At 45.3% G+C, this 70,476-nt stretch overlaps 3 protein-coding genes across 5 annotated transcripts; all 3 read right to left on the bottom strand.

Annotated features, from left to right (window-relative positions):
• Positions 1–14,221: 14,221 nt before the first annotated feature.
• On the bottom strand, positions 14,222–22,684 carry LOC110481185 (extracellular tyrosine-protein kinase PKDCC). Its single transcript, XM_031504861.3, has 7 exons — positions 22,163–22,684; positions 21,881–22,003; positions 19,462–19,733; positions 18,277–18,356; positions 18,040–18,144; positions 16,448–16,624; positions 14,222–15,091 (listed from the first exon to the last, which is right to left on the bottom strand). The coding sequence occupies exons 1-7, from the start codon at positions 22,682–22,684 to the stop codon at positions 14,979–14,981; spliced, it is 1,392 nt and encodes a 463-aa protein (XP_031360721.3). The 3' UTR covers positions 14,222–14,978.
• Positions 22,685–27,707: 5,023 nt separating this feature from the next.
• On the bottom strand, positions 27,708–41,583 carry CYP46A1 (cytochrome P450 family 46 subfamily A member 1). The gene is made up of 15 exons (XM_021549637.3): positions 41,275–41,583; positions 39,449–39,526; positions 38,882–38,963; positions 38,271–38,344; positions 37,510–37,596; positions 36,795–36,933; positions 36,124–36,234; positions 35,206–35,362; positions 34,821–34,883; positions 33,524–33,596; positions 33,013–33,097; positions 31,098–31,208; positions 30,759–30,847; positions 29,793–29,859; positions 27,708–28,971 (listed from the first exon to the last, which is right to left on the bottom strand). Exons 1-15 carry the CDS (start codon positions 41,577–41,579, stop codon positions 28,810–28,812), a joined length of 1,683 nt encoding a protein of 560 aa, XP_021405312.2. The 5' UTR covers positions 41,580–41,583; the 3' UTR covers positions 27,708–28,809.
• Positions 41,584–48,908: 7,325 nt separating this feature from the next.
• Positions 48,909–69,040, bottom strand: HHIPL1 (HHIP like 1). Of its 3 annotated transcripts, none has more exons than XM_021549669.3 (9): positions 68,759–69,040; positions 63,552–64,198; positions 61,117–61,260; positions 60,539–60,867; positions 58,624–58,750; positions 58,178–58,323; positions 55,270–55,351; positions 53,384–53,466; positions 48,909–50,695 (listed from the first exon to the last, which is right to left on the bottom strand). In XM_021549669.3, exons 1-9 carry the CDS (start codon positions 69,023–69,025, stop codon positions 50,178–50,180), a joined length of 2,343 nt encoding a protein of 780 aa, XP_021405344.1. In that variant the 5' UTR covers positions 69,026–69,040; the 3' UTR covers positions 48,909–50,177. The 3 variants fall into 3 exon arrangements, with proteins under 3 accessions (XP_021405344.1, XP_085436843.1, XP_085436844.1); XM_085580717.1 differs by having other exon boundaries at positions 68,639–68,772; XM_085580718.1 differs by having other exon boundaries at positions 50,615–51,280.
• Positions 69,041–70,476: the final 1,436 nt, after the last annotated feature.

Here is a 70,476-nt window from a genome sequence, read left to right as displayed (position 1 = left end):
GTCAAATCTGGCTTGAAAATGAGGACAGGAAGCATCACATTGTCCACTGAATCAGATGAAGCTTGGTGAGGTGGTTCCACCTCAAGTCTTATTCATGTGTCCAGGAAATGGACCAAGTTGGCATAGCCAGTAGCAACAGCAGGAAGGAGGTATTGAATTTTGGAGCCTGCTGTGCAACCCCCTTGGAGCATCCTCTCCTTCCTCTGGAGCTGCACCAGAGTGGCATACAGGACCTACCAAACCCACCACCAGCATTGTGTCAGTACCTTTGTGTCAGACATAATGAGCACTATGACACAATTAATTTTGGATGGATGGCAGGGAAACCTTCTCAATCCTGTGTGCTCTTCTGGCTTCCACACCAGTGGCATAGCCCACATAATCTATCCTTCCCTAAATCTCAGGGAAGCCCTAAATCTCAGGAAGTCCTGCAGCTTCTCCCATTCCCTGGCATGTCTGGTAGATGAATCAAACTTCCATATGGTGCTTTTGGCAAGAGGTGCCTGTCTGGAGAGCACAGCAGATGGTCTTTAAGGAACAAGACCACAATACCTCATCCCAGACAGTGCAGCAGAAAGCCTGTGAGTGTCTACTTTCAGTTCATATATGTACTTTTTACTGGAGTCTCCATGGTCTTAGGGTAGCTCCAGAGAGAGAATAGCCAAAATTCTCAGCACCTGAGACCAAGGTGAGAAGCATTTCCCAGAGTGTGATCATTGCCAGGGCCGGATCTACAACAATTCCCACCACATCCTTGTAGCCAGCAGCCTGCCACCCCCTGAGCTCAGGCAGCCCAGCCTCTGCCCAAAGCATCACCAGTGCTTCCCTGCTCCTTCCCCTCCTTCCTCCTTTCAACCTCACCTCTTTCCCCACAGTAGCTCTTCCTCCACAGCCTTTCTCCTATGCTGCCCCACCTGCACTCCTCAGGTCGAGGATAAATGCAATAAACCAGCACAGGCACCATCTTCTTCTCTCCTGTCACCTTTTCTAGGAAGATTTCTAATCTCACACTAAAATCCATAGACAATTGAAAATTTGGCAGTTTCAACAGGAATAATAAGAATGATTTCACTGTCGCAAATTTGCCTTTTTGCTGTCCTACCTCCTGCCAACACTAGGCAGCAGCTTACCTGCCTTTACATCAAACACTAAGCGCAGCCTCCAAATTTAAGCACTGCAAGCCAGCTCACCCTCCCTTCGACCTTCTATTTACTATCCATTTGCTACATTACACAGGATTTAAAGCAAGGATACATTTTTTTTTTCTTGTTTAGTGTTTACATTAGAGAGATTGGTATCAGTTTAATTGAATCATCTTAAAAAGATTTTGTAGCAGGCACTGCTTTCCTTGTGCACACAGCAGCGGAGCAGCAGCACAGCTCCATCCAGGGCTGAGCCAGCTGGGCAAGGAGGCGAGCCCACAGCATTGCAGCTCGGGGCCATTGCCTCCACCAGTGCTGCCAGAAGGAGAGCTTGGAAATTCCAGTGAGTCTTCTTGCAAGGGTGTCCTTTGTGAACATGCAGGAACACTAAAAGGTGGTGTGATGCCTTTGCTGCAAGGCGGGCTAAAATAATAGGGCACAAAAGGCATGTTTCTCCTAAATCCCAGGGGTTTTTTGCTGTTTATGCATCAAAACATCCATTAGTTTCATTTGTGCACAGTGCTGTTTTCAGTTTTCCAGCTTTTTTGAGGTGCTTTTCCCATACTGGCCAGGCTTTATCTGGTACACTAGTGTTAATCCACAGCTGCCTTGGAACCACCTGCTGATCTAGTCCTCTTATGTTTTTTCCCCTTTTTTCCCTTATGTTTTTCAGAAATTAGTAGAGAAGCCTGGAGTTCTGACTGTTTTAACTGCTGAACACTTCCTTCACAATTTTTAGCTGTGGGCTTGAGTCATGGCTGTGGATTCTCTTCTACTGACTCATATGAGGGGAAGAATTCATCTCCGTTAGAAGGCTGAGTGATCAAAATGATTTATACCCATCATGGTTTTATCCCCTTCAAATTCCCCGTGTGTCACACAGATCCAAATTGTAAATGTCTTGTGAGGAAATGAAACCCTTTAAGAGTGATTTTGAGCATGCCTCAAAAATCTGAGTTCTCAGGGAGCCTCAGCTGCCCTCAGTCCTGGGGGATCTGTTGGAAGATGAACCACAGTGACAAAGCTGCCCACTAGCTGCCACCAGCAAGGGTGAATAAGGGGTGAAACAGCCAAAAATAGACTTATGATCATGTATGATGGCTTTGGCTGGGGCAGGGTTAACTTTCTTCCCAGTGGCTGGTATGGGGCTTTATTTTGTATTTGTACTGAGAGCAGGGTTGGTAATTGAGATGTTTTTGTTATTGCTGAGTGGGGCTTACACAGAGCAAGGCCTTTTCTCCTTTCTGTACTGCCATGCAGGGAAGGTGGAGCTTTGTGGAAGGCTGGGAGGGACACGGCCAGGACAGGTGACCCCAGCTGACCAAAGGGATATTCCAGATCATGTGCAGTATATAAAGCAGAGAGAAGAAGGAGGAAGGGGGACATTTGGAGTGATCCCAAGTCACCATAGCATGTAATGGGGCTCTGCTCTCCTGGAGCTTGCTGAACACCTCCTATGGGAAGCAGTGAATTCATTCTTTGTTGTGCTTTGCTTGTTTCTGCAGCTTTTGCTTCCTCAATTGAACTGTCTTTATTTCAGCTCACAAGTTTCCTACCTTTTACCTTTCTGAGTCTCTCCCCAGTCCCACTGGTGGGGGAGTGAGCAGGTGTCTGCCTGGGGCTTGGCTGCTGGCTGGGGTGGGACCAGGACCCCGTGGAAGCCTGGCTCCCACAGTGAGCACAGGGGCTCGTGCAGGGCTCAGCCCTTTGTCAGAAGAAAGCTCCCAGCAGCACGGAGCAGTGCAACAGCCAGGGTGTGAGGCACTCACGGGCAGTGGCACCTCTCTGCTTCACCAAGGGCACTGCATGGCAGCCCTTCCCCAACAGCCATCAGTCAGCCTGGCAGAGCCCCCAGCCGGGGAGCTGAGGAAGGGGATGGCTGCCTTTGCTGCCACGGTGAGAGAGCAGATTCCTGCCTGCAGTAATCAGGCCAAGATCAATGTAAAGGAGATGCTTGCAACTCTTGTAACTGGAGTCATGCAAAATGCTCAGCACTACTGCCATCCTGGCATCCTTCCTCACTGTGCTTTCATAATCCCAGTTAATGGGGCTGCAGAATCTCTTTGTGCAGTATTGTATTTAGAGACTTGGGGTTTCTGAGGCCAAGGGCTTTACTACTACTTACATGAGCTGTGCAAGATGTAGTTGCACAATAGTTAAACATCACTTACCAAGTGTTTCATCTGATGTGCTGTCCCAGTCCCTCCTCTATACCTGGTTGTTGGCATGATGCTTATCTGACCATAGGGTAAGTCAGCTGAGGAAACTAAACCAGCAGAAAACCGACCTGGCAAAAAAAATTACTTTCTGCTAGGTAAGCTAATGCAGTGGCTGCAGTGTCTGGGAGATGGGAGTGCTTCCCAGGGTGTATCTCCATTTGGGAAGGTATTTCCATTAGGCAAGAGTGGGATCATGCCAGTGCTAACCAAAGTAATTTTAAAGCAATGTGACAGAGCGTACTCAGTTGCCCTATCACACAGTGGGAAACTAGACAGAGGAGTCCAGGCAGGGTGATGAAATGCAGTATTTCACAAGTTCAAATTTGAGGTCTTTCCTGAAATTCCTTGTAGAAGAGAGCTGATGAACCCTCATGTTGTTCACATTTTGCTTGCAAGTAGGCTGTCTGGGGAGGTTGTGGAATCTCTCTCTTCAGAGATAAATAAAAAAACACCTAGGTTCAATCCTGTGCAATTAGCTGTAGGTGGCCCTGCTTCAGCAGGGAGATTGGACAGGATGACCTCCAGAGTTCCCTTCCAAACTCAACTATTCTGTGATTATTCTGTGTCCTATAAAACCAGTTCAGAAGCAGCTGTAAGCACACGAGCCTCAGGGTGGAAGGCCCAGCCCCAGGGAGAAGAGCCAGGTGGCAGTTTCTTAGTTAAGGTGAGTCAGTCACCACTGATGATGGATGGAAAAGTGGGTTTTGCGCAGCTCCCTGGTCCTGGCACCCACGTTCTCCCTGCATCCCTGGCCTCCAGACCACACTCGTGCAACCACACGTTCACAGCAGGGAGTTCCCTGGCTTAGCTCTAATGCCTGCTCCAGGTTCAGCTCTGTCTCTGATGCCTGTTGGTCTGTCTGCCTGTGAAGCAGACTCACTGCAGGGGATGGTGCAAGGGAAGTGGTGGTAAAGCCTTTCCAGAAACACAGATTCATATTTGTTTTAGTGGAGCATGAAACCACAAGGGCATTGCTCCTGTACCATGGTGCTTCCAGCCACACCTGCCACAGCTCTGCCTTTTCTCCTGTCCTTTTAAGTCCCCCTGCCCAATCTCCAGCCTTTCTTTACCAATGTATTCTAACCCATCAGCAACCCCCCTCTTCCTCTGGCACTTAACCAGCCAGTTTTTTTTTCCTCATTAACCTTGCATGCTAATTTTAATTTCTTTGCTCAGAAAATTTTCTGTAATTTTAATGGGTGCAATTGGTTTTTGGGGAGCAGGAGCTCAAGGTACCTGGCAGAAGCACACAGACAAGGGCAGACAAGGAGTTTGTGAGACCCTTTTGGCAGTAATGGGGTGCTGCTTTGGCTTGACAGTCTGCAATCAGATGCTCCTGTTTGTTCTCACTCTCCAGTTTAATTATTGGGTTCTTTCTTCCCTGTACTGATGAAAATGGAGTTTTTTAAATGTGAATTGGGCTTGTAAATATAGTCACTTTTTTTTTTTTTCCCAGCCTCTGAACCAATCCATTTAACAGTTCCCCAACTCAAAATGTATGCTATTATATGACTGGAGTGTGGATAAACAGTAAGTTGATAGCAGGGTTGAGATGCAAATCTACAGATAACATTTTACTTCAAGGGCAGAGGATCTCAGAAGTCTCAGCTGTACTGTACCTCTGGGGCAGCCCTGAAGAAGCAGAGGAGCTGACAAGAAATCCCTTCCCACCCTGTCCTCATGTTTAAATGCAAACAAATACTGAGAACAGAAAAAAAAAAAAAATATATATATATATATATTCCTGACATTCTCTGCATGTTATTAATCCTCTTTTCCTCTACCAAAGAATATATTATGAGAGTAGGCTAATAATGCAGAGACATCTGGCTGGGACTAGAAAGAGTAGCATGTTTATGCATTATTAATGTGTCAGAAAAAGCAGACTTCTGTGGCCTGTATGTATTGGATCAGTATGGAATGACATTTACAGGAGAGTTAGCACTGATAATTGGTCAGTTTTGCTTATCTTTTGCAATGGAACAATCTCCAGGAAGAGGCATGTTTATTTTGCCAAACAGTGAAAGATATTGTTTTTAAATAGCCTTTACTGAGCAGTTAGAGCACAACACTACTTTGTTCCTAAAAGAGGGAATGTGATCTGGGAAGCAATGCAGGGTGAGCAGAATAGGAAAAATGCAAATTTCCACCTTAGCAAATCTGTAATCACAAAATGTCTTTGCGATCCTTGGTTGTTTGAGTACAGCAGTGCTCCAGTCCCACAAGTGAAACAGAACCCTTGAAGGGAACAGAGAATTACAGTGAGGCTTCCTAAGGCACAACTTTGGCACAGAGGAGATGCATTTTGTTGACTGGTTTATGTCTTGAGAAATATAACACAAGGAGGCTAAAACCCCAAATCTTGTGCCGCAAGGTGGGGGCCATTGGGGCTGCCCAGGTGTGAGACAAAATGACCAGTTTTATCTTCCAGCTCTGTCTCCCTTTGGTTTATTGGCTGGATGTGTGACAGTAAAATCAGCAAGAAACTGGAGGAGGCCCCGACCTTGGAAAGAGAGAGCTCCATGCATTCGTGTGCTGCTCCTCTCCAAAGGATGGAGTGACTTTGTTAGCATCTAGCTCGTAAATCAGGGTGCAAGGAGACAGCCTGGCTCCCCCCTCCCCAGCCTCTGACATATGAAGACCTTGGCTCAGCAGCAGGGTAGAGTCACATTTCCAGCAGCACAGGGAGTGCACCAGCCATGTCTCAGCTTATAGAGACAAGTATTGGCACCAGGCTCCTGGAGTAGGATTCATTTCACAAATCTGTGTCTGAACTAGTCACTCTAGACTGCTTCTAGAATCAATAGGTGCTCTGAGGATGTAATTCACCCTGTGCAGGAGTAGATATCCAACAGGGGTCAAATGCATTGCCCCAGAAAGGGCCCATTTCTCTCTGTTGACTACAAAGGAGTGCTGAGCCTGCTGCCTCTGCTACAGCTGCCCACAAAACACTGGTGAGATGTGCCTGCTGTGGCAGAGGAGTCTGGGCACAGCACCTACAGCTTGGTACAGCCACAGCATGATGCCAGGGCCACGTGGCTGTGGAGAACCTCAGCTTCCTCACAGAGACAGCAATGCCCTGGAGCCCAGCTCAGTGGCACCCAGGCAACTGCTCTTGGCCAAGCTGGCTCACAGGAAGGCCACAGTGGCTGCTCAGGAGCTGGGATACACATGGTGCCTTGGAGCAAGGTGTCCCTTCAGGGAATCTGCACAGGTAGTCAGTGTATATCCAAGGCATCTTGAAATCCCAGCTGAAACTGGGGCTCTGCTGAAGCAGGAATACAACATGCATGAAATAGGAAGTCTTGGTTAGGTTGAAGCAAGGTGCACCCTTCGAGCACAAATTGCTTACTTGGCTTAGGAAACAGCCTCGTCTGGAGATGCCAAATGCATGGGCACCAATCTGCTCTGCACTGATCCAGTAGATTGAGACAGGGCAGAGCTGCTGTGCCCATCCAAGGGATGTGCAGGGAGGCAATGGCTCCAGCCACTCTTGGAATGGGCCACGGCGGGTGTGCAGACACCAACACCCTCCCAGGACCATATGGATAGCTGTGCCACACTTGCAATGATGCTAAAAAACAGCCAAATCTTTGTATTTTGAAAAGACATGTCTTTATGGAAAGCCACAAAACAACACTAAAGCAAGTGACTCAGAAGCTTGCCACGTTTCAAGTCCCCAGGCATGGTGCAGCTTGAGAGCAGCTCCCAGGCAGAGCCAAGCAGATGCATCCACCTTGCTGAGCCCTGGGATTGGGGTGAGGCTTGGGGAGGACAGGACCCAGCCATAGCTGTGAGAAGCATAGAGGCCAAACCCCACAGCGTGAGATTCACACCCAGTGTGTGAGACTTGACAGGTCTGCCACTCTGCAGAGCCAGGCTCTGGCCTCTGGTGAATACAGTGACAAAAGGACAGATGCTGCCAGGCTGCTTGGCCTTGCTGTCGCTGCAATGGCAATGACACTCCACTCAGAAACTTGGCAGCTCTGGAAGAGAAGTCCTAGTTCCTTGTCCTGCCCACAGGGCTGTGGCTCTCCCCCAAAAGCATGAGACCATCTGGGTTTCTTGATGTTATTTCCAGTCCCAAGAGAAAGAAGAAGCTCCAGGAAATGCTGGTTTTGAAACTCATTTGAAACAAGTTGGCACCTCTCTGGTTGGGAGAATTTGAATATTTTGGCCACGCGTTTGTAGTGCCTGACCCCCCACATACACCTGGTCCTACCTGTATCTTTCCCCCCTTCAGAGCCCCTTTTTGCTCAGAGTGGGGAAGGGAAACAGTCTGCCTTGGCAAATAACTTGCTGTGAAAATGATGAATTCAAGAGCACATGGGACTTGTGGTTGAAAAAACCCGTCTGATCAGCAGAACATTTCTCCCTCAGCATCTAAGGGCAGATTTAGTCTCAAGGCCAAGCTGCCATGTGGTTATAAAATAGAAGCAGGCCTGAAGAGCTGATCTAACTTTCTTCAATTGTCTGTGTATCTTTAATCATGTTCACCACTTAAAATGCAGCAGAGCTGGCAGCTGATAATTAGACTGAGCCTGCAGCAGCATGGCCAATGGCCAGATCACATGGTTCCTTTCATCTGCATATTTATGCATTTAAAGGAGAGGAAAACTTTCATAACATTTTAATAACTAGGTTTTTCTGAAACCATAAATCCAGTCCTCTGGGCTTAGCCTACACTCTCCTTCTGATCTTACATAAGTGGAAGAGGGTGGGGTGTTTTGTTTGTTCTCCCTATTCCCTTCCTGTGCATGAACGTGCAAAGCTCAGCCTCTCCAGCGTGGGGTCCTCCGGAGAGTGGGAGGGTCAGGCAAGGTAAAACTGCACTTCTAAGGATGGAGGCATAACTTTGATTTGGTTCCTGGCGTGGGAACAATTCCCCTTTCCCAAGATAGCTCATCTACAGACTAGGAGGAATGAAGCTGCTTTGCTAAACAATGGCTCCAAACAAAGAATTCCTGATACCTGTATTTCAAACAGAAGCTACAGCACATGTTGGCTGATGCTTTTCTTAGCACATCACCATCAGATTCAGCCCTAGGACAGTGATCTTTCAGATCATGAGCTGACAAAATGTCAAAACATGAGGAGCTGGTCCCAGTCCCACCCAGCTCTGGCTCTGTGGGTGCAGAGCTCTGTTTCCATGCATGCTGCCAGAGACAGCCATGGGTGGGCTGTCTCCCTACATGAGGTGCCTCCACTCCTCCCGTGGACAGATCCCAGCAGTGCCTGACCACTGTCTGCAGCCCCTCCCTGGCAGGGAAGAGCCAGGGCAATGCTGGAGGTGCTGTGACAGGGGGGATGCTGTGTCCATCTCCTCTGCCTGAGGGTGGCAGCTCCCTTGACAGCCTTGGTGACATCCTGCAGGGTCCTGCAGTGAGGCTTTGCAGACCATCCTCCCTCCCCCTGGAGGCATCACTGGCATGTGCACAGGGGCTTTTCCATTAGCATGAAATGACAGCTACTATCAGCACAAAAACAGAAGGTGAGGATGAGAGACTAATCCTTATGTGTCTGTGTTGTCTTAGCAAGATGAAGGAAGCCCTGTTAAAATAACACTGATTCACAGTTTTCTTTCAAAGATGAAGCACTCTGTTAAAATAAAATTGAAAACTATTTAATGAGATGCAGTTCTTAAAAACAACTATGTTTTTAAGGAAAAGTTAATTATTCTGTGCTGAAAGCAGCTCCTACCAAAGGTTCTCTGAGTGACTCAAACAATATGTTGCTGATTTGTAAGGGTCTTGATATAGGTTTTAGTTGTTGTTTCCATATAGCAAGCAAACAAACAAATCAATTTTAATGATTAAGCAATTTCTAGAATATATCTTGAACTGCTGTTTAGCAATGCCAATGAAGCTTTGGGGTTTGACACAACCTTGGGGTACAAGTGAATTTAGGCTGGTGCCACTGTTTTGTTTCAGAGGTAATGTTAATTGATATAGTTATGTAACAATAGTTTTGCTAGACAAACTGAGAGTCAAGCCCAGAAAAATGCAAGCCATGGTATTAACTCCACTGGGAGGAACAATGATTTGTTTCTTGTGTATTTAAAGAATCAGAACAAACAAACAAGGGCAAGATTAATTAGGAGTGGGAGTAAATTACTCCCTCCACAAGCAAATGAGGAACAGCACTGGACAGGAGACAGCAGCAATGCCAAAATATTTCTTGACATTTTCCACTGGAGATCTAAGAGAATTTCCTTTGCACTCCAGTGTTTCCAAGACATTCATAAAGCACCTCGCTGGCTACCTGTTGTGATGATAAACTTGCGTCCTTAGATTTCAATATCAAGTTTTTCATCTAAACCTGAACCCTCTGATCTGTCATCTGAAGTAGTGAGGGAATTTGCAGCAGGGTTTTTCCCAGCAAAGAAAAACAATTCACTTGCTAACGACATTATGTGGGAGATATAACTCAGAGATACAAGAATTTGAAAATTTGGGTGTTTGTTTTGTAATTTGGGGAGTTGCTGGTTTTTAACTTAATTTTGAGCTATATCTTACATTTCCAGTACTGTAAGTAGGGCAACAGATTTTAGCCAAAAAGTCCACTTGAGACTCCTATTGACTTTGATGAGGTTTGAGGATAAATAGTGATGAACATAACACAGTGTTGGAATTTGCATTTTCCTAAGCCTTGTCTAGACTTGGATTTGGAAGGTGTGATGCACCATGTGACACAATGTAGGTAAGGCAATGTGATTTTAATGCACAGCTTTAAACTTGGTTTTTTTTCAGGAAGCTATTACTACATTGTATTTAGCACTTGCTAATATAGAAACCATGGATGGTAAATGAAGAGAGAGGTTACAAATCAAAGGCAGGCTGATCTTGTGGTTACTCTTTTCAGATGTGGCCTCTTGCTGCACACAGGGCTATTTCACCTCTGCTGGAATAGAAATAAGGGCTCCCCAGTCCTATGTGGTACTACTTCCCCAGAGAAGTGGCGGAATCACTGTCCCTGGAAGTCTTAAAACACAAGTGACACTTAGGGACAAGGTTTAGTGGTGGACCTGGCAGTGCTGGGTTAATAGTTGGACTCAATGACCTTAGAGGTCTTTCCCAGCCTTAGTGATTCTCTGATTCTGTGACTCTGTGTGTTGGCTGTAAGAATAAGAGGCACTGGGGACATTTGTGGATGTTGAGGGTGTGGGTCTACAAGGGGCTAACCAGTAGGTGTGCTGGGATGGCACAGGGGGAGTAGGGGTGTGAGTATATGACAGGAGACTTGAGTGTGTAGGCTTTAGGTATAGATTTGGGCTTGGGGGAGAATAGTGGTTGTGGTCCCTGGAAGCGGGTGAGGATAAGGCTGTTGTGGCAGTGGATGCACTGAAGGGACATAATTCTGTGCCCAGAAAGTCCAAGCATATGTATTTCGTAAAATACTATCAGCTATGCCAAGAAGTCTTCTCTACCAGTAAACTCAGAATTTTGCCATCTGGGTTGGCCAGCTGGGCAGGCTGAGGCTCTGAGGGCCCTAAAGCACCAGCCCTTGCCTGGAGCTCTCACACAGAGCCAGGAGCTGAATTTCAAGCAGAGGAGGCTGACAGCTGTTCCCTTCAGCTATCACCCATCCTTGGTACACCCAGACCTGTTTGATGTAATCTGATACATTTTTCCATTAGCCAAGAACTATAATTCGGGGAAAATCCACCATCCTGAGCTAAGTAGATGCTGCAGAGGAGGCAGAGGGGCTCACGGTTGCCTCTCATAAAACCCTCTCCTGTGAATTTTTCCATCTCCACATTGCTGGTGGTGACATGTTGGTACACTGGGACAATGGAACCAAGGGGAAAGATTGCTCCAAGTACTACAGTTAGCAAGAACAGTCCACGCTGAAGTCCTACCAATCCATCATGAGGGGCCATTCTGGATACTGGAGTTACACTTCACTGATTCCTCAAGCTAGAGCCCAAACCCAGCTCTTCAACCCAGTAGGATGAAGTGTACTGACTTCTAGCCACATTTATAGGTGCCCTTACAGAAATCAGTGTTAATCCAGATATGTGATTTGGGTCTCCAGCTCACTGTCACAGATTCCATTTTTCTTTCCCTGAATTAATCTGAAATTTCATCTGAGTGTTGTTTAGAGCATCAAAGTTTGCAGAATATGCCATGTGAAAACAGGGGTATGACACTCATTGGTGCTTGAGCCCTGCCTGATGCATCAGGAGTTGATTTTTCATTATTGGGCTCTGTCTCTCTCACTGCTTTTCAATCTGTCATGCAGTCACTGGTCATGTAAACGTCTGTGCAAACATACTGAACATGAGTAATGCAGCATCTGTTGCTATTTATTAAACTGTGGTTTGTATCTTTGGAGTACATGGTATATCCTTCAAGGATGTGGCTTTAACTCTGTTATTACAATACAGAATTAATTAAGAGTATTAAAGTTTGTGTCTAAAAAAATTATATTCCCAGCTTTTATCTATGGAGGCAACGCTTTCATATCCATTCTCTCCTAAAAGCACAGCATCCTTTGGGAAGATGTGATAGACACATTTAGGTAAATATCATCCCTCCAGCACACATGGTTTCCATTGCAATTGATCCCCTGCTGTTTCCTTCCAAGCACTTTCCTCTGCTACATATTCCACGATGGCAGCTGAAATACTGATCAGCGATAGCAGAGGCAAATTGACTCCAGCAGCCAGGAGTTTTACGGGCAGTAAATGTTCATATCTGAGTTTTTATGTACTGTAGTTACTGAAATACAGTTTTTAGGCATGCACTGAAATTTTCAGTGGCATTGAAAGTCTAAAGTTGCTTGAGCCAGTTATAATTTAGTAAAAGGATAGAATGAATAGAGACTAAGTGAGATGGGGCATAAGGACAGTGCACTACAGAACAGCCACATGGGCCCAAAAGCTGTATAGAAGATGCTTTCTCCTGTAGCCTCCCCTTAGGGCTGGGAACAGCTTGGGTGCTTCACACAGACCCGGCACAGAAGCTGCACCTGAGCCACGTGTGATCTGCCCGAAATGTGGGGGTCACAAGCTGCTCACTGCAGTCTAGCAGAGAAACAATCCCAACAGGCTTTTAAACTGGCACAGCCATTGGTAGAAGTTTCTCAGCAGACAATAACAGCGAGAAGCTGGGGAAAAAGCAGGGTGGGAATTGCTACTTCCAGTGACTGTGTTTCCTCAAATGCATGTCAAACCCATGTTTCCTCAAATGGACATCAAACTACAGCTCTAGATGTGGCAACTTCTTATTCTCTAGCATATGAATAGCATTGGTGTAGGCTTGTGCCCTGGCTCCTTCTCTGTGCCAGCCAGATGAATGAGGGTTCAGGCTCTAAGAATGTGCTTACACCTTTGCACAGGGTTGTCTAAATATCCTACAGAAGCCACTTGCTATGGCAACAGCAAACCAAGCATTGTAATTCTTCAAAGCCTAGCTTCCCTTTTTCTTTACGTTTTTATTATTATTATTGCTTGTTAATCACTGTGTGTTCAAAACTTCTTGTGCCAGGGTCTAACTGCGGGTCTGATGCTGGAAGCTGCACTTACACAGGTGACATTGGCATTCCCTGCACCTTCACCATCTGCCCAGGGGCTGCACATGATTGGCAGCAACGCTGCAATAAGTACTTGACAGAAAAACCTGCCGCATGAAAGAAGCATCACACGACTAAAATACACAATGTTCTTTTTACCAGGAGAAACTTTTAAGATGGGAAGGTCTTTCTAACACCAACAGGAACTACTTCAACTTTTGCATTGTTTTTTCCTCTCTGAAACGTCTCCAGGTTGGCCCTTGCACGGCCTTGCTTTGGGGGAAGTAATTCTGATGTGTATCTCAGGAGGCTGAGAGATAGGAAATAAACTCCCTTTACCTCTTGCTAATGTAGAGCACAGCAGGTGTCTGAAGCCCTGCTCACAGGGTCGATGTAAAACAATAGCAGACCCCTGGCAGGACCTTCCCTTCAACTTCCACAGGACCTGCTGCAATGGAAAGAGTGGTCTGTCCCTGTCCATTTAAAAAGCCTTGCTGTCACAAAGCCTGCAGCAGTGTCATCACAGGAGCCTTCTTGCTGTGCTACCCGGGAATTCTCCCTAATTGATATCACCACCATCAGAGTCCTCAAGCCCAGAGCAAGCAGCAGGGGCTCTAGTGCATGAGAAAGACACCGTGCAGAGGCATTGCTGTGGTTAATCAAGTACTAACGAGCTGAAAGGTGGGCTCCTGCGCTAGGAAACCAGGAGAGACCACCAACAACACAGCACAACTCCAGGCAAGAGCTCCAGCTTCTTCAGTGCAGGGGTGCCCCAGCTGCCACAAGGTCCCACACAGAAATGGCTACACGGTTGCTGCCTGTGTCCCAAAAGCTGTAATTTCTGGTGTGGGACAAGCAGAAAACAAGGTGGCATCACACAGAGGCTGTAGTGTGGCTCCCCTGCACAAAGCCAGGGACCTTCCCTAGGAGACATGAGGTCAGTGGTCATTTAGGCTTTTCCCGACAGGGCTACAGAAGAGTCACTGCTTCCAGGGAGTCCCAGCAGTGGCACATTACACTGTCATCTCTTACAGTATGAAGTTCTACTAACCCCAGCTATTTTTCAGAGGCCACATCTACAATTTTAGCAAAGGGCAGTTGCGGGAGGCTCTTGGGACCACACAGTCTTCTCTATGCTCAGAAGTCTGCAAGTACAGCCACAGTGTCCTTCATGACCTAAGTGTCTGAGGGGGCTCAGGAACATTCATACACTGCTTGGAGCACTCACAGGTTGGCCTCAGGAGTGGGTAATGATGCTAGGTGAGCTGAAGGTAGGAACCACTGGCATTTCTTCATTTGGTTACAGTAAAGACTTAGGCAATTAAAGAAAAAAAACTTCTCACAGCATGCTTAGAATAAACAGTCATTCTTTATCATAGAAAGTCACACCTTACATATAAATAATTTGAATGTTTCGCTCTTTCATGGAAAGTAACAGAGAAAAACCTTCAAGGTTGATACATGGGAGCTGGTATTAGAAATCACAGAGGATCAACCCCAAATCCTGCATCCAAACACACAGATATCTGGATCCAGTGTTGACCTGTACACCACTTCCCTCCCCTGCACTGGAAGGAACTGAATCAGGACCCTCCTTGGAGGACCACCCCCATCATCAACCTCCGGTTACGGATCCCAACCTTGCAACCTTGACCTCATCACTGAAATCCAGTCCTTTATATTTGCAGTAGTAAGAAAACCCAGTTTGCAGCTGCAAAAAGAGCTGTTGCCTTCTCCAAAGTGCATTATCTGTAGATTTTTGGAGGTGACCGAAATAACTAAGCCTACCCAAGCTGGATCCCCTGCAGCTATTTCTATTTCTTGGCTGACAAGCTGGCCAAAGCAGCAAAGCTAAGTATTGCACAGTCGAGCAACATTTGACTAAAACTGAGACCATTTATGTGGAACAACAGTGTGGGAACAGAAAAGAAGCTAGTGGAGCAGCAATGAGAAAATTGAGCTTTGATCAAGGAGACAGCAGCATTTGACTCTATCTGAGCTGGCAGGGAGATCCCATCCCAAAGCAAAATAAAATATGTCATTCTTTCCAGCAGATGAAATTCTCCCCAGTAGTTTGTTCCTCCCAGGATCATTTTATGTGATCTCATCGTCTTTCAAGTCTTTCCCCTGAGGAAGCTGAACGTTTAATATAGACTACAGCGTTAGTATCCGGTATTAAATCAGTCCAGCTACTCTGAAATGAGGCGAGTGGGCGTCCTGGAAAGGAAATAAAAATTGCAAGTTTAGTAGAGGAGAGAGGTTCATCTTGACCCATGCTATTTATTGCAAAAGGCACAGGAACACACTGCTTGCTGAATGGAGGGTCACTCTGCCCTGCCATGGGTGTATTTTACACTCCCAGTAAATTCCAGATGCTCAGAGTGTGCACAAGGAATGCATCATCCAACCCCAGAGGTTTTACATCTTGCTTTGCTTTACCAAGCAGCCCTAGGACAGAACAGCACGTTCCCACAGCTCTCATTAATTCAGCTGGCAAACTTAGGCACTTGGCATTTCAGCCACACAGTTCTGGTATCTTTGGCTGCAAAGATGAGCCATGAAACTGCAAGGAAGAAAAAAGTCAGGAAGGGAACTGCTGAAGACCTCAGGCATGGTGCAGGACGTCAGGGATCAGCACCCTAGCAAGGCACTGCAGAAAGGGTCCCTGTCCCATGTGCTTCTCCTGCATCCTCACCGTGGTTTCAAGCAGGATTTCTTCCAGGCAGGCACTACACACAGCACTAACAGCTGCCCTGTGAGGAAGCCAGATGTGCTGTGTTAGGCACAAGTCACACCATCCGCTGCTGGTGTGAAACTTGGTGGCTCAAAGAGATTTATGTTGCATCCGTGCAAGCACTCTTATGAAACTAGTTTGCCACATGCCAATTGCACACAAGTCCTCAGAAAAGCTGCATTTTTGATAGTTTAGAGCATTTTTTAAATGTCACGTGAACTGACAAAACATGATTCTTCAGCACCATTGTAAGTGAAAACACTCATCTACCTGATTTAGTGTTTTACTTCAAGAAACAATTTAGCCCACGCTTGAAGTGTCAGCTAAATGAGATAATTTTAAATAATTCTGAAGACATGCTAACTGTAAGAGGCTATAATCAGAGCTAATTACAGGGACATTCTGGAAATCCCTTGGCTTGGGGCTTTAGTTTTGATAAAGGTGATAACAACTTGTAAGCTATGATTCTTTTAATTATAACAATAGCAACCACCTTATTTTACATGGCTTCTTTCATCTCTAAAATCCCCACAGTTCTGCAAACTATACATACCACAGGGATTGTTTAGCCTAACACCAAAGTGAAGCCATCTCTGCAAGAAATGAGTGAGTGCTTAACAATACCTGGCAGTCCTGAGCAAAATTTGTAGAGGAAAAAAGGTGCAGAGGGAGAACATAATTACTCTTGTGTCTCCTTACAAACACTCAGGGGATTTCTGGATGCCCACAGTGGCAGCCATCTGAGCTTGAGAATAAGGAAGGCAGCTTTTACATGTGCCTGCAGGCTCAAGACACTATGGAGGAAGGCAGCAGCACCCTGTCACATTGCCCAAGCTCACCTGTCCACGTCCTGTGCTGGGTGACAATGAAGCTTTGACAGTGCAGCTGGGAGTTGCAAATGGCAGCGGCTTCCTCGGCGCTGTGAATGGACAGCAGGCAGCCCAGGTGGCTGTAGGAGGGCCAGCACTTGTGGCCTTCTCCTTCCACCGTCCGGAAACCCTTCAGGGAGATGTAGTCTGGGGACAGAAAGAGGGTGGCTAGGGAAACACTCCAGGTGCGCTTCCAGGGACTGGTGACACTGCACAATTAATCAGTGAAACTCTTACAAGAATTGCAATGCTGACAGACTCAACTGGCCTGCCAAGGTTGAGCTGCAAAGTTAGTAGAAAACTCAAATCTTGATCTTTGGTTCTGCAGCGGAGCACAGGACAGTAAATCCCCCACAGATGTAGGAGAGGAGTCAGAGGTCTCAAGGGTGAAGGGAAAGGGGTGCAGCACAGGGGTGGGTAAGAGGAGGAGGCTGCTGTGCAAAGCCAGAGGCACTCCATGTTTTCCCTGGAGAAACCAACCTCAAAATAGCCTCTCCTACACCCCAGCCTCAACAGCAGAAGCTCATCACAGACCCAGCACCAAGCCACATGGGGCACAGACTGGCCCACCCATCATGGTGCCACCCACAGAAACAGGAGATTGAGGAACCCCACTGGGGGAAAGGGAGGCCAGATCCTGCTCCTGACAAGGAGACCTGACAAAAGACCTGACAAGCCTGAGCAGGTGTTGTTCAGGCTATTGTTCACTGACTGCTAAGAGCCTCTCCCCACCTTCCCACACCTCTAGAATGGTGATCATTTTGGCACAGTGTGAAGCCAATAGACAGGTGTTGTTGGAAAATACCAGTAATTCCTGTTAAAGCTGCTGGTCCTTCCATGCAAATGACCAGATATCTTTGTTCATAACAGTGCAAATTACAGTTCTTTCACATGTAAAGAGATTTCCTTCTGCAAGCCACCATCACCCACCACCTCATGTGAATGCTCAGGAAAATGCAAGCCACAGAAACCACGGGACTTTTGAAACTTCCTTCTGGTCAGCCTCATCTCTACCACTGAACGGGTTATTTTCAGGAGAATTCACCTCATAAAGCCACACTTATCCATACTTAGAGGGCACCAAAGCTCCAGGTACCCTGCCACACTCCTCTTGGTGCTGCCACCTACCCACTCTATGTTTCCATAATAACCTGTGCTCAGCAGACAGAAGTCACACAGCCAAATGGGAAGTTTGAATATCAGCCCAGAAAATGAACCTGTTGGCCCAAAGAATAAGGATATTCCAAGACAGAAGCCACTTAGTTTGCTATCTCAAATACACTCTCTTGAAACACTGATGTTCATTATGAGAAGAGATTTTAGAAGCAGTGAAAACACATGCCCATGCAGATTGTCTGCACTGCTTTTACTTTGCAAAGCAGTACATCCATGCATAGCTCCCATGGAAAAAACAACAAAAGCCTGCTCAAGCAAAGACACTTTTGGTGCTTTTTCTAGTGACTATAAAATGCTTAAATATAGGAGAGATTAGAATTTGATCAGTTACCAAGTGCCTCACTCCCTCAGTAGTTACTTTACTTAGAGCATTCAAAATCAACTACCTTTTAAAAGAAGAGGTCTTTTCTGAAGATAGAGCCCAGACTTGTACAGATGTAAAACCTTTTCAAAAGCTCTCAGAGTTTCATTTATTCCATATCGTAAATCACCTACATGTAAGGAAAAAGATGACATGTAAGGAAAAAGATGACATTTAAGGAAAAAGATGACAAAGATAAGCAATTCCATGAAATACCATTTGGAGACTTCTAATAAAGAAGTTTATGAGTATTAGCTGATACCTGTTGCATTCAGAATATCACTCAAAAGGGGCCGCAAAGCTGGTGGTGCAGAGTGTGGCAAAAGATAGGTGAAAAAATACCTGCAAAAAATCCCACAGGCTGATTAGAATACAGTGCCTTCATTTCCCTGGTGATTAAGTTATGTACATTTTTCCGTGACTTGATCCATGTGCAACTAGTAAGTCTGCTTTGGTTACAAAGTTATGTTTGAGCACATCTTGGTGCCTCAGATGGTTCCTGTGAGTTGGGCTGAAAGCCTGGATCTTGCTGCATGAAATCTACCTTGCAAAGCTTCATGCAATAAAGCTTCCCCTTGTTCCCCTGGGCCATTTTTGTATACTAAGCAATGTATTTCCCACCAAGGAAAAAAAAAAAAAAAAACCTGTATAAAAGAAGACTCATACAAGATCTTTCTCTTGCCCTGAAAAGGTTTGACCTTCTTATTGCCCCTGAAAAGTCAGGATGATTCATTTCCTGACCATTCCACAGAATTCCTGTCCTAGGGAAGAAGTGCACAAGAGACAAGTACAACTGCAAGGCTGCAATAATCTATGCAGGGTTTTACCCTTTAGCACTGAATCCTGGAAATCCAAGCTCCCTTACTAAGTCCATCTATGTAAACATCCAGCTGCCAAGGCTTCCTTCCAGGATGTGACCTGCATCAGTGGTGCAGGAATAGTCCCTGCATTTTCAGCTGATGGCCCACGTGAAGTGCTGCAGCAGCCTCAGCCCCTTGCCTGTTACCTGTTCCATTGCTGTCCCATAGGAGCCCACAGGGAGATCTGGAGATGAAGGGAAGCACTGGCCAGCCTGCTCCCAACAACGGGACTCAGAGCTGGTGGGGTTTTGCAGGTAGCCTGCACTGCCACTGCTTTCAGAAAGCACAGCCCATGGATATCAAGCACCAGGGCTTGTTTGGCAAACAGCAAATTTACAGGTGCGAGCTCTGGGGCAAGTTTTTAGAGGGCATTGGGAAAAGCGAGCAGCAGAAGATGCCTTCATTCTCACCAGACAACACCTACAATATTTTCCTGCCTTATAAGGAAAAAAACTTGCTTCAAAGTGATCCTTAACTACCCTTTGACAGAGGGAATCACCACATGGAAGAAGAACAAGGTGCTAGAGGCAGGGCACCCAACCACCCAGCCACCCACCCCAAATCTTCCCCCATGTAGCTGGACATACCGATACGCATTGAACAGATTCTTCTTTTCATTTATTCCTTCACATTTCCCAACCACTGAGCATTTGAGAGGGAAACTTTTGGTAGGGAAGTCGAGTGTGCAGTCATTATCTTCCTTGCAGGACAGCTCCTCAGTGCTGGCATCATCCATGTCTGTCACTTTTAGGTTTCCATCCACCATAACAAACTGCCTTGGCTGGAAATCCAAGAGGGCTATTGAACCCAGAGGGGAATGTGCCAAGTAAAACAGCAGTTTCACAAGACTCAGGCAAATCTGAGAAAGAGCAGATGAATATGCATGGAAAAAAACAGATGAAAAACAGCTATTAAATTGGAAGTAGAACAAAGGGGAGGGCATTCAATTAAATTAAAAGAGAAAAAAGGCATACAGAACTTAAAAGGTAATTATATGTATGCTACAAAATTTATTATCAACATTGCCACAGGATTTGACTGGTAAGTAGTTTAGCAACATTTTTTAAAAATGTGTGTACACAAAAAGAGACATTTGCAGTTAGAAGAGCTAGAGAAGAAAGCTGTGAGGAAAACAATAGCAGCCTTCATGTTTCAGGAGCTATATTGATTTGCTAGCTGAAATCAGAAGGGTTTTTCCCAGTCTGGCATAAAATTAATAGATTCCCCTCCCTTCCCCCATGCTGCTCAATACAGACTGAGGCTCCATGGTCATTAATACCAGATTCATGCCTTGCTGCATCCCTCAATAGTATGAATTTGGGCATACAGTCATGCTTCTGAAGAATTAGTCAAGGCTTGCAATGTATTTATTGCCAGCTTTTTTGCTTTTATGACAACTTTTTGGCAGCAGGGAAAGGCTGGACAATACCTGACCCAGCAGAAAGCTTGGTAAATTATTTTTCAACAAACTAGAGCTCGAGGAGTGCATTTATACTGCACCAGCACTTTGCTCAAGCGGCTTTTGGCAGCAGTTTTCATTCAGTATCAGGAGCCCTGGCATCAAAGTGTATCCTCAGCTAGGTGTGCCAGGCAGCCCCACGTCACCCCTCGCCACTGCCGATAGCGATCTGTGCAGGAGAGAGTTTTTTCCCTTGGAACAACTCACACAACCCCTGGTATCTGATGTGGCTCATCACAAGGGAATCCCGTAAGTTTAGACACCCTAATTAGGAAACAGGACTAGACAGTGCCAGTTTAAATTCTGAGTTAGTGTCTTCTAACACTAGAAGTCAAGAGACTGTTAAAATCTCCAACGCCACCATACCAAACTTGACCACCAGCTAACCCAGCATCATGGGTTTCTTACAGAAGACTTTGGCACACTTAAGAAGATGAGGTGCTAGGAAACCTATGTAGAAGCTAGCATGGAATTGAAGAAAGTAAAACTCCCCAGGCCAAGAGAAATGACTGGAAGCTCTGATGCTATTTTGACCTGTTTAGTGAAGCAATCATAAGAATCCCAGCTTTGCATCTCACAGCTGAGCAAATGGTTGCCACACTCCCCCTCTGGCTCAGATGGCAAGGCTCCCCTTCAACATCTAGGACCACATGCAGACAGAAATTTTATTTTTGGAGTTTTGTTGTGCTTTTATTTTGCCCAAAGCATTTCTTGCTGACACTAAGATACCCTTGCTTTTTCACATGATGCTTTATTTTTTCCTCCTGGCACCCAAACAACTAGTATTGAACCCCAACTGAGTTCCTTGAGGCAAACTGTAAAACAAGCTATAACTGAAGTAAGTGCCATGTCACAAGTCATTTATACTCCTGGGGAGCATACGGGTCCCTGTTCAGGATGCCTAGGAGATGAGGCAGATCTCACTAGAAGGGCTGCAATTGTAGCACCTACAGTAGGAGGAAAGCAATTTAGTAGAGATTTTACTACAGTAATTCCTAAAGGGCCAAAATCAGAAACACCACACAAACACATGGTGAGGGTCAGTTTGCTCAGCTTGTTACCTAGAACAGATAACAGACAGCAAACTACAGACTCGGAGCATGCTGATGTGGCTTTCCCAAGTCAGAATCGGGTTGTCGAGGGGCATCCTGACCAAAGGGCTTCTGCACATATACACACACACACACGTGTGTGTCTATGTGTGTGTACAGGCAATACAGAGGCAAAACGAACGTTATCGTGTAATCGAAGGTATTAACCACAGCCCCAGCACCGAGTACGCTTTTTTGTCTATTTCCTCCCAGATGAAGTTCTTTTAACACCCGCTCTATGGAGAAAGAAACTAACCGTGAGACACCAAGCTAGGGCTGTGTTAATGTATTTTTAAAGGAATGAAAATGAAACGATTTACAGACAATTTGCGGGATCAAACAGAGTGTCAGCAGGAGAAACCCGTTTGTCCCAGCGGTCACCACCGGCTCTTCGCCGCTTTGCCCAGTTTGTGGTCTAAAAGCTACTGAAAAAACTCCTTTGCTTTGTTTTCTTACTTTAAATCTTTCCTCCCAGGGGGTCTGCAGGAGCTGAATCATCTCCAGCGGGGATCCCAGCTCCAGCATGGCTGTGACCCGTAGCTCGGCATCTCCGCTGTTGTCATAGCATTGGCCGTGCAGCTGCGGAAGAGCAGAAGCCACGGTCGGGTCGATGTCGCTTCCAACGCCAGCAGCTCTCGGCCACCTCGGGCGGACCGGCTCAGCCCCGGCAACAACTCCCGCGCCCCGCCGTGCCGCGGCAGCGCCCCCGCAGCCCCCGCCCCGGCGCGCCCGCCGTACCTTGACGATGCCGGGGTGCTGCAGGCGCCGCAGCAGCGTCACCTCCTTGAGCAGCTTGTAGGCGGCCAGGCGGCGGCAGCCGGCCGGCGCCCCGTACCGCTGCACGCACCGCCGCACCTCCCGGCCCGCCCCGTGCACCGACTTGAGCGCCACGCTGCCTCCGCCCGCCAGCGCCGCCCGCGCCACCACCTTGGTGAAGCCCCAGCCCAGCACGCTGATGGCCGTCGCCCGGCTCAGGTCGCCGCAGCCCAGCCCCGCCGCGCCCGCCGCCTCCCCGCCGCCCGCCGCCGCCTCCAGCCGCCGCAGGTCGCGCCGCCTCTGCCGCAGCTCCTCCCGCAAGCCCGGCGGCAGCAGCAGCGGCGGCGAGAAGCCCGGCGGCGGCGAGAAGCCCGGCTGCGCCTCACCGCCGCGGCCGGGCGGCAGCACCGGGAGCGCCGGCAGCGCCAGCAGCGCCAGGGCCGGCAGCGCCAGCAGCGCGGCCGCGCTCAGCCCGGCCCCGCGCCGCGCCCGCCCCGCCGCCATGGAGAGCGGGCTGCGCCGCCGCTCCGCCGCTCCGCCGCCCGCTCCGCCGCGCCGCGGAGCCCAGCGCCGCCGAGGGGGCGTGTCGGGCCCCCGGCGCCCCCACCCCGCCGGCCCGGCCCGGCCCGGCCCCGCGGGCGCACGGGGCAGCGGCGGCACGGACCGCCCAGGGAGGGGCGGCGGCGGGGAGCCTTGGTGGCTCTGGAGGAGGTCGTGGGCCGGGTGGGAACCGGAGCTGCCGGGTGCGAGCGGCGCATCCCCGCAGACACCGGCCACGCTCCAGGGACGGCCGTTTATAGCGGAACGCGCGGGTTCCACGGCGTGAATTTCGGCAGCGCTGCTATAGAGTACCGCAGATTACAGCCGAGGGATGTACGACGGGTTAGTGTCAGTGAGAACTGGGATATCACGTTTCCCTGCCGCTTAAAACTCCCAGGGTAGGTTTCTAAGAAGAGCAAACACTGACAGTTTCTCTTACTAGAAGGATAAACCCTACTAGTTGAATCAGCAATACACTGCCTAAGCTCAGAATTGGAATTCTTCTAGGCGAAAAAAAAAAATCAAACCAAAGCCGTCCTCCAGCAAAGCCAGCCAATGAAGGCAGAAAGTACATTTATCGCTTGTTTGTGAGGCGATGAGATCGATCGGTGTGGTGACACAGCTCAGGGTTGCCTTCTGTGACACACGTGTGCGGGACGGGGAAGAGTTTCCGACGCGGGTGCAAGAAGCAGAACAGGTCCCTGCCGCGACTCTGTCACTGGTTTTAGACACGCGTCTGCACCGGGCTCTGCTGTGCAGAAAGTCAGGTTAGCTCAGGGCAAAGGCAGATGCAGTTTGTTTGCTTCTAATTTAGGCAATACGCAGTTAACTCTCCTCACTGAGCAGCCTGAAACACTAGCCAAATGGGTGGATTCACTTTATTTATGTTTATGTTACCGGCTTAGCAATTAAAATAATGGTCTGCCTCTCCACCTGGTCTGCTTCGTATTCTGCCCTAATGTTTTCAGTGGCATAACTAGCCACAAGACCCTCCCCAGAAAGGGAGCAGGTGATGCATGGCACAGCTGGGGCTGGAGGATGCTGCTGCCCTGATCCTAATGACACGGCCCTGCTGAGAGCCTGCAGCTTCTGACACACAGTGGGTGAGATTGCACAGGGTGTGCCCTGGCTGTGATCATGCAGTGGGACCCCTCAGTCCTGCAGTGCTGCACTGCCCTTGGGCACATCTGCTCCATCTTTCCCCTCCATGCACAGCAGTGCCAGTACTCTCCTGACTCACTCATAGCACTCTGCGTGCACTGCTCAGGCCACGGCCGTAAGTCACCCCTGCAAAGGAACCTTTGTGAAACATCCCTAAGAAATTCAACTTTAATGTCATGGCCAGTGGGATGGAGATTTTCAGAGATTACAGCAAGTCAGGTATCATGGCTGGTCATCCCCAAGGCTATTTTAATAAAAATAATATATATAAATTATAATTTTTAAATACCTTCCTTCCCAAAAGCCTGGAGAAAGTTTCCCTTTCACTTCTTGTTGGTTTAATACCACTGGAGCAGCCAATGAGACAGAGTGAAGTGCCTCAGCAGAGCACAGCTGTTCAATAAGAGCACAGGAGAAATGAACTCTGAACTCAGGTCATTTCCAGATGGCAGAGTTTGGGGAGGAAAAGCAAAATAAATGTTTGCCTACATGTAAAATAATCAAGTGGAAAATCTCAGGCCTCCTGTGCTTACCCATGCACAGACAGGTTAAAAGCTGATCCCAGAACAGCTCTTTCAGTAGCTGAATTTCCTTTGTTGCTTTTTAACCTTAATAGCTCTTTAATTACTGTTCTTATTTTCAAATCAAGTATACATCTGTGTCATATTAATGAATATTCATTGTCACTGGAGAGGTATTAAATACATTTTTACCTGTGTTTCCAAGGGAATAGATGCCAGCTGTGTGTACTATTATCTAATTTCAGCCTGTCCTCAGCACTGTAATAGTATCAAGGCCTATTAGAGAAGGCTCGCAGATATGTAAAAAATAACAAAGAATGCTTATTTACTTGCTTTACAGTAGCACTTAGGGATTTCTGCCAAGACCTGGCTCTGCTGTGCAAGGCTTTCTGCAGACGATGGCACAAGAGGTGGCCTTGTTTGACACAGCTGACACCTGAAATGGGAAACACAGCGAGGTGCTGCAGCAGGGATGTAGCAGTGGAGTATGTGGTCATTTGAGTGTCTTTTAGTTCCTTGGAGGGTTCTGCCTGGCTTTATTGCCTTTGATAGCATGTGAGCACTGTGTGGAGCAGATGGGTATGTGCTACAGATATCTGCTTTGTGATTGTATGGGCTCAGCAGCAGAGGCTGCTTAAATCCAGGGAAGGCCTCCTGTTGCAACTCTCATCATTCAACCCCTCCAAGTGCAAATCCCCATATGGTTAACCTGTGTGCTCCCCTAGGCCCACCAGTATCTTACACTTCCTTATCTACATCCATTCCTTTATAGGCTATAGATGGAGCAGAAGGCTGTCCACTGTTCAGAAAGTATCAGACTGTGCTATAATTTCAGTAAGTGTGATTGAATACCATGCTTCTTAGCTTCTTCTGGCTTCCTAGAAGGGCTGGAATGAGATACCTCTCATGAAAAATTGTCCTGGCATTAATGCTAGCTGGGGTCCTTTCTCAAAATGTATGAGTCTGTACATGAAGTGTAGGTGAAAAATTTGGAGTCTCGTGTTCTCCAGACTAATTGGGGTGAGAAAGCATCCTGTTTTCCCATGCCAACACTGAAAGTGTTTGCCTTCTGAAAGACAGACACCTCTGGGTACAATTTCTCTATCTAGTTCCCTCCTATCCCAAGAGATCCAGGCAGCAGCATTTCCCTATTTCTTGTCTACGACACTGAAGGATAGGATCAAGCTCTTGGGTTAGCATAAAAAACCTGGGGAGAAATCCTGGGGGGAAAATTTTCACTCTGAGCACGTACATGAAAGTCCTGGGCATCAGTCCAGAAGAGGGAGGCCAGGAGTTTATAGGTCTGGGAGAGGGATCAAAGAAACCTGAGCAGCCACTCCACAACAAGGAGGAAGACTTAGACAGCTCTAATAAAGACTCTTGGGAATACATGTCATCATTGTTGCCCTTGCCGTTGAGGGCAGCAGTTACCTTGACTCCTGCCAGCTGAGCTTCTGGCTGTCTCCAGACAGTTCCTGTCCAGCTGCAAGTGTGCACATCTGCAGCAGGCTGAGAGCCAGAGGAGCTGCTGTAGGGCAGGCACTTACCTGCAGAGTGCAGGGGCAGGAGCCATCCTGAGCAGCCTGGCTTTGCACATCCACCTCAACTGAGAACCCTTCTTGCATCCAGCCTCCAGGCATACAACACTGGCCTGTGTGTGGCCATGCCCAGGTGGCACCCAGGAAAAAATCACCCCACCAGCCATTTCCAGATTTCCCTTTGTATTGCCTAAGAGCCAGGAAAAGGATAAGAAGAAAGTCAGATGCAGGTATGATACCTTGCTACAAGAAAGTGAACTAGGGAGACAGACTTTGCTCTGCTTTCTTGCCTTACCAGCCAGGAACCCTAGCCAAGGTCTTGGGGCAATAAGGATTGCCCTAGAACTGAAATAGTTTCTCTTCACCAGCAGGAAAAAAAACTGTCTGTTTCTGTGGTGTCCAAGACAGCTGCAGCTCCCAGGTGTTTTTACAGCCCATGGCAGGCACAGCTGTCTCCCTAGGCACTTCTGGTCTGAGGTTTCTCAACAGGGTTTAACAAAGCTGATGCCAGCACCCAGCTGGCATATAGGGCACTAGGAAGCAGCTTTCCTGAACCTGCTCAGTTTGGGAGTTTTTTGGTTTGGTTGGTTTTTTTTGTTTTGGTTTGTTTTGGTTTTGTTTTTTTTTTTTTTTTTAATTGTCAGATCAAGGATGACCTCCTTGCTAGAGGTGCAGGATGAAACCATGCAGGGCATTTGCATGGCCCCAGAGGCCACCAGCTCCTGCAGTGGTATGAGGGTAGCCTGACCTAAGAGAGGAGCTGTGAAGGCTGAGCGCTGCTGCTGTTGGGTGCATCAGCAATGACTGCTTGCCATCTGCTGGGAGGCAATCAGCCTGACAGGAGACACTCCTGGATGCAGGAAAAGGAGCAAGACCTGGGCCACTGGTCCTGTAAGAGCTGGATGGCATTTGGGCTTGCAGAGAGAGCAGGAAGAGTATCCTCTGAGGAGGGTAAGCACAAAGCAGTCAGGAAGCTCTGGTCTCGGGCACTTGAGGGCTGACAGAACTCACTGCAGAATTTTAACATGCTAACACCCCCCTTGAGTCCTCCTTGGAGGTGCCTGACCTCACTGCAGAGGTGGCAGAAGGCAGTTCAGTGTGTGTAGTTAATGAATCTCAACTCGTCCATTGGTAGCATTTAGCAGAGCCCTGGTGTGGTGGCATCTCACATTTCCACAGCACAATTTTCCAGTGTCTGTGGAGCTGTCTGTGTGCTGTTCACAGCATATGCCACTCCTGTCACAGCTTCCCCCCACTCCCTACAGCACAGAGATACTGCCCTGCCTTTGCCATATTCCCAGGATTCAGCCATTTGTTATGCCACCAGCACATCCAGCCTGCCTGGCACGGGGCATCCCACTCCCTATTGCATCAGCTCCTGGGAACACATGTCCAGCTGAAGAGTCCTCAGTCTTCCCAATGAGATTTCATTAATGTGTAGCAGGATAGAATCAGATTTCCAGCACAAGGTCTTGAAGAGCTGGTCTACTGATAGATGGACTAAAACTTCCCTTGCAATACAAGTATTGGTACCCCAGGTGAAAGTCATATTACTACACTGTGAGATGTTGATTGTATTATCAAAAGCAGCATCAACCTTCTGGGCTTGCTATCCCGCTGCTGCACTGAATGTGATGGTGCAAAACAGCAGCAAGGTCAGGGAAAGCTCTGGGATGTTGCTCTCCTGGTATGGAAACCACCACAGGAACCTGACAGTGTATAGACTGTGTTCTTGCCCTTTTAGTTCAGAAAGATAAGAAACAAAAGTGTCGTCATCAATTACCTTTAATTCTATGTATTTCATGATAGAGGAGGCCCAAACTCCTATTAGGTATCCACATTTCTGGAAGGCAGCATTTTCAAATTATAGTTTTTTCTCCCTAGCAGAGCCTGGCTGCAAGCCTACATGCAGTGAGCTTTTCAGGCACATCTGCAGAAGAAAGGGGTGCAGGACCTTCCTTCTCCTGTCTCTGGCTCAAATTGCAGACACATTTCTTCAGTGGCAACACCCTTTTAAGCAGCATTTAGTTCACTTATTTCCAGCCCTACTAGACCATCTGGTCAAAATGTTACTGTAGCTTTGTGGCAAACAAGATGGGGAAAATAAAGATCCAGGTTAAAATAAACACAGCAAGACTTTCCCCACAAAGAAGGGTGTCTCAGAAGAATGAGCACAGGCTGTGTGGAAGGGTAGGAGGAAGCAGGGTAGTCCCTTTCTGCAGTGTGGACTGGGAATCTGTTCTCTGCATAACACCAAAGAAAAGCAGAAGAGACCGAATAAAAATCAGGCAGTAGCAGCAGGAAGAAGTAGCAGCCTCAGACTCTGAATTTTTGAGGGTTTTTTTCAGATTCTTGTTATCAATTGTTATTCACATTTAGAGCAGGGATAGAAAAATTGCTTTGACTATCTCCAAACATCTCTTCTCAAATTCAGCCCGAATCTATGCTCTACTCTTTTCTGATTTCATTGTGTAAGTAAGAAACTCCTCAAACAAGGGCTTACTTAGACCATGTTGTGTTGTATATAAGCTTAGTGGAAACCATGAGCTGGGATTGCTGTGTAGCCTTGTGTGGCACTCCAGGGATACCCCAGTGAAAGGATGTCCTTTTCCAAGTCTAGTCAGAATCAAATAGCCCCCCAGGGAAAAAGAACAAACTTGGCAATTCCAGGTACACTTCCAGATTGAAGATGCTCAGAAGAATGGCTCTTGAATGGTTTTCTTCAATAAATTATAAGGAAGGTTAGAATTAATTTCAGTCTAGTAATTCTCTAAAAGGGTCTACAAAATTTAACCTTTGATTAGTGTCAAGATCTTCAAAATCAGAAGAAACACTACCAGTAACATGCCATGCTCCCCTCCCTGAGCAGTCATGCCTGGCAGCCTCTTGCAGAGCTCCTTGGCTTTAATTTACATATTACTCCATCTAGTGGCTTTATAGTTCCAGCCTCTATGAGTTTAAAACTCTGTCCTGGCACCAGCTGTATTTCAAACCTCTGCAGCAGCTTTGCCATCACCACTTTTACCTCCATCTGTTAAGAAAAAAACAGAAATCAGTGACAGAAAATACATCTTGGACTGCAGCTGCTTAAAGTCAGTCTGCTATCTTATACTGCTTTGTCAATACAGATTTAGAAGTTAAATATTACTCTGTTACTGCACCTTGTTGAGTTTGGGCAGGAAACCTGGGACTTCCTGGATTTGAAGACAACTGAGAGGCACTAAGATCAGTCTTTCTGTTTATGTGTTAAACCCATTTTGGAAGTCAGACTGTAAAACTAAAGCACTCTGAGCACTGGAGCTTAGATGAGCTCATAGCAGACACAGAACACTGGCTGCTGGCTGTCCTGAAATGCTCTCTGCCATGCTTACACACATTAAATTGTTCCTTCTGTCCACGTAGCCCTCTCCTCACCGTCTCTGGGCCAGTTCTGGCTTGTGTCCTCCTCCAGCTGATGTTTTCCCTGCCTTGATTGTGTCAGTGGCAGCCATGAGATGACCCCCAAGACCCCCTGCACATCCCCTGTGTGCTTGACCTTGGCTGGCAAAGAATGTTGACTGTGATTCCCATTAAGGGGCTTGGATTTGAGCAGGCTGGCCCAGGAGAGTTTGGAGGGAGTGCAGCCTGCTGCTCCTCCCTGCAGATACCTTGGCTGCATGGATGTCTGCTCTTTTGACAGCATTGGTGAGACATGCCTGTCATGGGCATGGGGGGAGATCTTCCCTCTGGGGAGAAGAGGAGCAGTGCACGGGGCATCAGTGTGGCCTCTGGTGCCCACCACCACCCATGGTCAGCACACCCTGAGCTGGCCCAGTGCTTGCTATCCAAGTGTTGCTCCAGGCCTCTACTCACCTGTGCAAACACCTGCCCGATGCAGGATCGGGGTCCCAGAGAGAATGGAAAATAGCAGTAATATGGCCTGCAAAGAAAAATGCTCAAAATTGTCACTCTGACAACTTGGTTGTAAAGAAACAAGCAAATATTTTATCACAACAACAAGGACATGGTCTAAATATCCCCTCACCTATTGGACTTGTAAAGCAGTCTCCAAATTAACTCTTTTTTTGCTTCAGAGCAGCAATACAGGAGCTGCACATTTCCTTGTCATTGCTCTTTGCTGTATGGCTCCGCTGCCAGAGCTGTTTTGATGCATGCCAGCCTTATTTCAAAGCTGAATGTCAAGCACACTCTAAATGCTCTTCAGCCTGTCATGAGGATGTCACAATCTGCCCAATTTTGCACCTTTGGGCCGCTCTGAACCATGTGAGTGAGAGGGTGTTTGGTTTAGGAGACCAGACTAACTCTAGGCTGAAGGAGAACTCCTGACTCACGAAGTAGCTGGTGCTGATTTCTGCATCTGTTTAGTCACTCACTGGTTCCTTCCATTGCACTCCTGACCACTGACTAGACTAGACTAACAACACGTGGCTGAACAGCATCTTCTCCCCCTCAGCCCCTTCTTCCCTGTCTAATATGAAGACATTTCAAGCCCCCTGGGACCAGGACTGTCATGGTCCTGTCATTCCAGCTTGCAATATACTAAGGAAAATATTCAACCTGGTTTGGGCCCAAAGCTTTGACCTCAATACAAGCATTTAATAACAATAACATTGGTCTTTTTTTATAAGGTAACATGTGGTCTAAAGAGTTCTTGAACAAAAGCTGTGCATTATTGCTCTCTATTTACATTTGGATAATTTAGTATTACTCATACTGAAATGGAAAAATAGTTTTATTCTACTTTTCTTTCCCTTAAAATCTCTTCCTGTAATGGTTTCTTAATACATATTTAATAACATAGAGTTAAAAGAAACTCACTTAGGTGCATCTTTGCTGAATCGCTCTGGATCAAAAGTAAGTGGATCCTTGAAAAACTTTTCCATCCTTCCCATTACATAAGTGTTGAGCTGGCAAGAAAGAGTTTATTTTTGTTAGTCAGGAGCAACACACTGAAAATGACTTTTTGCTGTCAGAGGTATAAAACCATCAATGCCTTCCACTCTCTGGTCTCAACTGAGAGTCTTAAATTATACCCCAGTTTTGGTCAAAATTTTAGAGAAGAAAGTACAAATATGCCCAGGGAAGATTTTGGCCCCCTCATCCACAGGTCTGTTACATTTGGATTAAGTGAGGCAGCTGATGGTGGATGGGACTCACAAAGATGGTGGTGTCTGCAGGAATTCTGATGCCGTTGATGACATGCTCCTTCTCCAGCCTGCGGAACGTCCCCGAGACGGGCGGGTACAGCCGCAGTGACTCCTTCAAAACCTGTGGCAGCAAAAAGCACAAGAGGTCAGTTAGTTCATACATTGCAGGAAGCAGAAATAAAATTAGTTACCTCCCTGTGGCCTTTCATTTTTGCTAAATGAGAGGTTTTGACTTTTGAAACGGATGTTGGTCTATCTGCCTTGGACTCCTGTGGGCAAAATATATCAGCTCCTTCAGGCCTGGTTCTTTCTTACTGATGGTCAAATAGAGAGAAAAAGACACAAAACCCACAAGAGATCCTGGAACAGATCCAACACCTCAAGTCAGATGAACAACTAAGTGAAAAATTATTAGGAAGAAAACTCAGGGAATATCTAAGAGTGAAGTCTCCTGCCCCTGATCAGCTGCTCTGGGCACTGGCTGCCATGAGGGTGGGTGATTGCTCCCACTTCCTTCCCACTCTCAGCTCCTGCCTTTGTCCTGTTTCTGATGCTTGAGGAGCTGAGCCAGGTCAGAGACCCAAAAAGACAAAAACCAACCCGGCAAAGGAAAATGAATAGGAAATTCTGAGAAAAAAAAATGGAACAAGACCACTTCTTTTGGTGTCAGTGAGCTGTAAGAATGGCTTATTTCATCAAAGTGAAACCTAATTAACAGTGCATATAAGCATCACACTGAAAATGCAATTAACAGTGTGCATGCACGAGTGGACTAATGAAAAAGAAACCTGGACAAAAGGATTCAGAATTGCCTGAACAACAGGAGAGAAGTCCCATGGTCTCTGATACTCCAGTGATGGACTGGCTCTGACCAAGGGTGACTGATTTTGATTGTACAGATCCAAAATTTTGCTGTTAAATAAATTGCTTTGAAGAGCTCTCATGTGATCTGTCTTAAAACTGAAAGGCTTAGATACCTCATCCTAATTGGAGTGGTATAATTGTGATGGTGTTTGGAGAAGCCTAAGGAAGCCTGCTGATTTCTGTAATCACATAGAATTGCCTTTTCCTTATGAGAAATAGACCTATGAAATCTATCTGCTATCACAGCACAGTAATTTGTGGGATGGGATATGCCAAATGGTAGATCACTGTTGCTCACCTCAGCAGGACAGTTTAAAACAAAAAGGATCATGGTGGACTACTAGAATCACAGGACAATTTATGCACAACAACTGCCAGGACTGTGATTCAGCCTCTCCTGAGGGCTACTGGTGTCCCCCATCTTGTGAAGAAAGGAAATGCAACACAAATACTGGCTAATAGCCAACCCTAGTTTGCAGTTTGTTACCAACCAGCACTTCTATACACAAGACCTCTTTTAGGACCAAACTCTTTCCCTCACCACCCCCGAGTGACTGAAGAGGGTTTCAAGGCTGAATAATGAAAAACTGACATTAGAAAAGCCAGCCATTATTTTTGGCTATCTTCAAATCCCACTTTATTGCATATGGTTAGATCGTAGCTGGAAATGCTTTAACAATAATCAAAAGCAGAGCAGCGAATTAGGAAAGTGTGTGGCATTCACACACAGGTTGGGCTCAAATCTGCACACCTTTCTTAAAATTACAGCTGTTGATTCAACTTAAACTGAAAAGGGGTTATGCAACTCTACTCTAGCTTCCAGACTGATAATAATTAAGGAAAGGAGTGAAAGAATCTGTAAATTTAAGGAGCATCTGCCCAATAAGTCTGGACTGCTGAAAATGTGTCAGACTACATGCTGTCTGAGTCTCTGGGGACAAACATTATCAGAACAAAATATTAGCATAGTTTTTAAAATTTTAAAAGTTTGGGCATCCTCCATGAGATGTCAGAAGCTACAAAACCACTCTGCCTGATATCTTACCTCACTCCTACAGTACCTGAGATAAATAGGTGAGCTTGCCAAGATCCTCATAGTCAACGTTTCTCTTGGCACCAAGAACCTCATCCACTTCAGCCTGAGCCCTGCAGGTCAATTAAAACTTGTTAGGTGCAGATGCCTGTTTCTTGCTAGGCAAGAAGTTGACAATTATTTTACATTCCAGACACTAAGTTGGACTTAAACACCCATCCTTAGGCAAAATGCCAACCAATTCCCATCCAGGCTTCCTGAACATGTACCTCATATCAGGATGAGGCAATGTGCATACAAGGCAGCTGAATCAGGTGGGATTTGGCACCTGTATGTATAAAGGCTTTGAAAAAAATCACCTAGGTGAAACTGAAATAATCCACCATAAGGTTTTTCTTTTTATACATTTTAGATATATTGGTACTAGGAGACTGTTTAGTTTGGAAGGGAGGCTAGAATTTATTGATCCTATCTTTTTAATAACCCTTACAAATTTTTAATTATCATCAAGCTGGGTCTGAAAATTGGAGCACACGTACCTTTCCATTATTTCAGGATGCTGACCCAGTGCCATTACTGTAAATGTCATCTGATTGGAACTGGTTTCATGACCTGATGATAACAAAAACCAGTTTAAAAGTTAGTAAGAAATAATAACATGATACAAAGATGGTCTACTAGGGTGATTGTGTGTAGGAAGCTTTAAACATCAAACCCCAAATGTTTTATTTTAAATATGCTAGAAAATGAAGGAAATAATAAAAGATATGTAAAGTCTATGTAAAGAGCTTTCAACAATGACAAGAAAAGAACATAACTGGCAAAGATATGACCCATCTTGTGCAAGTCAAAGCTGCAGTGGTTGCATGAAGCACTGACTACTAGGGTCATGAGCTCTCTAATAGGAGGGCCAGTGAGGTCTGGGATTTGCCTTGTCGTATTACGGGACACACAGTTCTGCCAGAAAGATAGGATTTACTTGATTTGAGGGAAAACAGAGCTTCTTATCATCTTTCTTTGAAAGGTCTGCTTTACATGTTAGGATGACCCTGCTCAAGCAAGGAGTTTGGACCAGAAGACCCTTTCAACCTTACCCACTCTGTGACTGTGATGTGGACACTTTCCCCTTTTTTTCATGGATAGACATATGTACTATTTTAAAGCATTACAGAAAACAGACTTCTGCAAAGATGTCTGCTGCAATAACATCTTTCTTGCTAAAGAACAGCATTTTGACCACACCTTCTTATGAACATAAATCATCTTGATCTGCAAAATCTGCAAAAAAAAAAAAAACAACTATCTCACATAATCACTCAGCCCATACATTTTCTGATTGGTTCAACAGTGCCTTCTCCTGCTTAGGCAAGAATGGCATTCAATCATGTGGGTGAGGTGATGCAAAGACACATTGAACATGTAAAAGACATTTTTGGTGGGATTTAGTGGGATCTGGGTGGAAGGGCCAGAACCCCATAAGGAATAGCCTTGCACCCCAGTGGGCAGTGGAAAGACAGAGGCTGGAAAACAGAGTGGGATGCCAGTGGTTGGAAAACACCAGCCTGGCATTATTTGCTGCACTGATATCACTGAAAGAGGACAATATATCACTTGCCTGTGAGAAAAAAAGGTCTTAATTTTTTCAGACCTCACCCAGCTGGTCCTATGCCAGTGTAATACCTGGTCTTCCAATCAAGAGACTGCTGGTTGCAGCAGCATCACATGGAGTCATGATGTTAATTATGATTAAAAAGGATGTTAATCATGACCCTGTAGACAGCTCAAGAATGAGTAGATTCCCACATGACATACCCAAGCATTAAAATAGCTACCAACCTGCAACAAAGAAAGTGATAAAGTTATCCAGAATGTTTTCATCATCTCTAGTCTTCTCCAGAGCTGTCAAGATAGCAAAACAAATGGAATTAGAAAATGCCCCTGTGCCCCAGCTGGACCAGCCAGAATGCTCTGCCCTGTTTGGCACAAATTGGCTGAGGTAGCATCGAGAGAAGATGCTGAGTGGGCATTTCAGTGGTGACTTGTGACCAGTATTTGATCCAGCACAAAGAAACAGGCAATTTTCAAAGCAACTCTCACTATCTTCAGTGTGAAAACAACTTTAAAGGAAGATCCAAGTTCAGATCCCCAAAACAATCCTCCCCGAATTTCACAGCAAAACATTCCACAGATAAATTCACTCAAACAGCAAGGTGTCTCTTACCATCTCCTTTCAGTATCTGTGTAAGAATATCCACTGTAGCTTCTTTTCCATTCTGGATGGCTTCTCTCCTCTGGTCAATGCACTGCTTCCCCACACGTCTCAACAGCCTCACACTCTCCCTGATCTCCTTTACCAGCTTCCGCTTCCCTGGCATGAACTGAATACAGAATTTCTTTTGTCATTTTATTCCTTTCAGTGTTATTTTACAAGTGAGCACCTTGTTTTGCACTTGCCACAAAAAAATTTGCTCTCCATGCAACAAACTGAATGCCCACAGGATGAAGGGCGTGGGTTGAAATAAGAAATATTTCAATCTGTGCATGCTGATGTCGTGTCTTCTCAGAGCTGATGTTTTGGGCACTGCGAGCAAAATTCATCACCTCTCCATGGAAGAAATTGCATCATGCAATGCAGAATCTCACCCCTGGTCTCAAAATGAAAACAGGATCTGTAAAGCCTGAACTACAGCTTTCATGAGACATTGAAATAATTCTTTACTTAAATATTTCATATTACATCCATAATTTCCTAGCAGATGAATTTGGTAGCTTAATTTAGGTTAAAAATATAACTTTTACACAGCAAGAATGCTCAAATTTCTTCCACCCTGAGTGAAGGCTACCATCCTTCTTGGACAAATGGCAAAAATCTCAGTTTTTAATGGGTACGAGAGCATAAAACCATATCAGAAGGAGACACATGCAGGGGAGAACAAAAGAATAAAAAAGAAGCATTAAATATTAATGTTAATTTCATGAGTTTTTTAAAGCAGTAATGAATTTTATCTTGATGCCCATTGGAGGGAAAGATCTACAGATGACTGTTTCCCTAAAATATATGGATTTTGCACAGCTCCATGAACTCAAGGAGGAGCAGCTGAATGTGAGGAGAGGGGACTGCAGTGAGGAGAGTACAGACCTTTATGAAGGGGTCGCGTGCCTTGTTCAGTCCTTCCATAATCTTGGTCACAGCATTGGGAAAAGGTGTCTGGTCATCACTCAGTGCATTCAATTCCAGGCCAAAGGCTGCCTGAGAAGCAGGAGAGAAAAAGGCAACTTGCTGGGGTGGGGGTGAAAGAGCAGGAAAACAGCACCACCTATCCCCCTAAAAATATCTCAGGCTGCGAGGGGAGGGCAATATTGACATTATGTTTTCTCCTTATTTGAGTGGATTAATAATTTACCACTATTCTCCATTCCTCCCAAACTGGCTTGCATAGAAAAGGAAAAGGCAGTGTAAGGCAGACTTCCTGCTGACATGCAATGGCAATGATACAACCTCCAACCATGAAAAAGCCCTGGTGTGTCCCTTTTGGCATGGAGGGGTGGGAGGTATGAGGCTGAAAGGAGTTTTGCAAAGAATACTCATCCTGCAGGCCACACCTAGACTATGCAAACCCTTCTCTACCTGCCCTTTCCCATGACTCAGCCAGAATGGAAGTGCCACTATTAGTCCTGCAGGTCTTCTAGCACTGCTGGGTAAAGGTCTTTCTCCCTGCCTCCAGCTCCTGATCCCATCCTACTGCTGGTAGGCATTACTTCCATCCCCTCCTGCCAGTTGAGAGGAAACAAGAAAGGGACAGCTGGTACCTTTCCAATGACATCCATAGTCACCCGGCTCATCATTGACAGCATGCTAAACTCTGTTTTTCCATCTGCCTTTTCCTCTAGCTTCTCCATCAGCTCTTCTGCTTTTTCATTAAAAGTTTCCATCAGACCAATCAGGTAGCTGAACAAGCAATAAAGATGAGTAATGGGGGCTCTGGAGAGGACATCTTTGCTCAGACAAAATAACCTTCGTTATTTTCCACAGAAAATAGTAACGTTTTTAAAAAATTATAATTAATTTGCCTTAATACATTAAAAATCAAATATATTGAATGATCTGAATTCTTCTTACACTAGTTCTGCTCTGCCCTGCCATGTAATCAACATCTGTCACGGCAAAGGACAGTGGCCTGTGCCCTTTGTACATGGACTTTATCTTTGGACCCTGCATACAGTGCATCAAGGTGCACAAGAAAACCAGACCAACCCTCTGCCTTACCTTTTCCAACAGGATAAGGCAGGATACACAACCCTGGGACCTTTCTGTCATTGCTGAGTTCATAGGGGTGTCACTGCTCCGTGGGAAGTATGATCAAATTATATTTAGCATGGAAATAGAGTGCTGGATTCTACATTAAATATTATTTTGGCACTGAATATTAGAGGTTTTTTCATCCAAATATCAAATAATGACAGGGAGAAGCATGACAATACAGTAAAAGTAACAGCTAGATGGTTCCAGAAATATTTGCTTTACCTTCGGCTGAAAGCTGGATCCATTATCCTCCGCTGCTTGTGCCAATGCTCATGGTTGCGAACAGTTACCAAACTATTCCCTAGAAACCTAGCACATAGGAAAACAAGGAAAGGAACAGATTTATGCAAGGGACCCTGCTGAACCCTGTGTAGTAACAAATGTAAGTCTTTTACATCTACTTTCTTTTATTTTTCCCATGTATAGGGAGCACCTTTGAGTATGCAACCATTGCATCACTGTGGACGACAACCGAACCACAGATTTTTTCTCCAGGTAGGTGTGGACTGCTGAGTTCAGATGATGGTTCATTACAACTGTTATGGAAACAATTACTGTAATAACTGGATTATTATTTTTTTTAAAGCTTCAGACTAACAAAGAAAATTTCCCTTTTTTTTTTTAATTGAATTTAGAAGCTGCAACCTGACATGCTTTATTGAGAGCTCTAAAATCAGTGCTCTAAAATCTGAGAACTTTGATGATGGTCTTGAGTAGACTGCTCTGAGACTAACTGGACATCCCCAGGGGGAAAAAGGATACATGATCAAGGTAAAACAAAATCCAACATATCCTCCTCCCTGACTGGGAAGACATTTGACTTGACATATAGTTTAATAGGTACATGCTGCTTACATGTGTCTGGAATGAGAAATGAATCCCCACACTAAGGTCAATGGTCTGAGTCAAAATAACATGCCTTTGATATTATTAATCTTGGATTTATTTTCAGATCACAGTGGCTTCAGATGCGTTTTGCCTACCTCTCACCAAATAGGCTGAAGAGATTACTATACACAATTGGATCCTTTGGGTGCTGTGGTGACATCAAGAACTCCTAAAATAAAACCTCAGGTCAGTGAATGCTGAGTGCAATCTGTTTCCCAGACAAAACAAAAAATTTCACTCACACACATCTACTCTCTTCTTCTGCAGCTATAATCTGAAGAGTAGATGAATTATTTGGTGTGCCCTGATTCTCCAGTTCCTGTGCTGCTAGCTTGCTTTGCATCCCTCTAGCACTTTTTTGCCCAATGACCTGAAATCTCACTCTGTTGTAATTGCAAAGATTTAGAGAAAGAAATTTGGTCTCTCCTGCCCCATTCATTTGAGATACTAAGCTCTTGTAGACAGTCTGCTTTTCACAAATGGAAAATGTTTGCTATATGTGCTGTTTAAATAAAAGTAGCAAAATAAATTAACTGATCAAGGAAAAAAAAATCAGGACAGCCTGGAGAGCAAAGCACTTCATCCCCTTCACCCAGCTACAGCCAAGCATAGACTGGCTGCTGTGTGCTGCTCTGATCATCAACCACCAGCTCTCCTATTATGGAGGGAATGGGATCACCATTGATTTGGCTTTATTTTTCAGTACCTTCACTCCTTCAGGACTCACAATCAATACTGAGACTCTGTGAAAGGCATTCATTCGTACAACAGGTCCATATTTCTCTGCCCTGTAAGAAGAGAAATTTTTTTAAAAGAGAATTATGGTGCAAACTATCAACAGACCTAATAACCTTGAAGCACCAGAGCACATTACAGTGGGAACTACTGCAGTCCCCAGCCAATGAAGCCATTAGGAGAACAGAATAATCAAGGTTGGAAGAGACCTTCAAGGTCATCTGATCCAACCATCAACCCTTCACCACCACAATCACCCCTAAACCATATCCCCAAGTGCCACATCCAGACGTCTCTTGAACATTTCCCCAAAGTTACTCCACCACTATCCTTATTCCAATGGCTAAGCATTCTTTCAGTGAAAATGTTTTTTTCTAGTATCTAATCTGATCTGAAAGATCAATGCTCTCTCTAGCTTCTTTGTCCAACCATCTCACTGATGCTAATTATGTCATTCTGTAAGGGTCTTTGTGCCTTGTTTTCTCCATATGTGCTACAGGACTACCCCATTCAATGTTACTGACGTGCCTCAACTTACCACTGCAGCAAGAGATCTGGTGTAAACTCCTGTTTCCTCACCATTCTCCATATGATTGGCAAGTGTCCAAAGAAAAAGCTGTAGAATATGAAGGTTAAGAGTGTCATAAGGATGCCAGCATAGGGTTTTGTATGGATTGCAATCCTTGTTGCTCAGTGAGTGTTGCTCATGTTTTCCTCGTAAGGGAAGATGGAAATAACTCTGAGCTGTGCCAATGCCCAGCCCTCACCACACTGGTAAATTGGGGACCAAAAACATGCAGCTCGCATGCAGCCAGAAGAGCAGCACAGAGATAAAGGATGAGATAATTTTCTTATGCTGTATTGTAGGAGATGTTTGGGTCTGGATGGGATCTCCCATGAATTTCGTTACTCTTTGCCTGTCTGAGTGAATCTTGACTGCAGCTATTAGATTGCTGTACATGAAAGAGACATTTGCATTAAACACTCCTTAATATGTGCTCATCCCTGGTAAGTGTAACTTCATTTCTGTCAATGCATTTCTGTTCAGAGAAATTAGGAACCATCTCCTTCTGTCCAAAACTGCACCATTTCAAATACTGAGGAGGATAATTACTGGTTGATATGGAAATTGAAGAAATTAATAGAAAATGTTAACTCTTCAAATACAATAGCTGCATTAAAAACTTAAGAGATCAATTCCTTCTTTCAACTGTGAGTGGTGAATTCTCACTGGCTTTGCATAAATCTGAGGGAAGATTTGGCCAAGCTCCTCTCTAAATGAAGCAAGCTGCACTCAAGGTCTGTTTTCCATTTAAGAGACAGAAAGCCATGTTGTCATCCCTTTCAGTATAAATAAGCTATGGGGGAAAACAGACTCTTATTTTATTACTATTGGAACTGGGAGGCACTTAAAATAACAAGAAACTCAACAAAGTTACTCAACATCTACAGAAACTTTTAATCCTCCACTTGTTTGAATCCTCCTTTGTAATTGTATTCCAAAAAGACCTGAAAGCCCCAAACACAACTCCTTTGTTAGCTCTGGAAACTGTCTATATCTGCAGCACAGGAAACAAGCTCCCACTCATAGCTCCTCTGGTGTGCCATCACTCCATAGTGTTACTTCACATCTCAAAATGAACCTAAGGACGAGCAGGTTCAGGTATGACAAGATCATCCCCTCTGACCCTGATTACACAAGCAGGATGAAGCCTGGAGCTGGGCAGGAGAGAGTGGCATCCCTGTAAAGCTGTGCATGAGCGCTGGTGTCTCTTCCTGTGGCATGTTAGGAGGGCATGTGCACCCACAGGGGAGGTTAAGTGGGAAGCTCACGCACCCCTGCAGGAACCACGACTCCTTGTGACAGCACTGCCACTGCCTTGCTGGCAGCTTCCTCACTGCCCCTTATCACTTATGACATTTTAATTTATTTTTGGCAGAAATTAAACAGCTGGCTGATGCAGGGGGGCACGGAAGGTGCCTGGTGGCGTTAGTGCCTGTGTCTCCTGGCGCAGCGCGGCACGGCTGGCGGCGCCGGTCCCGCCCGCGCGGCTGACGCGGCTGTCACGTCCCTCCGCAGGGTCACGGGCACACGCACAGCTCGGCGGGCGGCTCCGGCCGCCGCGGTGCCCCCTCGGGAGATGCCCGGCCGGCGGGCCGCGCTGCTGGGCGGTGCGGGATTCCCGGGAAGCGGGCGCACACCAGCGCCGGGCCGGCCTGCCTGACCCTGCCCCTGCCCGCAGCCGCCGGCCCGGCCCGGCCATGCCAGCGGCCAGGGCTGATTTCCTGCTCCGACACCGCCTCCGGCCCCAGCCTGGCACGGAGCGCTCCGCGGAGACACCGAGCCCGCCCGCCGGCCCTTACCTCTCCCGCGGGGCGCCGGGGATGTGGTCGTACTTGGCGTGGACGTACTGCACGTAGCAGCAGTACAGGACGAAGGCCAGGAGCGACAGGGCCAGCAGGAGCCCCCCCGCCGCCCACAGCACCTCCATGCCCGCCGGCTGCAGCGCCTCCGCCCGCCCCGAGCAAAGGGCGGCCGGGGCGGCCGGAGAGTCCCGGCTGCGGGCGGGGACCGCTCCAGTTAAAGAGCCCGGCGGCGGCCAAAGCTGCGCTGGGAGCGCGGGGCTGCTCCGGCGCACCGCACGGCCTGTGCCCATGGCTGTGTGCATGGATATGCTCCGGAGGAGGTGCTCTCAGGGCTGGAGTGAGCACTTTTCCTATCACGTAGCGATATGATAAGGGGGAATGGCTTTGAACTCAAAGAATGTATATCTAGATTAGATATTGGGAATAAATTCTTTACGATGAGGATAGTGGGGCACTGGAACAGGTTGTCCAGAGGAGTTGTGGGTGCCACATCCGAAGTGTTCAAGACCAGGCTGAATGAGGCTTTGAGCAACCTGGTCTAATGGATGGTGACCATGGCAGGGGATGAAGGTGGAACTAGATGATTATGGTCCCTTCCAACCCAAACCATTCAATGATTCTCTGACATATATATATATATATATATATATATATATATATATATATATATATATATATATATGAGTGTGTGTATGGATATATGCTTACCTGGGTGGAGATGATGCTTTGCACAAGTGCATGAGGAGGTCAGGTAGGATGCTGCACCTTCCTATGTTTGTTTACAAAAATGTTTTAAGTAAAGCTGGTCTCTGAAGGGTCCTAGACAAATCAAGCATCCCAGGGACAAGGAAGACAGAGGCTTTTTGTTGACTTCTAACTGTTTAAATTAGAAGGAACAAAGGAAATGTACTGTTGATGCCTGTAGGAATCAGTAGGTGAAAGTTTTTAGAGCAGTCTACTTTGGGCACCATGCTCATTCCTCATCCAGACACAGGAGTGAGAGCTAATACTGTTTTATTCAAAAGAAGCAATCTAATACTCACACAAATTGCATAAGGATCGGACAACATAAGAGACTAAGCCATAAAATAAATGGTGGAAATTAATTTCTGATTAATGAAAAGTAATGCATGGGGGAAGACAAAATATGTGTATACATATCCATATACATGCAAGCCAGTTATATATATTTAGTGGTGGTACTTATTCAGGAATTTCACCTTAATGCTCAGCATTGATGAAAGAAGCAAGCAGAGCACTGATGGTGATTAGAAATGGGGGAGCAAGTAAAACAAGGTGCCTGAATGTACTGGCAGATGGAGACCTGGATAAACCTGGGGCACACCCACCATGTGGGAATACCCCATGCACTCTTCCTACCAGCTCAGCAGGGCTGCACAGACAGAACAGGTTAAACCTTAAACTGGAAAAAGGATGAGTGAGGGAGGTTATGACAGGTGTCAGGAAAACCACCAGTGGTTTGCAGATAAATAGGGACAAACTGAGTCATTACTTTGCATAATTCAAGAACAAGGAGGTACCCACTGAAATGATCCAGCAGCAGGTGTAAAAGAGGAATACATTTTCCACAACAAATTGCTAAATAGGGGAACTCATGTCAACAAGCTGTTGTGAGAGCTAAGTAAGTTGGCTCACAAGGAGCCAGGGAAAGTGATGGACGATGGTAGCAGGAACCATCACTAGCCTCAGCAGGACCTCTGCACTCTGGGGATTCCCAACAGGAACAACAAGACCCCAAATTGCTCAAGAAAACCAAGAATGTATACGAACCATCTACTGCATCCTCCTTTCTTCCCATTCTGCCCTTAGTCCAGCAGCCTTTCAATCACTGCAACAACCTCCATAGTCTCCCATAAACACTCCCCTTCTTCCTTCCTTCTCAGATTCTTGCTAGGTCACTTCACCTAGTGACCTAGAAGCAGATTGTGCACACTCCATCCCTTTGAAGGTTGCTTATCTTGCATACAGGGTGGCTGACACTCCTCTCCACCATTTCCACAGCTCTGAGTGCAGCAGGAGAAGCAGAAGAAGGATCTTTGCAGCCCCATTACATACAAACAAGCACAGCACCTGGTAATCAGACTTTCACAGGACAGCCCTTTGCCTGCACAAGTTTTGCTCAACCATCAGGAAGTAGCATACCAAGCTAACTGGAGTTTTATCATATGTATTTTTCACATCTGGGTTTCTGCCCTGTTTGGCAGCACCATAGGAGACACTGCAGGAGTTTATTTCCTGCACCCTTCCCTCAGCAGCTCCCATATGGTCATACCTCTCTGCAGAAGAAGGGAGAAGATGTAGCTCCTGGTACCCCCTGTTTTTGTCCATTCAATGCATGAATCATCTGCCAGGCACCTCCAAGAGTCAGCTCATTTCAGTTTCTAAGTGGAAACTGATGGTGCTAGAAGGCAACAATCTGCAGGGTTTCCTTGTTTTTTTTTTTTTATTTGGCTTTCTGTTACATTCAGTGTTAACATTGATTTTTTTTTGCTCAAAATGATTGTCTTACAACCATTAATTATTTTCCCCTCTGTTTAGAGTACATATTCTCAAAGATCATAATGATTATTGAACTATTGTTTTAATTTATCTTAATTGAAACTACTTTTTTTTTTTTTTTCCCTGTTAAGGCTGTGGTTTTAAAACTGCCTGTTTTCAGAAAAAAGCTATCATTCCTTCCCACAGGAAGTCAGGCAGTATAATGATAACATGGTATGAGTGAGTATCCATCACTAGGAAAGATATAACTGATAGTAAGAATAGCATCACCCAGAGAAAGTTTAAAAGCTAAAGCTAGCTGATGTTTAAAAACTAAAGCTAGCTGATGAACTCATGTTTTTAAAGACATTCAATGAATTTTCTGATGAAACATTGATTTTCTGAGTTTCATTAGTTTTTTCAGCATACTTCAAGAATAGATCATAACTATCTGTAAGTTGCTCTTTCATTCAGAATTAGTCTCAAAATAATTCCTGTGAAAAATTCCTGCTTATACTTTGTTTGTGAGCAGCTAACTGGGAGGTGATAAAATATTTTGTATTTTATACATTTTTATGGGAAAGAGAGGCTATGTGATACAGTTCTAATCCCCGAGTAAATCAGGTATGGTGTCACAATTAGGTTTCTCAGGCAAATATAATTATCCCAAACAACTCCCCTAAGTAATCAGCCTGGATACGCTGCAAAAATTATCTTATTTTTCAAGCTTTAAAGATGAACTTCAATAAAAGCTTTTGTTTGTATTCCAAGAAACTTTAATACAACCCTTTGTGTTCTATAGTGTTTGTATACCCTCGAGTGAAGGACACGATCCCAAGGCACTCCCGTGTTTATGATCCGCCCGGGAGCCCATGCTGCGCCGGGAGAAGGAGCTGGGCTGGGCTGGGCTGGGCTGGGCTGGGCTGAGCTGAGCTGGGCTGGGCTGAGCTGAGCTGAGCTGAGCTGGGCTGGGCTGGGCTGGGCTGGGCTGGGCTGGGCTGGGCTGGGCTGAACTGAGCTGAGCTGGGCTGGGCTGGGCTGGGCTGGGCTGGGCTGGGCTGAACTGAGCTGAGCTGGGCTGGGCTGGGCTGAGCTGAGCTGAGCTGAGCTGAGCTGAGCTGAGCTGGGCTGGGCTGGGCTGAGCTGAGCTGAGCTGGGCTGAGCTGGGCTGGGCTGGGCTGAGCTGAGCTGAGCTGAGCTGAGCTGAGCTGAGCTGGGCTGGGCTGGGCTGAGCTGAGCTGAGCTGGGCTGAGCTGGGCTGGGCTGGGCTGAGCTGAGCTGAGCTGAGCTGAGCTGGGCTGGGCTGGGCTGGGCTGGGCTGAGCTGGGCTGGGCTGGGCTGGGCCGGGCTGGGCCGGGCTGAGCTGAGCTGGGCTGGGCTGGGCTGGGCTGAGCTGAGCTGGGCTCGGCTCGGCTCGGCTCCCCCGTGTCCCCTCGCTGCTGGGGACTGAGCTGCCACCGCGTGGACATTCTGCCAAGCCGCGCATTCCCGAGAAAAAGCCAGGAGCAAGACACGTCTGCGAGCCGGCCAGAGGAGCAGAGAACTGGGAGCTGTTAACAGGTGAAGTTCCAAGGTGAACTTGAGACATAGGTGAGACATAGGGTTGGTCCGAACTCCTGCTCTCTTTTGCTTGGCTTTGCATGGTTTGAAAACATTCTGTTCTCTCTCTGAAGGTGCAGCGTTGTTTACGTTGTAAGTGAGGACAGCAAGGAGAAGGCAGAGCTTAGGCAGCTCCTGTGCTGGGAAACGCCTTCAGCAGCACACACATTGCCAGAGGGCTGGGCACCCTGGTCACTCAGAACTTACCACGGCAGATGTGGACAGGAAAACTCAAAAAGCTAGTTAATAATGATAAATTAGCTGATCTAAAACCAGACCTCTAGCCACAGATTACACTGGATATAGGAGTCAGAACAAAATCTGCAGTGGGTTAGGTGTTACTTACCCAGCATTGCCAAATACAGAACTTTGCAGTGATTTTCACCTTGAGTCAGTTGTCCCCCAGCGTCAGGACCCCAGTATGATCAAAATCAGGACCTCATTGATCAAAATTTTCCAGCATGAAGTGGGCAAGATGTTAGTAATAAGAGAAACAGACTAAGGGTTTAGTGATTGCCAACAGCTAATGCCCTTGAGGAACAAACTACTTAATGTGATACTTGTACAACTGACTGAACACTACAGCCTTTTTTGTTGTTGTTAAAAATAGAATTCCTATTTACCACATTGTTGCAAAGGAATGATTGCCATTTCCATCATAGCTGCTTTTCTGACAATGTTATAACGTTGCTCGAGGCAGCTCTATATCTGCACCTGTGCCCCAGACATGAGAGCCTTGGGAAAGTCATGTACGAGGCAGCAAGGTATGAGCACAATGGGTTTCATGTTTTCTTGGTTTACAGAGGGAAAAAAATATGTTCTCTTAAAGCTTAAATTTGGAATGCAGTTAGTATTTATCAAAAGATGCTTACGTCTCTTTTCATATAGAAAAATGTGTGTTTATGTCTGAAAGTATGTAAGGGGGCCAATGCATCTCACATGACAACCTGACTTTTAGAGAGGACTACTGGCATGTTTCCAATACAAAATCAGACTTGAATATTCATACTTGTGACTGTTTTTCTCCTCTGTGCTTCTGAATTTCCATATTGACCACACCCAAACAGTGTCAGGCTGAGCTGTCCTACAGAGGGATGGATCTGTGCTGGGGACTGTCACCCGCCAGCTGTATCAATGCTAACTCCTGAAAGAAGAGGGAGGCTGAGCTGGGCGCAGTGCTGGGAGTGTTTTGCTGGGTTTGGGCCCTGGAGCAGGGCAGGTGTTCAAGAGCTGCTGTTCTCCCTAGGCCATCATAAAGCCCAACACAAAGGTCTAACTGGTGAGAGGCTGATAGGGTGGATAAAGGCAAGGCAAACACGATGGCAGCATGTGAAACTGAGGCCCCAGGCTCACCTTTGCACCCTGTGCCAGTGTCACCCACAGTGACACTGAGCTTTCTGAATGTGTCATGTCTTCAGTACAATTTGATTACAGACCTCTGCACTTATTAATGTGATACATGGGCCTCATGCTGTTCATACCCTGCAGCCTGAGCTGGGCAGAGCCAAAATTCCCCTGATATGGAGGATATCCTCATGGCATGCTCCAGCCAGGGCTCAGCTCCGTGAGGGTTTTGCTAACATTTGAGTGAGAACCCCTGATACAACACCCTACCTACTTCACTATCTCTCCACTGCTTGGCAGCAACCTCTAAAGAGAGATTATTCCTATTTATTATTATTAAAGAGATTATTCCTAGATATGCTGGGGAGAATTATCTATTGTATTTCTTGGAAAGAACATGGTAAATTCAAATTAAGATAATGTCTATACTTCAGACTGCAACACAGTGTGGATGTGCTCAGGCTGGATGCTGGGCACCACAAGGTCGTAAGTGAAAAATCCTGAGCTCTGGGCAGAGCTACTCTGCTTTGGAGGTAGAGAAAAAGACATGGAAAGGCTGAGTTTACACTGTTCCCTTAGAGATATGCTGGGTCCTCTATGTGATACAGCTGTGCTAACTTAAGGAAAGATATGTAAGGAAAATGCAGGTTCTCCAGTCTCAGTCAGAGTTGAATCAGGAGACAAGGCAATAAAACATATTGCTACTGGACAAAAGTTTGGAACTGCCACCTGAGGAGGTACATGAGGAAGTCTGGTTGCACTGTGGGCTAGTTTAAGATTTATCCTGAATTAGCATCCAGGAAGTATACTGTCATGTTCAAGTGTAGCAGCAGGGGTTATTAGTTTAACTAATGTTTAATTCGTGTGACATCCTGCTATATAAAAATGATATCACTAAGAATCCTATTAAAAAACAGATGAGATAGCAGGTATTTAAATGCATGTGTACTTGTGTGCTTTAAATAGTACAGGCTCATAATTTAAATACCAGTGAACTAGACTGACAGATACCAGGAGTTAGAACAGATATATTTTAATCTTGAAAGGGACCATAATGGTCAGAAATACCCTCCCAGCATCACAGCAGTGCACTGAGCTGGCAGGCACAGACATGCACACACAGCCACGTGCACTGAGCTGGCTCGATCCTATTTGAAGACCTTCCCCACTCAGCGTAGGCTGGGAGAAGGGATAAGAGGAATAAAACCCCTGTACTTAACAAGTGTTGTCTCTTTTTCTGCTAGTAAATATTTCCCTGTGGAGCTGGCAGCACCCACATAGCAGCACCAGCAAATCGGGGTGCAGGGCTCAGTGCCAGCACAGCCAGGCACAGCTCGCTCTCACCCACAGCTGCTCCCTGGGCTGGCTCCCTGTGCCTCCGGCTGCCACCAGAGCCTCGTGTCACCCTGCCTGCCAGCCTGCGGTGCTGGAAATCCCCACCAGCTATATCCAAGGTGTACGTGGCCTCTGCTTGTTCTCAGGATGTTTAAATGGACTAAAGCAGGTGTAGGGTAGCTAACAGTTAAATTAGAAAAAGAATACTTAATAGTTAGAAAATTATGGTGAAATTCCTGCCTAATTCGTCTGTGGCAGACATCCTGGAACCACCTCAATTCCTTTAGGGTAACTTTTATTGTGCAGGTCTTTTTTCTACCCAGAGATTTTGAAGTATAACTATGATCAAGGTTCTTCTTAAAATCTCCCAGACAGAGGGAGTTGAAATTTGGCCAAGGAGCCAAAAGAAGTGGAAGAGGAATTTGGAAAAAGAAACATGGTATCTCCACCTTCAATTTTCCTCCAGCCTTCTAGTCCCACCAGCTCTGTAAGTTCCAACTCTTTTAACACAAGAATTTACAAAGGACTGTCCTGTCCCCTGAACATTTTGATGGACCTGAAGTGAACTTCTGCACTCGAAACAAAAAAGTTTGCAACTTCATTGCAAAGGCAAAGGCCTGATAACAGTCTGGTGTGTGATGGCATTTGTAGGTTTTCAAACGAAATGAGAGTAGTACTTCTCAAAAGGCACTTTACTCTCAAAAGGCACTTTATACATCTGTTCCTCCTTTAGACTTCATAGGAAGTAGGGGGAAACACTTTTTTTCTTTTTTTATCAACTGATTTTGGGTATTGAAGGTGTTCTTTAATACCAAAAACAATTTAAAGATAATTTATCAGGAAGTTGAGGAAAATTGAGGAAAAATATTTAAAACAGATTTATTTACCCTATACATGTTTTAGGCTTAAGAAGATACTGTCAACTTGAATTTGGGTTAAAATAAATATCCACAGTAAGATCTTTAGATACAAGGTTTTGCTTTTCTAGACATACTGGTCATTTTATATTTGAGGGTTTTTTGTTTTGTTGTTTTTTTTTTTTCCTTGTCTTTCTCACGTTCTTGTGTGAGCAGCAAGACAAAACCTATCCTGATTACACCAGAGAAAACAAATGACCGGGCCAAAAGCTTTCATAAACGAACACGTGTCTCCCATCACCACTCAGGTGAAAAACACATTTCAGACAAAATAGGGTTGCTTTTGTTCGCTTTTTTTTTTTAATGTCCTCTAAAAAGGGGTAAATATTACTGGATTATTGCCCCAGTGCATTACCTTTTGTCTAATCATTCACACCTGTGAAAAACTGAATGAAAAAACATGTGCCTTCATGAAGTTTGGGAAAGTGGAGAAACACGTACTGTCTTCAGAGATAAACTGGATAATGATCCTGTGCATCTAAAACGGGACAGATTTTTAATCTGTTCATGTAAAAGGGGTTAGATTTTCTTTTCTCTTAGGCTAATATAAACTGCAGAAATATTTTCCATGCAGTACGCTATGGTTTCTTCTAAATCACCTGATTTTGCTTATCCTTGATGACCAATAGGTTTATACCAATAAAAAGCATTACAGAAAAATATTTTTCCTTTAAACTAATGAGTGGAAGGTTAAGAAATTATATATACTTTTGTAATTTTCAAAGGCTCAGATTTAGAAAGGCACATCCTCAGAAACCTCAGCTTAGAGCTGCAGGTGGCAAAGCAAGGCAAACAATGCAAATGTTTCCATAAGAGTGAAACACGGCCATTTGGGAATTTACTTTTTGGCAAAACATTACGATACACAGCTGAAGAATGCTGTATTTTAAAATGGGAAAGGGCAGCAGGATGCATCTCTTTTCTGATCTATAAAGGCTGATGCTTGGGGGTTTCTTCCTACAAAAAAAACCCCATATAAATGCAGCACCTGCCCACAACATACTCAGTTCAGTGCTTCATTTTACTTTTTTTTTTCCCCTCTGAAGCAAATGCATGGGGACGAACATGAAGAAAACATAAGATTACTTTGAACAGATGCAGCATCCTCAAGGGAGGGCACACCCTCCTCAGCACTGCAGCTGGTTTGGAGGGCTGGGCAAGAGGCAGATGTGCTCCGAGTCCCTCGGCTGCCTTCCCCGGCTCTTGTCACCGGTGTGTCACCTCCTCCCGGCTGCACACCACGCCAGCATCCTCCTCGTGCGAGCAGTTGTGCGTGCCCACGGCGGCGTGGGCGCACTCCAGCAGCGTCCTCTCCTGCCCGGAGCACCGCACATCATCCAGGAGAATGCGGAGGGAGCTCCCTTCCCCGAACTCTGCCTTCTTGGCGGCCCGCACCGCGTAGGGGAAGCCGAGCTGGCGGCACACCACGGCGGCGGCGGGCAGGCTCCAGCCGTCGTCGCACACCGTGCCCCACTCGCCGTCGATGAACACCTCCACCCTGCCGCGGCCGCGGCCCCGCCGGCCCCGCCGCATCAGCCGCACGGCGCCGCGGCCGGGCCGCTGCCGGCGCCGCGCCCGCTCCTCCCGGCCCGGCCCGCGGCCGCCGCCAGGCGCGGCTGTGCCGGGGCCGCCCGGCCCGCGGGGCTCCGGGACCCCGCCCCGCGGCGCCTCGCTCGTGGTCTTCTGCCGGGGACGCGGTGCCGGGGGTGTTTTCATAATAAACTCTGTTGGGGGAAAAGGCAGAAAGCCGTGAGTCTGTCGCGCTCTGGGCAGTGCTTGGAGACAAATATGCGAAACCAGTGATGATTTTTGACTTGTATAACTATTTTCTTGGAATTTGCCTACTTGGTCGTTGTTGGGAAGCAACAACACTCTTAGCGACCCGCTGTTTCCTCAGTGAAAAATGCGGGCTGCTGTTAGCTAGCAGAGAGGGCTGCAGGGCTGAGTGCCAACACTGAGCCTCTCCCAAAAAGGAAGCTCCAAGAGGTTTCTTGGCAAAAGTCAGTCTGGCCCTTCAAGGGTAGGTGCTGGAGATTTGCAGTCAGGAGAGGAGCTTTTCACCGTATCCCGGCGAAGAGCTGCCGAAAGCATTTCATGGACAGGCACTATTTCTGCTCTTCTCTTCATTACTCAGGATTGGATCATTACCAGAGGAGAGCGTGGCCTCCCCGCTGGGCCAGATGCTTTATTCAGAGGAGCTGAAATCTGGAACATTCAAAATCAATTCTCTCTGGCAACTGGAATGTGCAAGAGGAACAGAGTTGCCAGGACAACACATAAAACAGGATTTGGGGTTGGGTTTGTTCTTCCTTATGAAAAAAAGAAAAAAAAATAAAAGAGCCTTGAATTCTGAAGAGATGAAAATTCTTTGCTGTCACAGTTTCCAGGTGTTACTGGACTTGCTTATTCACATGTGCTTTATTTTTAGCTTAAAAATAAGTTTTAGTTTGCCAGAGGAAAGCAATTCAGAATTTCACGGAATAACATTCAACAGAGCTGGGATAATGTCACAGACATTTGCAAAGACATCATGACTTTGAATTATATCCCAGATTTATGCATCCTCATTCATCATTTGGTTTGTAGTACAGAGATGAGGAAAAATATCAGTGTCTTATTTGTGCGTAGTATCTATTGTCCCCAAAATACAAACCCTCACAGTGGTCCATGTTTTTCCAAATAATGATCTTTGAAAAGGAATTGTGTTCATGACATGAAAATATTTCCTTCCTTTGAAAGCTGTGGTTCTCAAGGCAAGAAATAGATTTGAAGGCCTTACCTGTGCACAGCTCATTTGCTGGAGCCTGGTCTGGCAAAGCACTTGAAAACCCTGGGACTGATTGAATATTGTGTAGGACTGTATGAAAGCTAATGGTCATCTGGGAGTGCTTTTCACCTCACTGGATCAAATTGTCATTATATAATACTCTCTAATAAACTATTTATTAAATACACTTCCAAAAAATGCACTCATAGCTAATACAAGGCACATGCCCTGGTGATTCTGTTACTTTCAGACTAAATACTAACCAAAACAACAAATATTTATAGCTAAACATCCAGTGTTCACATGCTTCTGAATCAAAATAGCTGTGCATGTTTTTCACCAAAAGGAGAGTGTAACTCTTAACACACTAGGTAGAATCTCTCTCACCATTTCTAAGTTTTAATTCATGACAAAAACTACCTTGTAAAGAAGCCCAAAAGATTTAGTTATATGTACAGTTTAAAAATCTGAACTTTGGACTCGGGTAGAGAATAAGCATAAGCAGAAATGGACAAAAATGGTTGGACATGAACCAAGTTGTTAATATTTGGAAGCTGCCTGCACAGCTAGAAAAAGAGAATATCTCTGAAGATACTGAGTGCTCAGGCAGGTCAGCAGTCAGTAATTAGCCTTAGAGTTTGTTCCACCTTAAAGACTCAATGTTGCGAGGTGCTGAGTGCCCTCATTATTCCCTGAAGCCAAAGCTGTAGGAATTGTTAGTGACTCAAATGCAATGTAATGTGATTATTGTCATTAAAAATTAAATAAAAGTATCCTGACTTTGAAGTTCTTGCAGTACCATTAGCTTTATTCATGGACTATGAAAGTTCATGGACTATGCTGAGTTGGAAGGGAATTTGTTGGGGTGCGGCCTAGATACCTAGATACCATTTAATGTAAATTAAATGCACAGGGGAAAAGTGCATTCTTTTCCCCTGTGCATTTAATGTGATAGTACCTAGTCTACTTTTGAGATCCTAATATAGTGTTTAGGGTTTTGTTTCTCACATAAATAGTCCTTGGCTTGCTGCAGATTCAGCTCCACCACAGACTACTCCAGCTTCAGCAGTACAATACGTCACGCAGCATGAAGCAATCAAAAGGCCCTGGAGGGTTTGGGTAAGCCAAAAGTTCACCCCAGTGTGTGATCACTGATTATACTGGGAGCATTTTCTCATCCCACCTTTTCTCACTTTCAACTAACAATGACTCAGCTCTCATCTTGCTCAATGAGCTACTTCCCAACCCTTTACCCATCATATCCTCTCCACTACCCGAAGCTACTGCAAAAAATCACTTGTCACAGAAAAGCGCCATTGAGCACATGGTATCTGGACAGGAACAGTTACAGGGAAACCAAGCTGGTGGTAATGAAATGTGTAGAATATTGCTTGAAAAAGGGAAAATGAACAGGGCCAGAAACTACAAAGGAAATTTCACATGGCCAGGAAAGGGGAAATAGTGTATGACTTATTTGAACCAACTCTTCAGATCCAAAACATCTGGAAAGATTTAATTTTGAGGATACCCTAATGAGCGTAGTTCTGGGTAGTCTCCACACATGTGGAGAGATAGTGCAAGTCTGGAGTTTGTATCTACTGCCAGATAACATGAACCAGTAATAAACAGCAAGAGTAACACTCACTCTCCTTTGGCACAAACGGGATGCGCTTGCTTTTGACTTTCACTGGCGATGGCTCAACTTGGCATTTTCCTGGTGGCGCTGTCCTTGAAAGAAAGGGACACATACACTGCACAATTAATTCCTTTCCTCTGGCATTGCAACACTTTGCTTCCCATTATTTTCTAAGAACATAATTCTTATTGAAAAAAAAAAGGTCTGTTTAAATGATGCAACTAATCTCTTACAGTAGAAAACATAACTAAAGAATCACAGATCACCACTGATGAAAGCCCAAATATTCACAAGGCAGTGGAGTCCTCTGTCTGTGTTTTCAGTTGCCACTATTGAAGCCATTAAGGAAATAAAATATTGGCAGGTTCAAACACTACAGAAAGAGATTAATCAAAATGAAAATAAAAATTACAAAACTAGACAGTATATGTTGAATATCTGACACAAAGATCATGTGTATGCAAGATTTCAGACTGTTTTCACGGAAGCAAAATAACACACTATTATTCATACAGAAAGCCCAAACAGATGTCGTGCCAAAAACGCATTAGTTTCAGAAAAGAACTCTAAGTGTCTCCTTAGAGGCTTTGTCTTAGTATGGTGCTTTATTTTGACAGAATTTGCTTGCCATAGAGATGTATCCCACTTCTGGGAAGTAACATCCAGTTCATCACCACTTTGTCCTATGACAGCTGTCTTGGTAATCCTCAGACTTCTTCAGAGGTTTTTAAATTGGTTCAAAAATTAATGATGTTTGCATTTGGAGGGTATAACTCCTGGGCAATTAGGATTGTTTGCATTTGCATTTTTGTGGAAGGCAGAGAGCTTCTCTCTCAACTGTCTATACAAGGATGTTCCCTACGTTCATGAGCTTTCCAATGACTTTTTTTGGTACTCTGAACATGAACAAAACTTCTATTTAAACTTAAACTTACGGCTGGTGTTTGATTTCTGCTTTCTCTATTTTTGCACAGGTTGCGTAATACCAGCTTCTTAATACATAGTTTACAGGAACTCTTCCGTTGCATTAGATAATGGAAAATGCTCTTGACAGAGGAAAGTTGGAGGAAACACATGAGAGATCTGGGGGCTTTTTAATTTTGGGGACTGGTTTCAACATAAAACTAGACAAGTGGTTTGGTTCAAAATCCTCAGATAGCTAAAGCTGTAAATTTAATCCATTAAAAAAAAAAGCTATTAAAAAAATCTCACTCTGTTTCTGGCTGAAAGTAGCTTGGTGTTTAGCCAATAATAGTAACACTTTAAAAACAGGAAGATGGAAAAAACAGCTGTAAGTCTTCCCATAAAACACAGCTATTCCCTGCCTTGCCCAGTCTCAGATACAGGCACATGGAATCCAAGAGGTGTAGTGATGGTCCTTTTTTCTTATCCAATCCATATTGCTCTTTGAAACACTAAGAAGAATGTACTTTTTTTATATTCATGTCTGGTTTGCCAAAGAAAGCACTGCAGGTCATGCTGGTCCAGCTTTGGCTGCAGTGGTCTGGGGGCACAGGGCTCTTGTGGAAGATGAAAAAAGGGATGGAGAGGAACTCAGAAAAAATAGCTTGAGAAAAAGTGCCTCCTTTTGGGCAGGAATATAAAGAAACTTTGTCCAAGAAAGACAAGCCACCCTCTAGTGTTCAGGAAATCTCCAAACCTACATAACACCAACAGGCCCCATAAGTTTGGCACCAGGCATGTAGACCCCCAGGACAGCAGGAGCAAAGCAGACCCACAATGGGTTGCTCCAGATGTTCCTTGATTGAATTCCCCAGACGGGCCCAGCATGGGAGAAGAGTTAATTAGTCAGCCAGCACGACTCATCACATCCACACCATCACACATCCCACAGCAGGACTCACTGCACACCTTGCAACAAGAACATCTCATACCTGGATGTGTCCACCACTTTGTACACCACTCCATTGGGAGCTGTGGCACTTGGTACACCAGTGGATAAGAAGTACAATTCCCCTGGTAAAAAAAACAGACACACCCATGAAAATTCTCCATGGAGTTTCTGTCCTTTACAGCACAAAAGCATTAACTCTGCATCACGGGCCTGAGAGTTCATCTGCAGTCCATTGGCATAAAATACTCTTAGTGAGTGGCAGCTTTTACAAAATTGTCATGCATTACTATTTGGACAAATTTCCACTGCAAGGTCACCTGCCCATACCTTAGTTGTCATCTCATTGCGATCTGTGTTCTTTGAATTTTCTAATGTATTACAGTCAAACCCTGAATTACTTTTGTTGAAATGAAAGGAAATTAAGAAAGTGCACTGTCTTCTGTTCATTTGGATGAAGCACTCATTTGGGGTGAATTACAGGACATTTTGCTTTTGCTTTCTCTAGCACACTCACAGAGTGAGACATATCTCAGACAAAAGGCATTTGATTCATCATAGCTCTGTCAGGTCACATTTGCAGGGCTCAACCTTCAACCCAACAATGTCCATCACCATTTATTTGATTTATTTTTTCTTAATTGCATTTCTATCCTTCTTCTCCTGTTGTGCAGGGGAGACTGGCATAAACAGCCCTTCTGGCACTCATTTGAGAGCTCAAGTGCTTGAGCAATGCAACAAAAAGGATCAGAGAGAAAAAATATATTTGCAATATTTAAAAAAAAGAAAAATATAGAAAATAGTAAAAGAGGCAGGAGACTTGCTTAGTGAATAAGGCAGATTTTTTTGGGTGCTCTATGGGTAGTCCAGGGGGAAGAGGGGAAGAAACAGAGAGGTCAATGTGAGCAAGGGAATGTGTAGGCAGTTGGTGGCAGCTGAGGCTGAGTCTCTGTCCTCCTACCTGATCTCCTGTGCTGCCCTGGGCTGAGTTCCTCCAGACAATCCCATGGCAGAAACCTTTGGCTAGTTTCTTCATTTTTCTGGTCAGCTTCATTAATGACAGGCCAGAGGCAGCCTTGGTCCAAATGGGGACAGGAAACACCCGGCACTGAGTTTTGTGGTGACATGTATTTTACATCCTGCCCCTCTTTCCTGGAAGTTATCAGGCAGGAGTTTGGATGCTCAGGCCATGAAGCACAGAGGCTACACACATGTGACCCACAGGTCTGGGGTGTCTCTGACATGTTCTGCTGGCCAGGGACGGGGCTGATGGCTTTATAATTGCTGTGCAATGAGCCAAAACCAGAACTCTCCCAATGAACTATTCACACCCACTGCACCAGGTAGATTAACATCCATCAGAGCAACAACCCCAAAACTTAAATGCTTCTGTGAAGAAAACCCTTTTAAAATAAACTCTGTGGCAAAGTTGTAAAAAATGAGATTCCTAGTACACAAAAAAGGTGCAAGAGAACACTGCCCACAGCAGATAAAGCAACCTCACTACACTGTTATCAACAGATTTCTTTCTATTACTATAAAGCAAGCACAAGGCAATTTACTACCTCTGAAATAAGAGTCCAGCCCAAATCTCCATTAAGCTCTATTGCATTTATACAAAACACACTGTAGGGCAAAAGGGTGGCAGCATTTTACCCTGTTTTGTCCAGACTCTGTTGACAAGCACAGGATGAGGGATATCATCCTCATGTGCATGAGTAAGGACTGCAATCAACAGCTTGATATTGCACTTAGCACATGGCTGATTTGACCTAAGTTATTTGATTTTCGGTTAAGATATCCTTCTCGCTACAGCTCTGTGAAACAGCTCTAAATTCCATGAATATTAACCATTACAGAAAATGGAATTTAACTCTAAAATAAAGTCAAACTTTCAAGCTAATACTTAACTTGGAGGATTTGCATTTGCAAGATAAAATTTGCATTTATATGATTTGAGCAACATCCAAACTTGACATAATCTGCAGGAAAAAACAGATGTTTAAAAGCTGGGGCATTCTGGAAGCAGGTGCTTGTGATCACGAGCCAAGACCTCCCAGGAGCAGGGCAGAGCACAACTCCTGCATTGCTGGGTCACACATGAAGCACACACTGTGGGGCTCATCCTCTGCCTGCTCCCAGCCAGGGGCTGCATGGGCTGCACATTCTGCAACCCCCCTGTACAAACAGCAGGAGACACCACCAGCTTGCACCCCAGGACTCTTTATTTCCTCCTCTTCAAATCACAGCAGCAGCTCCCTTCTAGAAAGCAAAATGTCTGCAGTCATGAAAACACAGCAAAGCTCTGCTGAGACTGCAACCTTCAGTTCTATGTCAGGCAAAATTCCATCTGGCACTAATAAAATATGGACTTAAAGACTCTTTTGCTGATGCCTCACACAAGATATAACATAGACTTTTGTTCTGCTTCATCTTGAGAGGTACAAATACCCCGGCCCAGGGTAAGCAGATATATAATTGCTGTTCTTGACATCTTCTTCCCTGTATGCATTAATAATGCCTGCAGCCTTCTTGACTAGACAAGAGGATAGACTTGCTATTCACTTGGGTATCATCTTCTCAGGCTCCCAGGGCCTGCATTCCCCTTGGCATGGCACTGTGAAGAATGAAGTTTCTTTTCTAAGTTTGTTTTACTCTACTTGCTCCTCTCTGCTCCCTGTTCTCCACAGGGAAGGGCAGCAGCACGTCCAGCACACCAGACTCAGTCCCAAGGCAACTGAATCTCCATCTCCCACTGTAGGCACTCAGACCTCAAAATTAGCATTGTAACTTCGATTTGGTATTTGGGAGATGCTGGGAATATGGCATTTTAAAGACTCGTGCTGTGCCTCTCCATGGCCTGCTGCCCTCTCTGATTCCTTTTCTGGTGTTTCGTTCAGAAGAGAAACTAGAAACATGCTATTCAGTGTGACATAAAGTTAAAAGATTACCTGCTTCATCCTCAGCAAAGGAGATGATGTATTGATAATAGTTATTGATAAGCCCCGGGAACATGCACGTTTGTCCTGTCCCCATGCAGATTTCATTGTACTGCCACTCTCCAGTAGCACGATCCTCCTTCAAAGACATCAGGCGTCTGCAAGGCAAAAGAACACTTCTACAACCTGACCCAGATGATTTATGAATGTTAGCATGGACACCTGAAAGGATATTTAATGCTTCCTACCCACACTAGCTGCAATAGGAACTGCAGCTTCTCTGAGTGAATGATTGTTAATATTAACCCAAGTGTATGATACACCCTGCAACCCTTTGTCTTCAAGAGCAACACAAGCCCGTGAAAAAACAAGAGGGGAAGGTTGAAGGGCTATCAGGCTGTTTTGGAGGGGTTTTGGCTGGGGGTACAACTTTGTGAGTGCCCTAAGTGTTTACTTACCCACTCATAAAATCACCAAATATGTACAGGCCATTCAGGTTTGGAGACTCACAACCTCGATAGACGTAGCCTCCTGTAACGGATTTCCCCATTTTGTGTGGATATGCATAAATTGGAAGCACATCATCTGTAGGGCAGAAAAGATCTGTGACTTGTTTTGCACATGCTGCAGAATAGCCTTTATCTAGATTGTTCTGAGACTGGCAGAGTACAATCAGGTTCCCTGGTGCATCTTCTATTTAAATGAATTGCCGATGGAGTTGTGTTTTGTTTGATTTTTGCCTTTTCAGAATCACATTTGATTGCCCTGCCCCTCACTAAGACACCTCAGTATTCTCCTGAGCCCTTCTCCTCCCACTACAATCCATCTCTGTTAGTGCAACTTCTGCCACATTTCTAGAGAGCTTGTCTGGTTTAGCTACAAATCACAGGTTACTCCTAGGGCCACTGCACCCATGCAGGAAATGTTTGCCCAGTGCAGCTTTGTTTAGGTGATAAAAGGAAAAAAAGAGATGGGTGATTCCAGACTGCAGGCATTGATGAAAAGATATGTCAGATGTCAGCACAAATAGCTTCTGTTCCTCTGAGATTGAGAAGCAACTTGAAAGGGCCATCAAATATTTATGGGATGGTACAGGCATGAATGATGTAGTACTGGCATATTCATTGTGAAAGATAAGTTAAAACATAAGACAAATGTAAAATGGAGAGAGATGTCCTGATTTTGAGGGTCTCCATTAGATGCTTCCTCCCCTTTCTTTTGAAACTCCTGGCTCACAGGTACCTCATGGTACCCTTTCCTCCTCATCCTCACAGCCTTTCTCCCTGCCCATGTAGCAGATGCTGCAAGTAGCAAACCCAGCAGCTCTGCCAGCAAGGAATTTGCACCAGGGGAATTTCCTCTAAAGCAGGTGTTTTCTACACTTCAGCTGTACTTATCATTCTAAAGGGGCTGTGACATTTCACTGTTCGAATAAAGGGTCTCTAAAGTCATCAAAAATTGCTCTGAATCCCTGGAGACCTCAGTAAACTGTCTGCCATGAATGCTCATGTGGGTACTGTCACACAGGAGAGCAATAAATGAGCTCTCTGACAACTGCTTCAGCAAAGGGAGTGCAAAAAATCTGCTCCCTGCTCTTGATATTTTTATTAAAAAATAGTTAATCACTCTGGCTGGTACTTATAGCAAAGCTACTGGAAGTCAGGAATTTAAACTGAGTTAATATTAGGAAGAAAATTAAACAACACATAGCACATGGAAGAGAAAATAATCAGAATCTCAGCTAATGCAAATCAGTGCCAGCCCACTCCTTGAATCTCTGAGAAGAGGTTCCAGCACAAGACATGGTCCACATCAGCCCTTGCAATTCAGTATGTTTTGACTTCACACACTCCCTGGAATTTAGCCAGCCTGCAAACACCCTCAATACAGTTTCGAACAGTTTAAAGAAATGAAAATAAAATGAGGTTTTCCTTTGTGGCATAGCTAAAAGAAAAGAAAATACACTGTACATTCAGTTACCTGCAAAGCAAGTAGCGTGCATAAGGGTTGATCAGTCAATTTTCTCTCTCTTTTTAAAATAAGGGTGAGTTATGGAGAAAAATACAATTCCTCCATATTTTTCTGGCTCCTGCACAAAAGCTTATTTTATGTGGCAAAGATGAAATTGTCCCTCTAAACTACAGAATCACAAAGTAATTTCACTAACAACAACAATCACCTAGAAAAACAACAGCGAGCATGCTTCACTTTCCTCCTAACTCAGAACTGGTAACATTTATACTTTCAGTACTTATGCCCAAGCCAGTTCCCTTCTAGAAGGACAGCAGAGGTTTACATCTCAAAAAGGTGTGTGTACCACCAAGCAGGCAGGCTTTGAAGGCAGGAATTAAAAACGAGAGCACATCAATTTACCCAAGGAAGAATTGGCGCAAAGTTTTTTATCGTAGCAGCTGAACCCTTCCTTCGCCCTCCAGCCGTAATTTTTCCCTTTCTCGACGATGTCGACTTCTTCGTATTTATTCTGGCCCACATCTCCACAGAAGAGCCTCCCCTTGCCTTCCTTGGTGTGAGGGTCCCCCCTGTCGAAGGAGCAGCGCCACATGTTCCTCACGCCGTAGGCGTAGACCTCGGGGCGAGCCGCGGGGTCGCTGACGAAGGGGTTGTCAGCGGGGATGCGGTACAGGGGCCCGCGCTCGTTGTTGTTCACATCGATCCGCAGCACTTTGCCCAGCAGCGCTGATCTGTGTCGAGAGAAGAAGCGAAAAAGATAAAGAAATAAGACTAGACCTTGGCAAAAAATCAGAGGTGGGGTGCGGTTGGAAAGTCTAGGGTTTCATTCTTTTTGTTTTAGGAAAGAAACAAGTCTTTGAATATCTCTGGAAAAAAAGAACCATTTCAAGATTAATTGCATTTGCCCTCAAACAGCCTTCAGGTGGCTGGCATTGATTTCCCACAGCCTGGAGCTGCCATAGGGATAGATCCAGTCTTACTTGTTCTGGGCATTTCCAAAGGTGCCAAAAGGATCCCCAGCCATGCCTCCATCTCCAGTGAAGATGTAGAGGTACTCATCATCTCCAAAGAGCAGCTCTCCTCCATTATGGTTGGAAGCAGGCTCTTCTATTTCAAGGATTATCCTAAGTGAAAATAGGGAGAAAGCAATTACTTACTGCACAAGCAGTATGCAAAGGGCAGAGCAATGTCATGACAGATGGAAGCAGCTACAGATTGGTTTTGATAGAAATTCCTCCTTATCCATGTTACTGAATTTTTATTGGGCATAGCTGATTTTCTAACTTTAAATAGTTTCAACATATTTTCCAGATTACAGAAACACCAAATTCTGTAATATGGAAAGTCTGGGAAATCACATGAAAAAATATACTTTTAATTGCTTAAACTTTTCCTCTGATTCTTTCTTCATCCTTTTTAATCTTGTTCTTAATTTTTCTTTATAATTTATTAAAGAAAAGGCATCTGAGCTAATAACCAATTGGAAATTGTAAGAGAAAGGACTCCAGTCCATCTGTGCATCTGTACAGCTTTTGGTACAATCTTGCCAGGCACTTTCACAGCTAACATAAAACTTCTCAAACATTAAGGAATAGTTAGATTCTTAAAGAGAGAAGAATCCTGAAATGATAATTACACACTCAGGACTTTATGAGTTTAAAGAGCGGTTAAAAGCAGCCCCACCAACAAACTGAATTTACCAAAGGTTATTCAAAGAAGTACCAACCTTAATTTACCTTAATTTTAAGCCCAAACTCTCTATTTTATTTGTTTATTTTATGCTTCTGGAATCCCTTCCATAGCATGAAGGGGGAAAATACATAAATTATAATTTTACAGAATAGTAAAGCCACAAGTACATGCATTGGAGGTTCCCAGGTGCAACAACTATAGTTTATTATTTCCAGCTTCTAAAAAAGTCCATATTTCATGCTGGCAGTGCATCTTAAGACCTACAAAAGCAAACTATAATATTTACATATACCACTTCATTTTTAGACAGTTTTTTTTTTTTTCCATTCTGAAATGTTGATAGTTACTGTGAGCTGTGGGAAGGAACCCAGCTATGGAGTTACTGTCACCTCCTGTTAAATGTCAGCACCTCTGTGATAAGGTAACTGCGCAAAAGGCACAGGTTCCAGCTGACAGAAGGAGTGAGGGAGGATCCTTTATGGAGACAAAGGTGAATCTTCCTCAGCCTCCCAAAGAAGATGGAAAAAACCAAAACTCACTGAGAAACATCTGAGGATAAACAGACACATGCATTTGAGCCAAGGCAGTGCACACCACGTGTCAGCCTGAGCTCCCTCTTGGGCAGCAGCTCAGGATGAAGTCAGTGGGACCTGAGCCTACACAAGCACAATAGGACCACAATTTTGTTTTCTTAAGCTTTTGCCGTACTAACCATAAGCTAAGTAAGCACAGAAATTGTTACAAACATAGAGCCTGAGGATTCTTAAACAAGACAGCTCATGGGCTGTTGATATCTGCAGGTTTCTGATTCACTTTCCTGAGTGCCACGTTGTAATTCCCCTTACCTGTCATCTACAGTGCCATTTACACTGGATTGCTGAAATTGCTTTATAAACCAGTATCCCCTCTCTACCATTAGGCTATGTGCATTTTTGAGCTAGAACCATCCACAGCTGGGTGTTTGGAAAGCCCCTAATAAAATCCAAATAATGAAGAAAAAAAATCTTAGAATTAGTAATATTCAAGGGTCTCTTAAAACAGTGGTTCTATAACATAGTTCTGCAACAGGTTATAAATCTATTAGCCTGATTCCACAAACAAGTCTCTCATCATCTGTGCATATTAGTGTGGAACAACTGCAAGACCAGACTCAAACAAATGACATTTCCAATTAAAATGCACTCCGTAATAATATAGTGACTTGTGTTTTATTTAATTTGCTATTTCTAATATCAAAGGGCTGATTTGTTGTTCAGATAAAGAAACATGGGACCAAATCCATCTCTGGTCTGGTATCACTTTGTTTATACTAATTTTGGAAACTTTTGGCTTTGGAATGAATTTCACTCATGCTTTGCAGAAGTCTATTTTAAAGAGTAATCACAAAAGTACAAAACAAATAAATAAACTTCCAAGACCCACCCAACAATAACGCCAAAACACTAACTATAAATAATGTTTAATCCATGTTTACTTAAATCCTCTGACATGCCAGAACTGAGAACTCTATGTGTTTTGTCCTTGAACACTTGCAGTTCATCCATGGAGGACACACATTTTCTGCATCTCAGTACACTAGACATGGACTTGGACTATCATGCTAGCACTCTGGAGTGCAAAAACATTAAACTAAATAAGTCTAATTCATTAATGGTCTTTAAAAATGCACAAGTTGCCCTCTAAGATCTTAAATTCATTTGTCATAAAAACATGTGTACAATACCTTTCAGAACCATGGTCCAAGGCATTCATGTCAGTAGGAGAAATTCTGAACTCACTAATTCGGATTCTCTCTTCAAAGCGAACTTCAACTGAATAGTAGACGTACACTTTACCATTAAATTTGAATTTAGGATGGAAGACAATACACAGAAACCCTCTCTCATCTCCTTCCCAAGGTGAGGTAAGCACAGCTTCGCTGATGTTCAGAAATGGCTTTTCAAGCCTGGATCCATCGGGGAGGTAGGTCCACACCAGGCCGACCTGCTCTGCGATGAAGAACCTGTGGGTGCCGTCGTTGGCGTGCACCATCGCGACGGGATTGCGCAGCCCGTTGGCCACCTCCACCAGGCAGAGCTGGAGACAGCCCTCCGCGTCAGCCGTCACCAGCCCCAGGTTCTGGTTCAGGTTCTGGTTGGCCAGCAGGTGTGGGAAGCAGTAGTCGGTGTCCTCCAGGGACAGGTAGCGGCAGAACTTTGCCATGTTGTTTTCCAGTGCAATTAACTCTGGGTCTGCAGAGAGAGCGTGAAAAATGGAGCGGCAGTTTTGCCACACTTGCGTGCAGTAGTCTTGGCATAGTCCTGGGATCGTCCGCACGGGGGTGGAGGGATCTTCGGCGTCATACAAGTGAGCTGCATATGGAGAGCATTCCTAGAGGGAGGGAGAAAAGGATGCAAGTCATTTATAGGACCAGATTTGAAACAGCTGAGCAGTGATACTAATTGGAGAGATTTCAACTTAATTACAAGATGTGTTGCGGTTTATTCTGAAGATACGTTAACAGAGGGAAAGATCTTAGAAAGGGGGTTTGTCTCAGCACTCATGGAAATTATCTTCAATATTCCTGGTGAAAGCTGACTTCCTCAAGCTGTTACTCATTTATTCTAACCACAGAACTTTTCAAAAAAATCTGCAATGACGCCTATGTTGCTACATCACCCTAGCAGACTGTACTGGGGAAAAAGAGACTTTTCTTCCTTGGATGCTCTGACTTTTCTATGCAATAATAAAATCCATCACAAAACAGAAATTAAACTGAAGAATTAGCTGAGAAGATTTAGGCCCTGCATCTCCACACTGATGATAGAAAGGGAAAGGCCATCAGGGCCAAAGTCTGGGACATTCATACCTCATCATCTGATAATCCAGGCATGGGCCTCAGACATGGATGTGATTTACACCTTGGGAGGAGTGGGATGTGAAAGGAGAGGAGGAGAGGACACCATCCTTGCTTGGGTCCAGCTGCCTTTGCTGGTGAACCTTTGCCTACAGATAGTTTATATCTCCAGCCAGGAGTGGTGAAAGGCATTTTACAATCATGACATGGGTCACTGCGTCCTGCAAGGGATGCTGAGGTTACAGGATTTCAGACAGTGAGTACAAAATGGCCACAACCCAGGCAAGGTCCTGGCAACAGCTGCAGCTCAACCCTTGTTTAGGGACGGTGCAGCCTTGGAAATCTGCTTAAGGACTGGATCAAGTTCACACAGCTCATTGTAATCTCCATGATGAGAACTTCTACAGACACATTTTCCTTAGGAAAAAGCTGCAATTCAATAAAACTGTCTGTAAGTTACAAACTGACCAGAGTGATTCAGTTCTGTTTTGCAAGGGTTTTTGCTTTCAATAAGCACAATATTTTCCAGTTATAATGCATCTTCCCAAGAAGCACCTCAAAAGTGCTCTTCAAATAATGCAACATGATTCTGTGGAGGCTCAATTATTTTCAAAGTTATATTTCAATAAATACCCGAGACAAAAAAAGTCATACGAGAAACTACTACTTAAATAAATTCTGTATTTTTTAAATTCCTATCTGGCATTGCTTCTTCTTATACTAAGCAAAATTTAATTTAATAGCTTAATTTAAAAAACAAATAGGGAGCTGTTTCTTGATCTATAGGGAGATATTTCTTAATACTGATTGCAATGCTACTCAATAGCTGAAAAGATATAACATCTGAGATTCTGAACTGTTTAAATTAGCTGATAAGCATACACAATATTTAATTTTTATTTTATTTTCCATTACATACCATAATAAACTGAGAGGCCATATAACAGATCATTAGTGTACAATAAACTTTCCTCCTGGAATGTCAAGCCATTCATTGCAAAATGAAGGTTATTATGCTTTCAAATGAGCAGCAATTAATGTGGTAAAAGGAAGATTGCTTGTAACACAAAACACTGAAATTACACAGGCAGATTGGGTAACACACTTGGCTTGGTTACAGAGGTGTGCCAGGGACAGAAAGAGACAGACCATTTGTCAATTCACTTGTAATGACTGAAAAATCTGCCTTAGAAAACAAATTGAAATGAGCTAGAAAGGGAATTTGATGGGAGGGCTGGGTGGGAGCTCAATCTGTTGTTGCCTATGGAGGTTTCCCATTCAGAGAAAGGACGCCCCTCACTCAGGTGTACCTCATTCTGTGAAAGCCTCTTTCAAAGCAACCAGTGATCTCATGCATTACAAAGCAATGCCCTGGCTTCAGCAGCAGCAAAATAGCCCAGAGATATGGATTCCCTGTATCTGCCATTGCAGGTTGTTCACCACAGCCTCAGGTGTGTCTTAACAGAAGTTGTGGGCAACTTCTTCCTCCCTACAACATTCCTGGTGGCATACAGCTAATTACAGCAGCATTACACTGGCAGTGATATTCAGAGATCTATCACTGACCTGAAAGTACCTAAGCATGTGCTAGGGTATTTTCAAGACATGTGAAATATTTTCCAAATTTTATTCTGGAAGAGATGGAGCCTCATACCTTATGCTGAATTTCTCTACTTCAGAAGCAAATATTGTAGTTCTTTAGCCTTCACATCATTCTGACATGTTCACATAACTCAAAACACCAAGAAGCTCTACCCATAGTCAGAGCCCAGAAGCAATATTAGATCTAAATTGTCATTTGCAAATGATGCTGTCTGTTCATTAATTTTAAAATATGATGTGGTCCAAAGACTGAGGAAACTACTGGGCAGATGATCAGTTACTTCAGTAGGGCTGGAACAAGTTTGTACTATGAAAATACTCATCAGAAAACAAAACAAGACACATTAAGACAGGCTAACCAAATGCATCCTGTCTGTTCCAGGAATTCAACGTCAGCTCCTTATCAGGGGAATTCCAACAGTCTGAATCTGATGGAACACCCACATCAAACAATGTCTTATTTACTGCTGCTATCAGCCTGGAGGAAGCAACAGGACTCCTCAGAAAAGCGTTGAACATTATCCCTGTCATTCCTTGACCACCTCCATCTGGAAACTCAAGTCTTTAAGCAAGCTGTTCCCTGAGAAGCAGAGTGAGGCATCTGCTCTTGCAGTTTGGTGGAAAAGAGAAGGCTCCAAGGTAGCCTTATGGCATCTTCCACAGGAGAACAGGAGAGGGATGTTTTACAAAGCAGTGTAGTGATAGGACAAGAGGCAATGGCTTTAAACTGAAGGAGGGTCAACATAGACCAGATTTAAGATAGAAGTTGTTTACAATGAGGGTGGAAATACTGTATGGTTGCAAAAGAGGTGATAGAAGCCACATCCCTGGAAACATTCAAGGACAGGTTGATGTAGTTGAAGCTGTCCCGACTCATTGCAGGGGAGGTTGGACTAGGTCCTTTCCAAATCAAGCTGTTCTATTATTCTGTGAATTCAAGAAAAGGCAGGAATCCACAAGTACAAACTGAGATACTTGTCAAAATAATTTGATCACATTTGAGAGAAATCATGAATTGTCAGGAGGAAGAGACAGAAGTGTGCTGCATAAGTCACAGAAACACACTCAGAAATTCAGATCTAGGATATAAATAGTATATACAATGAATGAATAGAAGCAGAATGTTCTAGAGTGTTTGCAATGACTGAACTTCCATGACATGCTTGTGTAGCCAGAGGCAGTGGTTTGTAGCCACATCTGGACTGGTGATGCACTGAGCTCATCAGAACATTTCGGTGAATCATTGTTCCCACATTGAAATTTTTCTGTGCTTCTGAAGACATCTTCAATGGTTGTCTTTTTGACAAACACAGGAGATTTAGTTATCACTTCCAGAAGCAGGAGTGCTTAGCACACATTGCTGACTGGTGTCCTATCTGCAAATGGACTCTTAGACATCACTTGTTTCAAAAATATATTCAAATGGTTTTTGCTTCCAGTACACTGTGAGATTAAGGAACCCAAGAGGTACCAGCAAAATAGTAAGAGCAGGATTTCTGAAAAGTCATTTTGGTCCCATCTGAGCACAGCAGACAAGACTCCACTGTCTGAACTAATTTAAGGTTTACACTTGCACAGTGCCAACCCGCCACTTATCTGTCTCAGGAGCATTTTCATACATGCAAGGCCTCGACTGATGATAGGGTGAGACACTTTGCTCTGGGCAGATTGTGACCATCCCATTATCATATCTGGCCCCAGAACATCAGCTCTGAGTGGAAACTCCCCCCCACCCTGTGCAGGATGGCCACCACAGAGGTTCCCGGGCCACATCCGCAGGCATTGCTCTGCACCATCACCAGGGCTATTAGCACCTGGCACCTGCTAAAAGTGCAGTAACCCAATACAAAGAAAAGCACCTGACCCCATCAGCTGGTCTTAACAAGGAGCAAGATTTGCACAGGCAGGTGGCCCCTGGGTTTCTTCACCAGATCCGGTATCTAACCCTGGGGAGGGTGAGGAGAGTCTGCAAACTGTGACTGCCCACTTGCCTATCTCAGAGACTGCTGCTCCTAGCTAAAGAAGAGCAGCATCCCTGTTCCTCTTCTACATAACTGCCAATAATAAAAAGTCCACTGGGATACCTGATGATGGACAATCACTCCTTCCAGTGCCTAGAAACACAAGCCTAGGCTGCTGTGGTATCCCTGATGCACTGGTGCCTGTGCCTAGGTGCTGATGCCATGGCTGATGCACCTGTGGGTGGGTACTCCAGTCCGGGCTTGGGAATTCAAGTCATGGCTCACACTCCCCTGGACTGTCCAAAGTTCCCGTGCCTGGACCAGTGCATCGGATGAATGTACCTCTATCCGGGGCAAAGCATCCATACCCGGGCTCGATGCAGCCCTGCATGAGCAGATGCCCACACACACCTGGGCCAAATGGGGCAGAAGCATCCATGCCTACAGCAGCGCTCCGTGCAGGGGCTGAACACGCCTGTGTGGCTGAGCCCCCCGGCGCAGCAGGAGCTCCGGGCGTCCCGGGGGTCTCACCTGGCAGAGCAGCTCCTGCAGGTGCCCGGCGCAGGCGGCGTAGGCGCGCTCGTCGAGGCGGGCGCTGAGGCGGTAGAAGCGCTGCAGCAGGGCGCGGTCGCGGCGCGGGTCGCAGCAGCCGAACTCGGCGTAGCGGCGGCAGAAGGCGAGGCCCCGCGGCGGCCGGAACGGCGGCTTGAAGTCCAGGCACTGCGGGTGCGGCCGCGCCGGCCGCGGGGCCAGCGCCGCCGCCAGCAGCAGCGCCAGGGCCGCCCGCGGGCCCCGCATGGCTCCGCCGGGGCACGGCCGGGGCTGAGCGCTGCCCCCGCCCGCGGGACCGGCCCCGCTCCGCCCGCGGCCCCGCACGGCTCCGCCGGGGCACGGCCGGGGCTGAGCGCTGCCCCCGCCCGCGGGACCGGCCCCGCTCCGCCCGCGGCCCCGCAGCGGCCGCCCCGGCCGCGCTCGCCCCGCGCGGGCCGCACCCGCGGTTCCCGTGGTGGTCTCGGACGGGCGATTTTATTCTGATGGCAGAGCGCAGGCGGGCAGGTACTGCGCTGGACCGCCGGCACTGGGTGTCACAAGCACCGGAGTGCACCGTACTGGGAACGAATTCCTTAGACCGACTCCTCAAGTGACGTCTGCTGGACTCGGTTCTGCCTCTGAGGCTTTTGTGTGACCCAAACACGACAGAATAATAGCACTCGGAGTTTATGCGGCTGGTGGACATGCTTAATAACAAGAAAACCCAACTTCAGTACAACTAGTGCTTCTGCGTCCTTTGTCAGTCATCCTCGGCTGAGCCTGATTAGGTTTAGCTTTGGAGCTGGAAAGAAGAGTCTGACTAGGTTTAGCTTTGCAACTGGAAAGAAGAGTCTGGGCTTTTACACCCAGGTGACATACTTTGCCCTGTGAAGCACTCAGAATGGTGCTCCCTCGCCCAAATAAAATAAAATTGCTGAGGGCACCTAAGGTTCCTCATGGCACACCCCAGGAAAGTAGTTACTCAACATACACATCATATAGCCATATCATATGTGGTGTTATCAGCTGGTAAGATCTAGTCCCATGCAGATGGCATTTTTTTGCTGTTAAACACAGCTAGCCAAAATGTACTGTGTATTTTAATATTAACACACCGACTGCCCCTCAAAAACAGGAGAGTTCATGCTGATACACTATTTCTCACTCCTACTCTGAGTCCAAAGAACTACTGTACAGTGCATGTGGACTATAAAATCACTGCGTGGCTTGGAACATCCTGTCAGGAGACCATATGTGTTACACATTTAATATGAGTTTATTTTGTCTCCATATGCTTATGTAACTGGTGTTAAGGTCACCCAAAACTCTCTAAATGTGCAGGCAACCAGAATACCCAATGATCTTGCTTGAGAATCCTCTACCCTTTTATTTTTGGTCACTTAAAACCACTTTTTTCACAGACAACCTTTTCAAGTGCTTTGGAAAGAACATGATCAAGTTACTGCCCCTGAAAAGTTTGCAAGCTGTGCAAAAAATGAGTATGCAGTTATGCAACTCCTTATTGCATAAAAAACCTGATGTAAAGACATGTCCCTCTTCATCCCAGCTAATCTTTTATTCCTGTGGTTAACACTGGCTGTTTCAGTGTTTATAATGATTATTAGACACTGTTAATTAGCACTGAAACAATGCTTAATATATAAAGAATGGATTGCAGTAGCCAAACATATTCTGGATAATGAGATTTATCCTATAGC

The sequence above is a fragment of the Lonchura striata genome, chromosome 5 (genome assembly GCF_050655825.1).
Source record: "Lonchura striata isolate lonStrDom1 chromosome 5, ASM5065582v1, whole genome shotgun sequence".
In the NCBI taxonomy this organism is placed as follows: Eukaryota; Metazoa; Chordata; class Aves; order Passeriformes; family Estrildidae; genus Lonchura; species Lonchura striata.
The sequence above is the reverse complement of the archived record's forward strand: the minus strand, read 5'-3'. Positions and strand labels throughout refer to the sequence as shown.

Bases quoted from the DNA above. Each gene is read 5' to 3' on its own strand.
- LOC110481185 (XM_031504861.3), bottom strand. From the start codon at position 22,684: ATGGCGGCGGGGCGGGCGCGGCGCGGGGCCGGGCTGAGCGCGGCCGCG. The intron at 16,625-18,039 runs GTAGTTGATTTT...TTCTGTCCCCAG, and splicing joins AAGACCTCTTCTTTTAAAAG to ACTACATCTCCCTGAAGGGT. The intron at 15,092-16,447 runs GTGAGCTTGGGC...TTTCCTTTCCAG, and splicing joins CCAGCACAGGACGTGGACAG to GACGCCCACTCGCCTCATTT.
- CYP46A1 (XM_021549637.3), bottom strand. From the start codon at position 41,579: ATGCACACAGCCATGGGCACAGGCCGTGCGGTGCGCCGGAGCAGCCCC. The intron at 38,345-38,881 runs GTACTGAAAAAT...GTTTTATTTTAG, and splicing joins TGAGTCCTGAAGGAGTGAAG to GAGTTCTTGATGTCACCACA. The intron at 33,597-34,820 runs GTTGGTAGCTAT...TGTTATCATCAG, and splicing joins TATCACTTTCTTTGTTGCAG to GTCATGAAACCAGTTCCAAT.
- HHIPL1 (XM_021549669.3), bottom strand. From the start codon at position 69,025: ATGCGGGGCCCGCGGGCGGCCCTGGCGCTGCTGCTGGCGGCGGCGCTG. The intron at 61,261-63,551 runs GTATTGTACACA...ATTTTCACTTAG, and splicing joins TTGGACCATGGTTCTGAAAG to GATAATCCTTGAAATAGAAG. The intron at 53,467-55,269 runs GTATGAGATGTT...CTTTCTTTCAAG, and splicing joins AAAGTGGTGGACACATCCAG to GACAGCGCCACCAGGAAAAT.